We start from the raw sequence: 72,089 nt of genomic DNA on the forward strand, positions 1-72,089 counted from the left end.
ATTTTCAATATAAAATCTACAGTACATCAAAAACCTCAAGGTACATAGAACATCATAAACTGATTCAAATTAAGTGTGAGAACAGATGATGAGGCCCCTGTAGATATGTTTCCACACTTAATTCAATAACTAAATCATTCTGAATGGCCTATTGCTGTGTATTTCTCCAGCTGGAACTAAAAATGATTCTGAAGTAGCTACAATATAACCACTAAAGTGATACCATGAAGATCACGAAGAATACGTCTTGTCTGACAATGTGCATTGGCCCTGAAGTTGAATGTTAATGAAAATGCCTTTGATGTGCTATTTTTTTAATGTGGCAGTGCATATTTTCCTCTGTTGTGTCTGTCTTAATCCAGTACTTGTAAAAATCAAGCAGTTGAGGCCAATGAGTAAATTAATTTTTGTTATAGCTGAAAAAGAAGTGAGAATCCCAGGGTTGGGTCCTTGATTCCCATGGCTATTAAATGGAAAAGTGCATGAGCATCCTCTTTAGAAAACACAGGGAAAACACCTTAGAGATACTCCCTCTCAGTATGAGTAACCTCACTACAAGGCCACAGAATTAAGTCTCCTTTTGAAGCCATTGGGACTGATGAGGTTTGCACTGATGTCAATGCACGCTAAGCGAGAAGTGGTCTGAGCTGACTAATGGATTGAGATTGAATTAGCCATTTAGATGGAATTCAGTTGCTTTGCTGCCTGTTATTAAATCATAAGAGATCTTACAGAGGACCTACGTAATTGCTTCCCAGGTCAGAATGCCTCTAGGCTTACTCTAGCAGCCATCCCGAGGCACTGAAACTTTGTAAACGAAGGCAGAGGAATGAAAATGCTTGATTTCATTTGTCTCCACAGCTAGGCAATGCCAGAGAACAGTCAATCAATCTGTCTAAGACTTGACCTTCTAACAGTAAGATACACTTAAGATACAAAAGGTATTTGGCCAATCTGAATCTGCCCCCAAGCCTTGAATTCAAAGGGACTAGGAGATTCTTTTCTAAGTGTGTAAAGACCCATCATTCACTGGAGACATCACCAAGTAAAGATGTGCTATCTGCAAGTTCACATTCAAGAATGAGGACAGCACTGTCTGAGGTACTATGCCAAGAAATAATGACCACACCATCCAAGAATAATGAGCTGTAGTCTAGTCCTTTTATTTCCTAGTTGCAGAATACATTTTATTAATGGCAAAAAACATATTTGTGCCATAACGATGCAAAGAATCCAATGGTAAACTATGCGATCAGTACCTAAGTAATAGAGATGATTCACATATTGGTATAGCTAAATTGTAAAAGAGGAGTATTTCAGGTTTTGATATTTACCATAAGATGTTTTGCAAAATACTGTGTGAACTGTATTTTAATGATGGTTTTATTTATCCCAAAAGTGACACTTGTGTTGCTGTTTTTTTCAGAAGAGCATTGTTTATAAGCGCTTCTCAAATATAGGGAGTGAAACAAGTGTACTTATTTGGATCAACATTAAAACCACAGAACACTCATTCCTAACTTAGCTTTATTTTAATTGTTCACAATCTTGCTGTAGTTTCTAGATAAAATGGGAGCCATAGCAACTACATATCATGTATCAGATAGAAATCAGTATCAAATCCATTCACCATACATAAAACTTTTAGGATAGAGCTAAAAGAAAACAACTGAGGAATATTTGTGCATCAAATTTGTCATGTTGAGAAGCTAAATTCATGTACATTACCTCAGCAGATTATGTTTTATGTATAAGGAACTGTTGCAACATGTTACTCTGATGATCAAAATTCAGATCTGAGAACAACTCTGAACAATACAGGGTAACAGCTGAGGCACAGAGCCTCCCTTCAGGACAAAACAGCATCTGTCTCCACCAAGTGACCATTTTACTAAAAAGTGATTTTACTTATGTAAAAGCACTGTCAAATATACATAAAATAAGACACACTAATTCAACCTCAGTGTTGCTATATATTTAAAAAAAAAACAACAAACAAACATAAAACAAAAATGGGTTTACCTAATTCTGTTCTCAATAAACAAGTGCTACAATTTCAATTTCAGTGAGATATGACTACATTTAAGGCCAGCATAGTGGTAGATGCAGTTTTATTGTAAACATTCAGTTTTCTGAACAGAAATTCTCAGTCATGGGAAGCATGAAAAGAGCAGTTAGCTTAAACAGAATAGCTGCCAAGACTTTTCTCAAGGCACAAAAGGCCAATATTTTTACCTAGCTTTATGAAATGACTTTTTATCACTCTCTGGCATAAGCAAAAGACTAACTGGTTCTTAAACTCTTGCTAGTGTAACAGCCTGGCCTGGCTTTTTTTCATAACACTATTTCTATGGGAGATCAGAACTATTCATTGTTCCATTTTGCAGCCTTGTTTATGGCCTTTTAACACAACAGGGAAGTTACAGGAGTATTAACAATCATTTCCTTACTGAACTTTCATTTAAAGGTACCAATTAAGCAGCTTTTAGTCAAAGAGTGTGCTAGTTTACAAAGAAATAATGTATTTTACTCAGCTGGCCAGCCATGCAAAAACTCATCTCTGAATCAGGACTCAGTATCTCAAAAACCGAAAGACCAGTTCTGACCTGTTACAAGAACTGTAGATGCTCACAGCCTTATTTTACCACTCACTACATCCATTTATCTGATGGTCTAACTGGAATTACTGAAAAGCAGAGTGCAGCCACACTGAAAAAGCAGCAGGCTATTTGCAGACCAGCAACTTAGTTTTTCTCATCCTTCTTTTTTGCCTTCATTTCTAATCACAATGCACATATGTGATGGGTCAAATTCCTTAAGAAGCAAACTAAAGGATCAAGCCAATGCACATTTCAATCTAACCACATTAATGTTTGAAAAGTTCGTCACATCAGCTCACAGGTGGTAAGTTCAAATGAAAGCTTTTATAATTCAAAATGATAGTTTTTACCATGACATTGAAGACAGGCTTTTTTAAATTTTGTTCCTGATTATAGCCTGTATTTTCATGTCTTTGGACTCAAATCAGATTGGGACTGGTACTTTTCAAAAAGCTTTGGAAAAATATACTGGCATAAAGCTAAAGTTAGTTAAGGATACTACTGATTTCAGAGGTGACACTAATCTTTTTCAGGGAGTGAAGAAATTTTGAGCAGTTACTACATGTCACATCAGTAGCAATTAACAGCATGTCCATTTCCACTTGAGTTGATGACAGCCGTATAGAGCGAGGTTTCTACTCCTTGGATTCACTGCTTCATCACTAATATCTACCTGCTCTCAAGAGAAATTTTAGACAACCGGTTTCGCTAAAATTTCAATAGGTTAGTCTTCCTCTGTGTCAACTTGCACAATATTATTGCTGTACCAGTGCGATTTTATTAGTTTATTCATCTCATCTAATTCAAAAGATACTATTACAAGGGGGCTGGCATGCAGATCATTCTTTTTTTGAGAGGGAATGTTTACCCGAAAAAAGCAATATGGCATACAAGTCTGCATATTCTTTGGGTTTTGTTAGAGGTCTGCTCAGTTAGCATAATCCCTTCCCCTGCATCCAGTAACACACCAGCATTTTTCCTCATTCTGCCTCTTGGCACTTTTTATAGGGGAAATTCTCATCATAAAGAAAGATCTGCATAAGCAAAGGGTGAATTATCTTCTGCAAAAACATCTGAAAATAGTGCGTAGCACCTAAGTCACATCTCTTTGTCTCCTCACAGGTATATTCTTAGCCCTTGATTATCCACCGCAGGGTCTGCATTGGAGAAAAGTGGTACTATAAAGTTCTGCATGTGAAAGAGTTATCTACATACAGAACCTGGGGGGAAAAAAATCCTGTAGATGATTCTACTATGACAATCCCATGCTCACTGGGAAAAAAAACAGGAATAACCAGGGGCTCTTTATTGCCAAAAAGCAAAACTATAATAGATCAAAGCTTGTTCTGACTGGTCACTTCAGATCAGCTCTTTACTTCTCTATACAATCAAACGAGTTCTCATTTATCATAGAAATATGCCATTCTAAGACTAGAGAAGTCCTCCACATCAAAAAACTGCTGACTTTTCTTGGACTGTTGAAAGGCTTGTTAATGGGAAAAGAACTGAAATTTTAACTAGATTATCAGCAGTTGGAATTAAATGCATAATAACATAGCGATGATTCCTCGAGTAAGCTTGAGTATATGGAGAAGTTACAGATACCAGATTCCAAAAACCATCATTCCTGATTCCTTGAGGGACTGATAACAAGAAATAGGTGTCCACCTGGCCAGTTTTAATACACATGATGTCAGTGGTGATCAAGAATCACTTAACCTGTGAAAACTAGCTAGTTGCCTGAGCAAATCTTACAGCCTTAATCAAGGGGTCCTCATACTGCACTGGCAGTTTGGGTCTCAGCAGTCCCACTAAATAACTATCTATGGGTACTAAGTGGACCTTACATTGCCACATCTTTTGCCTCCAGACCAATGACAAAGTATATTGGGAAGGCATTTTTGGGAAGGCAGAATACATGCTCACTCTGCTACATCTGTTCTGTGAAATAACAGATGATTCTCTACAAATTTTCTGTGCTTTCATAGAGCATTAGAAGTTAAATGTCTATTTACTAATTGCACATTAATTACCAGAGTGCTTGCCACACAATCCTATACTGTAATCAGCGGCATATCAAAATTGCAAGCTATCTAGCAAATGAACTTGAAACACTCCAGATATATGTGTTAAAGCCCAGTTGCAAAAGATTAGAGTTAAAACATTGGTTCCAGGGAGCATATAATTAATTTTAAGTCACACTGAATTCTATAAAATGCCTTTTGTGTTTAAAATTAAGCATATTCATCAGTGTTGCTCCTTCACAGCTTTAAGTCCAATCATCCAGTTTGCTTGGCAAGACTCTTTGAAATCATATCTTCAGTTCCCAGCCAGCAAGGTGACTTCATTCCTTTAGCTTTAAAGAGTGATTAATTACATTTCAGATACTTTGTCATCATTGGCCATGTTGGTAACATCGAAACTGCTGTTTTATCTGCCCAGTATAGATATTAACAATCTCATAAAAATAAATTTGGATGGAAAAAGTTTATCTTGTTGTTGGAATGCCATGATTTGTCTTCTAAGATCTGCTTGTAAGAACTATTCCAAAAATGAATTATTCATGTAGTAAAAGAAGTGTAATCTTCAGTAAACTAGCTTGAAGCTTTCCTGAGGGACTTTCCAAATTTTCATTTAGTGTGTTTCATATGGATGCAACTTGAATTTCTCACTTGCTGTATTATTATTATGTGTGCACACACACTGCTCAGTAACCATAAATCTTCATATTTCTTAATAATGTTATTTTTAACCTTAATGATAATGTTCCATCTACCCATAATTCCTTTTTCTCCTTAAAACCAAAATACTGTATTTAGTCATGGTGCCAGAAACAAAAGACATTCCAATTCTTTGGCACTCTCAATTTCTTCCCATCCTACTTTTGCAAGTATTCTTTCAGTCAACTCTAAAATAATTTCAACTTTAGAAAATATTGTGTGCCACAGTGGAGGGTAGTATCAGAATGACGGCTCTTTTTGGGCTGGCATTCTTTCATCATTGATATTATCTCAACTTTTCAGAGGCTAATCAGCTCAAATTTCAATGCCTCATCACATCAGCACATCCTGGGAAATCACGGTAAGCTTTCCATTGATTTCAAACTATAATAATCGTTCCCTTGGTCCTTCTAAAGGGCTACATTCACTGTAAAATCTCCCCTGGTATCCCTCCTCTGAAGGACAACAGTTTTCAGAGAATGTCTGTGGTAATAGCAGAACATTTATTAAACAGGCAGATTATAGTGAATAAAATGGAGTTCAGAAAGCAGATAGCGATGGTCAACAGTTGGCTAATTCAGTACAGCCCTTCATCAGTTGCTATATATTGCCTTTCTATTGTTGTTTTGTTCTATGCGTGTTTTCAAACCACATTTATCACTGTAGTACCTGAATGCCTTCCAGTAGTACACGTAGCAATGTGACTAGCATCTGTCACACGTTGTTTGTTCCCTTGTCTTCTCCCTAGGGAGACCTGTATGTGCTGAGGAGCATTCTGCTTTGGTAAGGCTTGATGGTTTTAACCAAGCACTACTAGTTACCACAGGAAGGATGTGGAATCAGAACTGAAAGGTGATCCAGAAACAAAGCTTTTACTTAAATACTCCACAATATGAGAAGATTAGATCAAATCAAAACCGAAGAACTGAAAGCATTTGAGGTCCATTTCAGTTTCAGCATAAACAGTGGCTTAGAGAAGATATGCCAGTGCTTAAACTAAAGCCTAATTTGACCTCACGTTTTCTTTTTTTAAACAAAGCATGAGAAGCAAAACAAACTAAAATTTCTATACCTTTTCATGGTCTTCATTTTTTCCTAAAGGCTGAAGGCTGCCTTTTACTATAAGAATATTTATGATAGCCCCCCCTTATTGCTAAAGCACAGACATGAGAAGGATCAAGCCTGAGGCTATAGCCTAAATCGTCTTTCTTTTTGTGCTTTACAGTACTCCGCACAAGAGCTCTGATACAGTATGTATCCTGGAAAACAAAGCGTACCAGTAGGCTCAGTTTGCTCCATCCTGAAGGATTATTTTGCAGCACCTTTCTCGTGTGCAGACAGAAGATGTAAAGACGCTGCTGAAGCAGATGGAGGCCTCAAAGAGCACCATCTAGCAAGCTCTTTTTAGTGCATAAGTAGGAATTAACAGAGCCAGCCCTGTTTAAAAACAGTATACATCTGGCCAGTGTGTACCAAGAAGCATAGTGTCACATTTCTGACTCCAAGAGGAGTATCTGTTACACCCTTTTTACTTAAATAGTAATATCCCAGACCAATTCTGGATGCTTTGCGTTTTATGCAATCCTAGTGTTTCTTGCCGTAACTGTTCAAGCAGTTGTAGTGCTTGCTGTGTGACTGAGCCACTATAAATCTAAATCAGTAAGCCCATTTCTTACATGACAGCTCAGAGCTCAGTATAGGCTGGTGATGCAAAAATGTACTAATCTCCTGACCCTACGTTAAACCCTGGATTTTCATGGTTTTTCCCAGTACCCAAGCTCAGTAATTTGAAAGTGGCTTTGACAGATCTATGCTACATAACCGTGTTGATATACGTAAGAGAAAAAGTCTTCCATTTACATGGGAAACTTGAGACATAAGAATTTAAATCTGCAAATATTTCTCTATCAAAATATAATTTTCCCCAGTTCAAAATATCTTACATAATAAAATATTTTACATGAATATAACGAGGCTTATTTTGATTACAGTGCCACTACTTAAAAGCTAGTCAAAGCAGTGCTCACTTATAACAAATACAGCAGACTAGACTAATAATTTCTAGAAAATCAGTAATAGCTAAATGAATAAACTGAAGCACTAATAGAAATTAAATGTTAGAACATACAGTTCATATCATGATTACTTACAGGGTTTGCAGGGTCCAACTGGACAGCCTTATTAGCATCACCTATGGCTTCTTTCCAATTTTCTGTTACCAATGCAGAATAGGTGAGAGAAAGCAACAAATAAAACTGTGGACATTTTTCTTACTATTAGATGTTTTTCACAATGAAATCAGAGCATTTAGTACATACAGTATGAGTATGCAATATTGGCATTTTTTACAAGAATATTTCCTTGATAATATCTGAAAGTCCTCGTCTAAAAAACTTGTTTGCTTTACCCTAATGAAAACTACTTCTGCTCTTTTTCCTGTGCAGCCATTATATCTAAGCATCTGTCTACTCCAGGTGCCTCCTCTAAGACACTCCCAGCTAGTGTCTAACACAATCCTTTCAGATGGCATTTCCTCACTCAAACATGAAGTTGTACAATATATTCCAAATGACTTAACAACTTGCTGCTGCCAAGAAGCAAGGGTCCATTCCTGTCATGTTCTTCCACTACTGTGCCTGGTCTCCAGTTAACTCATCTCTTGTAACTGGCTGACTTTTTAAGTCAAGCATACTAAGTCCACTAAGTGAGTTTAATCCTTATAAGACAATACAGAGTCCCAGACTGAGAAGTGATGTTATAGATGCAGGAAATGCTGCAACCATAGCTTGTGCCATGTTAGACAGGAGAAAATCCACACAGAAATGAATTTTGGCTGAAAGACAGATTTTATGGTGTGCAAGACCCAAACTCTGGGTGCAAATTCTGTTGAAGTTGGGTACTCATGTCTTTCTCTCATGCCAATTCTTTCAGGCCTAATAAAGGTTACACTTACATTGCCACCTTAGGGTCCCTTCAATTCCACCAGCCTGTTTTTGTGAAATTGTGGGAACTGAGTATCTCTGAGTTTCTGAACTTTGACACTTGGCTGAAATAGTGAACAGTACTCACTGTAAAGTAAAATCCAGAAGTGAAAAATCGGGCATGTTTGAACCAAATTTATAACCTGCACTTTTTAAATGAGCTGTGGCCTCTAGCCACCAATGTGGCTAAATAAATACTTGGTCTACTGCATCAGAGATATGGGAAAACACACAGTGAAAACGCACATTGTTCTTACCACTAAAGGTTACAGTTCAAAATGAAAAGCAGACAGCTGGAAATAAAACAAGAGACCCCCAAAAATGCAGCTACACCTTCACGGTCACAAAATAAATTGAAAGAGAGCAGAGCGCAGAACTTACAAGCCCTGAGTTCCAAGTCTTTGGAAAGGAGAACAGCTGGTGTTGCAATGGAGTTTTTTTACTGATGTGTGGTTGTGCCTGACCATGTATCTGGCTACTGATACCTTTCTGAAAAGGTGAGTACTCCCTTCTCTCTCCCCATTGCACCCTCTGCATATCTGCAATGACTTATAAAGCCAAAATATACAACATACCTCATCTTTCATCTTCTCCTTTACCTGTTTTTACCAGGTATTATTATCTTTATTATTGTTTTTAGATTTTGAAAATACATTTCATAAAAAGACAAGTAGATTTTATTTTAATTCAAATAAAAACACCAGAAAGACATGATGAATAAGGTCAGCAAACATAAAATCATGAAAAAATCAAGAGAATAAAATCTAAGACCTGGTATATGAATACATGTTATCATACATAGCAAATACACATATAACATATATATTTGATTATGAAGCAATATGGAAGAAATACATAAAATGCAGACATTTTTAAGAAATTGTTTGTACAATTTAGTCAAAAAGTTACATAATGACTTTCTGAAATGGACTACTACCTGCAGGAAACACAGACGCATGAATACTGACAGACTCTTCACCACTGTAACACCAAAGGCTTGGCGAATGGTACAAAATACTTCACTTGCATCAACCCTCTGACCTAAATAATCTTGCAAATTCATATCTGGAGCCAGCCAAGTAAACATACTTAACAAGATTAGCCATGACTGCAAATGTTAGTTTTGATACCTGTAGTTTTGAGTCCTGAGAGCACAAGTAGAAATGACAATCACATGCAGACGCTACCATATTGCTTGAGTATATCAGCATTTAAAGCTGAGACTTTTAAAATCCATTTGAGCCTGGTCCAGCCCATTGGAAAAAAATGAAAACTGTGCGTCAAAATCAAATCTATAGCACTGTCCAATCTGTACTTCAACATTTGAAAATCAAGCTGCATTGCTGTACACATGTATTCAATTAGAAGGACAGAACTCACTCAAAACCCAAAGTAGACTCTAAGGAAAAAGTTTTGCCACCTGTAACAATTGTTGATAATGCAATGATTGTGTTTATGAATGAGCAAAAGCTGCACACAAGCAGTCAGTCAAGATTTCCACAAGATATTCCATAAAAGCCACTACACTCATATACAGTAACAAAAGTAGATACCTGTAAGGGAGAACGAGGACAGAAACTGACTAAGAGCTTGTGTGCCTTTTCTGGAGATGCCCTTTATTTCTTTAATTCCCCTATATAATCTATTAACATTGTAAAACATAACATATAAAAACATCTGTTCAACAAGCTTCTCATATAAACTATTTTAAAGTTTTCTTGCTGTTTAAAAACAAAAAGCAAAATTATGTGGAAGTGACTTTTACTTTCAAAATGAACCCATGCCAGTTTGACTTGTCCAAGCTGCACTGAAGTCCCTGATGTCAGAAGCATTTCTCCCAGAAACTTTTAGACCTTGTACTGACAGCACTCTTATCACTGAAAAGTAGTGTCATATCTACACTTGCAGCACATAAATCTCTGTTACAGACTGCACAAAGACTTATCTTGCTCCAAGATTGGTTCAGAAATTATTAAAAGAGTTAATAGAATAAAATCTAAAAAAAAGTGTTCTAAAGGTTTGGCTGCGTTTATGCAATGAACATTTTGCATTCATGTTTGCATGAACACAGCATGCTTTCAATTCCACAAGTTGCTTTACATGCATGTTCCCCAGCACCTGCAAAAAAAAATCTCATGGAAGATCAATTTCTACTTTAAAAGCGTATTTTATTTCAAAAAAATAAATTTTATTATACTTTTATTCATATGATATTGCTGAATTTATTCTGAGGGAATAAAATTTCTATGAAAATATCATATTTTTAAAGTATTCTCTACTATGTAATTTGTACATGTTAAAAACAGAAAGATTGACAAAAATCCCTAGAGTAGTTCCTTTTCACATTAACTCTTTTCATTTTGTATCTTAAACTCATACTTTAATTCCCCTGCAGGTCAAGGAAGGAACGAACAATAGCTTGGAGTATCAATGAGAATTAAGTACTGGTGAAGAAGCTACTGCACGAGAGGAAGCCCACTAGGCTCCCCAACTGCCAAATTCACACTGTGCCCAAGTGCAAAGTGGTCTAAGACCCCTTTCGTCCCAAACAACAACACTGCTGTACGTGGATGAATGTCAAATGAAAGTATATTTTTATTACCCGATCTCCCTACTTTTTCTAACACTGACTATGGTAAGAAACAGGAAACAAAGAACAAAATCATCCCCATAAGCATATTTTTGTACCTGGAATTTCAATATTTGTTGACTAAATTTAACCAAAGTTCTAGAGAATCTTACCACATTTCACATGTGCATATGCTCTTCGACAAAGTGCTGGTGTTTGGAGGATAGATGTGGAAACACAGCCAACCTGACATACTCTCTGAAGAAAAAGAGACGGGATCATGAAGTATAAAGTTATGATTTAAGCAGCAACATTACACTACATCCAATATCATTACACCGAGTAAACACTGTCATTACAAACTTAATGGTATTCTTGAGACATCCACATTAGCACCACTGGTCTTTTATTTATTTCGAATTACTGTTCTTATTTACCTCAGCAGGGCTCTATACGATTACTCCCCAGACTGCTCAGACTCCTATGGGGATGATTTATGTTGTCATTCCAATATAATGTTTCCCATAATTGTACTGTGTTTAAAAAACATTAGAACCCAAGGGGCCAGACAAGGAGTTATAATATTAACAGCATGCTCATATAAATCAATTTACTCCCTTGGAGGGAAAAGAAAATGAAAAAAGAAGCTAATAAGATTACAGAAGAACTGCAAAGCCAATGCAAACTTACCATTTTAAGTGTGTTTAATCAATAACATCACCGATGCATCACAGATAAATTCTGGAAATGAAAACATAAGCAGGAATCCATTTCCACATGTGTACTATTATGTTATTGACACTAGTAGACTGACCACAAAAAGTAGGAAAAACATCATTTCACTGAAAAGATTCAATCCCAGAGAGTGGCGAGCACCCCAAGCGCTGTAAATGCACAATATTTTTAAGAGCTCTCAGACTCTTGTGAGATCAACCTAACATTAGTGGCAGACATAATTTCATACTTGCATAATTTTAAAGATTCCAAGTGTATTGCAGGAATCAAGAAGTAACCCATGATTTCAGAAACACTGATCATTAAGGATAAAATCTAATGACAAGGGTTATGTGGGTAGAAAAACACAGAACTTCAGCCTCTCTTTCCATTATCTACTAAAATATCTCATTTTATTTTAAAAAATCTCACAAGTCAATTTTTAATATGCTTAATGCAATGTGCAAGCATAAGATAACCTAATATGTTCAGAAGATGGATTACTTGTAGCTCAGTCTGATCTGAGCCTCTAAATGCAGTATTGTTTATTATATTCACTGATCTAATTTTGCTGTACTGTAGCTATATTCTAAGATGCAGCTGGCAATCACTTTAGGATAAATTCAGTGTAATAAAAAACTACAAGACTGAAACAGGACAACAAATATTAAAAAACACTATTCTGATATACTCCCTGATCGAAAATGTAGCAGCTCTCTAAACCTAGTATATTCTTCTCCCCACAAAAGAGCAGGCTATTATGCAGCAGACATACCATAAATCCCACTGCAGATGTACCTTAGGGACAGATGAAACTTCTATTGCTTTAGTGAGTTCATCCAAAGCCTCTTTATGGTGGTTCCATTTTTGCGAGGCTACAGCTAAATGACCAGAATCACAAACTAGTTTTTGCAGTTTAAGTCTTGCTGAAGTTTGCTTTACCCTAATGAAAACTACTTTTACTCTTTTTCCTGTGCAGCCATTATATCCAAGCATCTGTCTACTTCAAACGCCTCCTCTAAGGCACTCTCAGGTAGTGTCTATCTCAGGACAGACTCTTAGCTTTTCTAAAGCAGTCTGCTCTACGGGATTAAATGGAAATATGCCGCTTCACAGCAGCTGAAGATCTAACCCTTCAGTCATTAACTAGAACAACGAAACTTGCTGCTGATGCGAGAACTATGTTATTATTTCATATTACCAAATCTTCAGTCCTTTTCATAAGAAAGGAGACGTTTCATAAATCTGACAAATTGATTTTAAATGCTGCAAACTTACCACGATACTAAGCCACAAAAATATATTTATTTCAGGCTTGTAAAAAAAAACCAAATCAGCATTTTGAAGTCCAACATCAAATCACGTGTGAGCTGCAAATTGAACTGCTTAGGTAAACAGGGATATTGTCATGGTTAAATTTTGGCACCTGGGAAATAAGTAGGAGTGCAGCTGATCAGAAATTGTATTACCAAAAAAAGTTTAATCAGAAAACATCAGGTTGTTCAGCACAAACTATTTCATTTAAGCTGCTACTCTGGAAGTAGGAAATCTGGAAAATCCAGATAACATATTGCAGGACAGGTTACCTGAAGATTTTGTCCTGGAGCCAAAAATCCCTGTAAGCACAGACATTGTAGCAATTGCAAAATGTGATGGTGGGAACTGCAGCAGAGGCAGGAGCTCTGAATGTTCCATGCTTTAAACTTACAGCAAAATAAAAAATAATAAAGACAACTAATTCCCTCATGAACAGGAAGACCAGTAGCTGGAGCCTGGCTATTGATTGCAATGCAATCAGACATAAACACCTTTTAAAAGATGTGGGAAGAAGAAAGGTGAAGAAGTGGAGGGAAATGTGAGAAGTAACATGAAAATTAGTCTTCATGCTTTTTAAATTTACAGCCAGGCCTTTCATAAGAATTTTCTCTTGCATACAGGAGGGGTGTCCTGCCCATTTATACCAACTTTGGGGACAATAACATTGCCAGCAGTGCTGGCTGTATCGCCCTGAATTGACATTCATCAGTCAGACTGAAGTTCTCCTCCTTTTCTCCTGCTGACCCCACCACACGTCCTCCCAAGCTTCCTAGCAGCTCTCCAGGACAGCGTATTTACAAAATACCACTTGCTCAGTATTTTTCCATTCAGACTCCAGAATCACAAGCCAGCTTCCCTCCTCGGACAACATATAATTTAAGACTGCCAGACTTCACAAAGCAGTCAAGATTTTTTTCCACTTTGTGGGTTTTGGAGTCCTTGGAGATCACTTTAAAGTTATTGGGGTTTTTTTTCATTAGTTTCTGAGGAGGGGAGCATTTGGGCAACATTATACAGAGGAGCTTCCAGATTTTATACGGCAAAAGCCATTGGTTCCATGCAAGCACGTGGTACCAGGGGCTGAAGCAAGGAGCTCTGGTCTCCCGCTTGTCCTCTACTAAACTACTTGCAGGTTACAACCGTGAGTAGCCACCATCCCGCTCACAGCTGTGGAGAAATGCCTCCCACAGCCTCCGCAGGAGCTGTGTAGTCCCCAGCAGCCTGAAAGTCAAGGATAAACAGACAAAAAAGAGGCAGGGATGGGGGGAGGATTAATTACGCACTTTGAATTGCTGCTGGCATGCGAAGATGTTCCTGTCTGGAGCCAGAGGCAGCAAGACACCACAGCAGATGGCGCAGGCCTGGGCTTCACCTGCAGAAAGACATGGCGGTGGGCGGCGGGGGGAGTTACCGCCCTCCAGCGTGACGGCCATGGCCCGCACTTGTGGTGGCGGTGGGGCAGCCATGGCGGCAGCGGGGCATCCATGGTGGGTGGGGTGGGACAACGCCGCTGCCCGCTCGCTGCCACCCCTGGGCGCCATGGCAGCCACCTCCCTCGCCGCGGCAGAGGGGTGGGGGCGGCCTGTGGGGCCTCCAGTGTGCGCCGGTACATGAGAAACAGGTAGAAATATTCTGTCTTAACTGCTTCGTATCTGCTTGGCTCTCGTTATGTGAAGCAGAAATAGAAAATTTTAAACAATCTTCTTTACCTGTTACTGTTGTTCCCTTTTTTTGCTTTAATACTTGTGTTTTAATCAATGAATATATTATTACTACTGTAATACTGAAATAAACTGTTAAAATAAAGTTAGTCCATTTCGGACATTAAATCAACAAATGTGTCAATGATTTACTCGTGTAACAGAAAATATCATAAATGTTCTAGCCTTTAAAAATTATCCATTGCCGTTTAATAATTCTAAAAATGGTATTTGATGTAAAAAGACATCACTGTGATGCTGCCTTTGCAAAATATCGTCATTTTTTCAACACCTCCAGTCTCACGGCTGATGCATGTAGGTTTTTGTGAGACCTTCAGAGAACGGCGATAGAAGTGACCACTGAGGGATTAATCCTAGACATAAGGTAGGAGATAAATGGGGACGGCACAAAAGCAGCATCAGGCAGAAGGTGGGAGCAAATTAATTTCCCTGTGGCCCGTCCACTGCGTGTTGGCTGGTGTCAGCTGGTATTGGAGGACATCAGAGTTCTTTTCTCCTGCACCACTGCCTTCTGAAGTCGGGTTAAAAATTTGGATTGAATAATGTTGTCCTTCTGAACAGCCATAAGCATCGCTGTGATCTATGCCTGTTTCAGACTGGCACTGCCCTGTCTCAGGAAAAACAAAAGAACAGCACAAGACTAATAATTGTCATTCAAAGAATGTCATGCACATGTTGATCGGTTGGCCATGTTACCTTCCTTAGGAAGAAACCAGGTAAATCATATGAATTAAACAGATACAACATTTATCTCAGTCTTTTCATAAGAGGATTTTAATTTCTTCCCAAACCAGTTTTAAAAGTTAAATCCGTTTATGAGCATGGACCCCTGCCTTGGAAAATACAGTTGTTCAGTGTTAGCCTTGTGGTTTTGTGATTCCTGGCATCTGGTTTTCATTAAGAAAAAATAAAGAGCACATCTTAGCATGAAGACATATAACAGATAATTTAAACGTCTGGATAATTTAAAGGACATAGACTATATTTAAAAGTTTATTTTAGGTTGTTACAGTGGATTACAATTGCTTAATCATAAATACCTCAAAATTATTCTCTTTATTTCATTTTAAAAAGGAGCAAAAAGCTCAAAATTTCTCTACCATGAGGATGCCAAGAGGTTAGAAGGATATAAAGAAGTACCATTTGTCCATTTTTTTTTCTAGTTTATTTTCTCCTGCTTCACATAAGTGTTGTATGCTTAAGCATCAGGCTGCCGTGGGTTTCCCCAAGTGCAGCTGCGCACTCCTATGACAAAGAGCTGCCACATTAAAAAAACAACAAAACAAGTCATATCAGAGAAATGATTGCTATTCATTCGCTGTTCACACATTCATTAGTTCTGGCAAGTCATGAATGCATTGGGTCTCTTGCCTTTGTACATATTTAATCTCTGTAAATGTGCTAGATCCTGGGCACATCAGAGCCACTGCAGAGACTACGACACGTCCAGGTGTGTCAGTGACAGCTAACTGTCCTGTGTAAGTTATCTGGATAACGCAAGAGGTTCTGTACTTTCTCATTAAACATGTGACTGGTGCAGTTGTCTCTAGCAACTGGATAGTTAAAATTAGAGTTTGGCACTGAAGAAACGTAATTCAAAACCCCATATGGAGAAAAGGGCAGTTCGGGAATACCTCCAAGGCATCCAGTGTCTATCTGCTGCCAAAAGGGGCAGACCCACTGCCTTTCCCAGACTGAGCAGTCAAGCCTCTCACTTGCCCCAAGCTGCCATTTACCTGACACTGTGATAAGGCAGTTCATGGAGCCAGCTTGCTAGTAAATTGGAACCATTTCCCTGCAAGACCAGATACGCACCAGTGCCAACACAAGAGAGACAACTGGAACACATGGATTAAAGAAGGGAGCAGAGGTGGGAAACCAGAACTGTCTGGTTTTTGCAGCATCTGGTTCGGTTTAGCTGTTCTGTAATACCACCCTGGAAGCAACAGAGTGTCTAACACTAACAGGAAAGACTAAATGCAGATTAGGAAATCCAAAATCCTAGTACCTCTGCAGAGTTTATGTTCCTGAACTAGCTTTCATCCATATAGCAAGCAGAGGCTAAGGCATTCTCCTAAGAGCTGGCACTTACAAATGCTATTACCAAGAACAGAGCAGGGCTTCTTTTTTTTTTTTTTTTTTAACTCACAGTGAGAGTTATTTATTAGTGAAACCAGGCCTGTAGTATGTGGGAGACCAATATGGAAATCCCTTTTGAGCATGAAGAGGTTCAGACCACATCTTCCATTTTCTAAAATAGTACCCTCTCCATCAGGCCCTATTCAGAGCAGAATAGGAGACCAGCATCTACAGCTTACAATTCGCAGTGCCTAACCTTGCAGGCCCTAATCATGAGCACATGAAAAATCACATTTTCTTCAACTGGCCAGACTAGCAACTATAATACACAAGAAGCCAGTTTGAAAATATTAGCCCATCTAGCTTCAGAGTAATACCACTGAAATGGCAAAATACGAATCCTTTCAAACTCATGCTGTAGAATACATGAAAGTCTAACTCATAACAAAATGCCATTGTATAAAAAATAACCTTCATCTTAGCTGTAATTTTCCTGTCCATAGGTGCTAGAATTACCCACAAAAGAGGTAGTTCAAATAGAGTTAATAAAAAGTGAGCAGGTGTGTACAGCAGCTACCTTTAAAGATTAAAATCCTTTTGTCCATACCAAAGACAGGATCTGTAGCAGAGTCACCTTCCCCCAGATTGTAATGTAGATCTTAAGAGCACAGAAACAGGTTGCTGTAAAACATGGAAGCAATTTGCCTTGGAGCAAAAATGGTAGCCAGTAACGACAGTCCATTTATGCCCCTGTGACTGAAGAGGTGATTAAGTTAAAAAAAAAATAGTTATACCATGGTTAACAGAGACTCTGAGACCTGAACTATACTTTGGGATACTGAAAAAACTATTGCTAGGTTCTTTGAATTATCCTTTCTGTACTCCATTGATATTGCTCCCACAGAGAACAGAGGGAAACAGGCAAGTCCAAATGTTTTATGCTTTTTGCAGTATTCTGTGATCATTGCTCCCAGTACCTAAGCAAAGACATGGCTTAAATGGAATAAGTATTCAAAACTCTCATTTCCAAGTAAGGGGAAGGAACATTAGATATATATTTTTTTCCAAGAACAGAAGTTCAGAGGAAAAAATTAGTTACCTTATATAAAAGAGGAAAAAATTTTGATTGTTCCAATTCTAAATTGCTGACAGCTGATGAATCTGTAAGTATATTTTTAATTAAAATTCTCTGGTGAGATTTCAGGTAAATCCAGAAAGAGGATAGAGGCACTAAAGCCTATGTATCCAGCAAGCCACAAGGGAAGTGGTAGAGGTGCTCTTTTCACCATCCATCATTCCTCTTCAATCAGTGTAAATATGCAGCAAATTCATGAAACCAGAACTGGAGGAGAGGGATGAGCATGACTCTCTAACTGATGGGTAGCAAAGCCATTTTGGAAGGAGAGCTCATGTCTGTGCTCACTGCAGCTAAAGCTTTTATGTATTTTATATTACATAATAATTAGATATAAGCAACGAACCCTAGGTGCAGAGACAAAGAATTTGGAATATCATCAGCCTGGAGAAGGTTCCTTAACTTGAGAGCCTTTCCTACAGTTACACTTGCTTGATCACTCGGGGAATTTTGAATTCTTCTCTAGATGACAGCAGAGTTTCAATGAACAAAACAGAAGAGAGCGATGTGCAACTGCCTGCAGATGATTGCACTTTTTTTGGAGATGGGAGATAGAGTTTTAACGTCTCTCATGCCTCAGCTTGGAGGGACACATGGAATGGGTCTCAGCTGCTAAACACACATCACCTGTGCGTCAAAATACAGTAATTCTCACCTTTGTGAGCATTAAGTGCTTTATTACAAAGCCCTCTGGAATCAGGCCCTCTTGGGAATGGAGGCAGAGGAGAGCTTGATTTCTGGGTTCTGGTTGGGCTGAGGCTGGAGTCATGCAGAGAGCTACACCTGGGCAGTTCTGAGTGCCTCTTCAGGCATGCAGCAGTCCCAGGTGCAAGCATCCTCTTCCAGAAACACAATCTTGTGCTTAGGTGCCTAAATTCTTCCTGAGCCTCACTTCCAGCCCCTAAGTCTCTCTGATCTAGCAGTTTGTCCTACAAGGACAAATGGTCATAAAAAATTTTACCACAAAAAACAAACATAAGTTTATGAAACCAAGAGTTACTATGTAAGTTATTTTTTTAAATAAAAAAAAATCTAAAAATTATAGAATGTTTTTACTTACAAAATCAAATATTCTAAGTCCTGCAGTTGATCCTACAGTTCAGCTAAAATTTGAGCATCTCTGATTGGCTGTGTGCAGCATCCTCCCTCTTCCTCCCCAGAAGAATGAAGATAATCAGGCCTCAGACACAAAATCCAGAGAACATAGAATCTACCAGAAAAAAAAAAAAAAGCTAATTCATATTCTGCCTGAAAAACAGCATAATAAGGCCTTGTGTTCCTTTCTATGGATCAGCATGTTCTCCTATTAAATCTTAATCAAGTGAATACTGGTTCTGTCATAGAAAATGGACTAAAAAAATTACAATTCATAGTAGGGAGATTAGACAGTTAATTTAAAACATTGGAAAATAGTACCTACATCATTTTGAGAGATGTGGTACTGTACAATCCAATATTAAGCATTTTATGCTTTTGCTTTAAAAAATATAAACACCTTCCACTCCTACATGATGTGATTTGGTGTGATTCCTTGTCAGCTTTCAAAATATATTTGCATAGCATGTACCACTGATTTATAGAAGTCTGGTCTGGGGCGTGGTGAACATGATGTCTAGCCTATTTTCTGTATGAATTATAACTGCGAGAGCAGGGAAAATGCTCTCACAGCTCTCATCCAACAATACATAATAAACTTTTAATGCTTTCACTTTCCGTGCAAAAAAAATTGCAGAAGTTTTTAGACTGCCATTATCCACATGGACCTTGGAAATGCTGCCAGATGCAAAAGCTATCTGTCCAGAGACCTTGTGTTTCCACACAGCTGCTCTGAACATACTTTCTTTACTCAGATTTAGAGCACGTAAGAGGTACTGTTGTACGTTCTAGGCTCCCTTGCCTTGTAATAAAGGAATCACACAAAAGGATGGGAAAAATATTTATCCCTCATCCCATTATGAAGTAGCAAAAGCCTAGTGCTGAACATAGACCTTGCTCTCCACTGTTGTCACTGGATGTTGGTATTTTGCTTCCCTAAAGGTACCCCTATTAATGAGGGAAAGAATCAAGTTGCAAATTTGACAGCCCTTTGCAGAAAACTCTCAGCTGGCAGCTCTTTGTGTTTTCAAACAACCACAGTTACACTTGTAGCGTTCTCACTGTCCCAGCCATTCCAGTAGTTGCATAAGGACACAGAGAAAAGTCCCAAGCTGACTCAGGAATTTTTTAGATCAAAGCCAATGTCTCAAACTGCACATGGAAATAAATGGACATTACGCATCATGAAGTACTTTTGTTGTATGCTCTTGGAAGAAAGTAGGCTGCTCATTTCTCCACAGCGCCACTTTCTTTTTCAAGACAACACAGTAAACAATGCATCACATACCAGTATCTAATGTTAGAGTTAGGCACCAACGTCCTCCTCCAAAACAAATATGCATATCTTACTGGGCAGCAGAAACAGAAAAATCCTGCCATGCTTAAGTAAGAGCAGCAAGCAATATGCAATTCTCCATAAATGTGAAGTTTAATCACAGCTGGCAGTCACACATCTTTAAAATGCAGAGGCATTATTTTCCATGCCTTCCAGCAGGTTTTCTCAACGTCATACCATTGCCCCAGTCTAGAGTATTGAACTGCATCCATCTGTTTCCCAGCTCTGTCCTGGTCAAAAACAGGTAATAAGTAAAATGATGAACAGCAACATTAGTATAATATTATATAATGCCTTATGAAGAAACATGAACCACCACTTTCAGTACTGGCCATCTTCTTTAATGAAAAATGGAAGAATAACTGTTTCAGCCACACATACTGCAGTGGTTACTAGAGTCCAAAAATATTTCAGCACAATTAGCTGATGAAACTAGGAGAAAATGTACAAAACTATTGATTAGACAGCTAGGAAAGCAAACATACATGTCGGCATTGCATTCCAGTCAAAAAGTCATTAAGAAACATCAGGTCAGCAATTATCTTCCATTACGCCTCTTTCCTTCCAGGTCAAGTTCTAGTACTGGAGATTTTTTTTCTTCTTGAAGAGTGTAAGATGGGCAAACCATATGCCAAATTTCAAATTGATAGAATTTCATAACATTAAACTGTAAAAAGCTTTCACCTTTCCAAAGCATTGGTATCTAATTAGATGTAGATCACATTAGATCACTTCTAGATTAGATTCCAAAGCATTAAATACTCACAGGTCAGATCAAGTGTAATGATCCACTTGTCTACTTTTTATGAGCTTGGTTATCTATCATTTCAGACTGCAATCCTCTCAATGCACTGCAGAAAAATTTCAAACTTGATTGGCCATGAGCTCATGAGGGCACTCATAGTCCTAAATGCTGATTCTTCCTTGCTTCCAGGTGCCATCTGTGGGTAAATATTTAGTCACATACAACATTCTTCCTTCATGACACTTCTCTACTATGATTTTCCCAAGGACATCGTGTCACAAGATTGTCTTTCTTCAAATCAATCTTCACCTTGAAATTTTGAGAACCCCTGTTTGGTCATTTTTGGTCATCTGTATTGCCACCTAGATTAACAGGGCTCAAACTGAAAGTTGCCCCTCAAAAATGTAAGTAGTCAGAAAACTTCTTGACGATTTGATGTCTACCTAAGGAAAATTATCTTTAATGTTTTAAAGACTTTCTCAGAAAGCATTTAGTCTCTGAGAGGAAATTCTGCAATGATGCACAGCAATTTTCTTTTAGAACTCTGATTGCTCCTTTTCCTCTCCTCTCCTCTCCTCTCCTCTCCTCTCCTCTCCTCTCCTCTCCTCTCCTCTCCTCTCCTCTCCTCTCCTCTCCTCTCCTCTCCTCTCCTCTCCTCTCCTCTCCTCTCCTCTCCTCTCTTGCTTTCTGTTCCATTGAAATTTTGAAGCAGGGAGACTTCCATTCCTGACGACCAACATCTCCTTCAGAAGATAAGTGAATACAAATAAAACACCACAAACAAATATGTGTGTTAGCCAAGTCATAATTCTCAATTCAGTGTTGACAAGCATAAAGATGCAAAATCATTTCAATTCCAACATACTGCATGGAATGTCTTTCCTTGTTTATAGCATACACAAATTTTGAAAAAGATGTATGTAAGTAAAAAGATCAATGCACAAGTCTTATCTTATGGAAGTAGTACTGTGAAAAGGGTATAAAGTCATTCACATGCTTCTACAGAAGATCAGTCTGTCCACCTGGGACCATGATCTCCATGCAGTTTTATTCCCTGGAGGTATAAATAACAGCAGAAGACGCATTCTTTGAAGACAGATGGGATTTTTTGCACACAAAAAGAAAAATAAGCATTCAACCATCAGCAGCAGTAGCAATAAATATTCAGCATTCTAATACCTAATTCCTAAGCATTTATAATCTAAAACACTGTTTTTACCAAGTCTGTTCTAGCATGGTCCCAATTTTTATCATCAACCTCCAATTTAAGACAAACCACAAGAAAACCAAATAATATATTACTTCTGGTATTATATCTTTGTCATTAACAAAAATAATTGTTGTCCTTTGCTGTGCATAAACCCATTTTCTAAATGTTTAAATGTTGAACAAGAGTGATCCCAAATTCTCTATGCTAATTCCTTTTTTTTCCCTCAGAAAACCTCAGTTTAATCTCTATCTTTGCAATCTTCTGATTTAGAGCAGCTCCCAGACAGCCTCCAAAGTAGTTAAAGCAAATGACCTGAGGGCTTGGGGGGACCACTGCAGAAATACTCACCGTGCAATGGTTGCATGATTCTTCCAAAGGACCGTTCTCATGAATGCTTTGCCAGTATGTTTAGATGAACCATAGTGGAATTATTCGGTCTATAATTACACATAAATTCCTACCTTGCTAAGAGGCACATGGTAATCACGATTCTTGAATCATTCTCACACCAGTCCATATCTTTCTAGTGTAATGCCATTAGTTCCACTGAAGTCACGCACATACCCATGGAGTGAAGAGTGTCCTTGGGGGCTGGAGGGCAGCCCAAATTGTGGACTTCTACCTTTCACAGCATACCTCCTATAAAGGAACCAAAGTGTCATGGTTAGGGCTAAGTAATTCTATTTATACACACACGTAACATGCAATGCTAGTACATGCATGTTCTCTCTCTCTCACACACACACATTGCTGCTCTAGAAGAATTTCAGGATTGGAAAGCTGTAAGAAATCAGCCAGAATTTTGTAACAGATGTTAAATCAGAAAGAACTGTATCTACAAAAACATTAATTCTACGAAACCACAAAGTACAAAAGAGGTTTTCCCCCTCTAACCTATAGCAGCCTAAGCAACAAGGAAAGGAGGGGTCACCAGTGTCCCAGGAGGCATTGGACAGAAAAGCCACTGGCAATGGGGGATTACAATTTATAAACTACTATAAAAACGTCTTAGTACCAAATGTCTGTACTTTTCAGGTGGAGCTATCTTTGCAGTGGAAAAAAGGAATGAGAGAATGAACAAATGAATGTATAAATGAACGAAACAAATGGAGACTTCATCAAAATAAGAAGACACAACCAAACTGGAAAAAATGACATCAACTTAGCTTCTTACATTCAGAACTGTATCTTGACATGAAAGTGGGTAGAGAGGAATTAGAGAACTGAACACAGGAAAAGAAAGATGCAACAGAGAATTCATACACAGCAATGTAGAATCCTTCTGTACTCAGTTTGACTTACTTTTGAAGTCAACCCAGAAACTAAACTTGCAGTGCTATTTTCCTCCGCACAGCAGTTACAGTATGATAAAACTCATTTAAATTAAATTAAATTAGGCTCTCATGTTTTATCTTGGAACAGACTTTGGCTGTATAAGTTCCTGGTGAGATGTGATAGTCACTTCATTGCGCCTGAGTGAGCTAAATACTCTTCATATGGAAGTCAGGCTGTTCTTCTATCATAAGGATTTTTCTATTTTTATGTCACAAAATAAAAGAAAACAAAATAAGACAACTTTTTCAGAAAATTTCCCCACTGTAATTTCATTAGAGGAGGGACTGGTGTTTTGATTAATCTAGTTCTTTCTTACAAGTTAACATAGACTCAAACATAAATGTTTGAAACAGAAGTTGTTCAGAGATGCTCATGCATGGCTTTTTATCTTAGCTAAAACTTTGATGAACAGTTTCAAAGCAAGAGGTAAGCTCCAAAGGAGTCAATGCTGGAATGCTTTGGGATGCTGAAGGTCGCTCATTTCTTTAGCATGGAAAGCTGCGTCAGGGAGTCAGAGGTCTGTGAATACAGGGTATTGGAAACCTAACAGTTGTAACAGTACAAGGAAGATATCAAGCTTCTAGATTTTTCTTTCAGTGGGTGAGAAACAACATACATCCAACACACAACAAGCACACTCATTTACGGTGGTGTGCACCTGGGGCCGCGTGTGGGGTAGCATAGCAGGAAGCAACCACAGGACAAGGCAACTTCTGGGAAATGTCTTTTCCTATGATTTATGTCACTGTGTGTTCCAGTGGACGACACCACATTAGTTTCAGTACACCACCACAGCCTCTCACAGTCATGACCCCACAGGCTTGATCGCTGACTGCATCTGGTGCATGGAGTTGCTTAATAGAAGACGATCTGTCTGGCTGCCCTTCAGACATCTGGGCTAGGTGATCACACTGCACAAGAATCTTGTACTCAGTCTATAACCTCAACTGTTCTGTCATTTAATCACCATCTAGTTTCAGATACATCTGGTCCCATATTTAATTTTTTATTATTTCCATCTCAGCTTTCCTATTGTTTCAGTCTTTCAGTTTATTCTTAGATCTCAAACCCTAGTTAGGTAAGTCACAAAACACAATTCTCCATGGCTATATGTTTCTCTGTTCATTACATGTTATGGGTAAAATCTTAATCCAAATGGAGTCAGTGCCAAAATTTATATTGATATCAGTGAGTCTGAGATTTCACTCTCTAGATATTTTGCATATAAGGAGTCATGTCAAGAGAACAATAGTGTTTCACTATCAAGCACTCAGGAAGTCAAATAATTAATAGTTTGACAAGCAGAATTCAAGTTGTTTTAATTTCAGTCCCTTTGTGTATCTGCACTATCACGTGCCCTTTAGCTACAGCAAAGAAGTTCAGTTGGCACAGCTCCTGGTACGCTTCTTGCTCTTCTTCTGCCTCCCACTGCATCTTCTTCACCTGCTTGGGCTCTTGCTCACAGGACAACTCTCCCCTGCCCTCTGTCTCCTACTGTCTGTCCACAGACCTGCTGCTTCCCATGAGAGAAGGAACTGGCTCCTAGAAGTATCCTCCAACTGGCTCCTCACTCTCAGACATGAAAAGCATCCACTGCCCTGAATTCAGGCATGACTAAATCATTTGCCAAAAGTTCTGTGGTGCTATTCTGCCTCTTAAAGTGAAAGGAAATAGGGCACAGTTGAGACACTGCTGGAGCCTCCTGCTCCTCCACCAGCCTTTCTCAGCCTCCCTGCTCACTCCAGCCCTCCTGAAGTTTGACCTCACATAAAAGCTGTCCAAAATCTGTGGGACCAGAAGGACCATGATCAAGAGGAAACGTGACACTATAGCTCTGGGGCTCCCAGCCCTTTTTTGACAAGCAGCACCACTGCTTCTGCCTTCTCCTTTTCTGTGCTCCTGCCTGGTCCATCACATTCACACTTCACTGGACTAAAAATACTGCCTCTCTTTACCCGCTTGATTGCTCTCTTCTCGCAGAGCTGATGCCTTCCTCTGCACTCCCAGCACCACGGCCACAGGGACTGAGCAGCAGGACGGGAAGGCAAGGTATAGAGCTAAGTCATCTCCTCTTCCTCCCCCACGCTGCTTGCCATTACTGGTGGGACATGGAGCAGTAATGCAACATTACACTGAATTTTTAGAGTGCTTTCCTGGTGGGTAGCCAGTTCTGGAGCACAGCAAGGAGGACCAGGTTTCTGGGGATGTTTCTGCCACAAGTTGTCTGTAAAAATGTGCAAACAGGTTTGAGGGCAGAGACTGGACCATGCAACTCCACACCTCCCATAGGAATTAGGCCTGATGATGCTTAGTCTGTGTACCTTGTGTGGTCTTAGGCAGGAGGTGGGTCCCGGTTCTCTCAGGCAGAAAATGTGCAGTAGCAGATATTCAGGAACAAGAAAAACTTACAGGTAAATTTAGATGCTTACGGGCTCTGATCAGGCAGGATTTGTGTAGACTGTTCTACTGACATCTTTTGGCTCTGCAGGTTTCTGCCAAACATGTACAAACTGAGACCTTTCAGAAATACGATCAATCTGGAGTGGCATTGCACTGCATAAGGCCATTCTGGCCACAAATATTGCTTCCTGTCCAATTCCAAACCCTACTCAAAACTTGGGGATGCAAGACCTGGTCAGAAGAAAAGGTTGCCAAAATTCTTTTTAACTTGGCAGAACATCTTTTTATTTTGTCTCATTCTCAGAAATGGCTGAAACTTTAAAGAAAAGGGGGTGGAACAGGGAAAGGGAAGATCCTGTGTGAATCAGGCAGCCAGCGGGAAAATTTTCAGCACAGCATTTAAAATTTGGCAAAAATACAGCAAACAAAGTTTGGATCTTAACCTTGAAAGTATCATATAGTTATATTCACTGGCACTGCTACCAATCCTGCTTAATTTGGCACATCAATATCTTGCCATCAGTGTTAATTATAGTATTCCAAAATCATTATTTGTTCAAACAGGCGCCACTTACTACAAAAAAAAAAGCCACATAAAGGTTTCTTTCTTTCTCCCACGTAATCTCTCCCTCACATTATTACAACAATATGTGATATGAGATGGGTAACACTCAGGCCTAGCTAAGATCTAAACAAGGCAATTCTACACCCGCTATCCCCTGTTGGAATAGTCACTGTTGTTTTAAGAAACCTATTCTCCCAAGAGAAAAAAGCACTTTATCTTTTCAGTATACTCACAATTTCTGCTGCAATTCACTGATCAGTATCACTATTGTTTTCAGCAGTTTATAGGTCTGCTTTCATTGAATCATTTTCTTCTCATAAATCATTTAATCTCTTGCCAAGCTGCAATATCATACTTGGGCTGCACAACATAAAAATAGATGGATGCTTTGCAGCCAGCAAACCAGACGTTTAGAGCTTTATATGCTCTTTCATGAGTAGTCTACAAATAACATAATTTCATCATTTAAAAAATGTTGTTTTTCTCCTTTTAGACCCTCTGCTTTTAAATGCACAAAAAGTTTAATATTGTTAGTTCCTCAAAATTAATTAAAATATAGGCAGATCCACAGATAACATTGTGTGTAAACAAAAGTAACCCAGAAAATCATTTTAAGCAGCACACAGAAATAGAGTCTCTTTAAATATAGGTATTTATCGGGCCCAGTAAGAAATGATCAAAATGCTCGGTAGACTATGTGTCTCCTTGCAGATAGGGTCTGGTATATGTATTTATGAAGACTGTCTGGCCGTTTCTCATGCCTCTATCCAGGAAGAATTTAAAGCTATCTCTCACTGAACAAGTTTAATTATTCCTGAACAAGAAACATCAACATTTTAATGAATTGCATGGTAACCTGTAAAAAGGCACTGTAAAAACACACAGTGCTAAAGACTAATTAGAAATTGTGCTCTCACACTTGGGTTAGCTTTATCAAAACCTATGGCCTTGTAGTGAACACAGAAAAAATATTTAAATAACAAGCATGGCAGAAGGAATGCAATTAGTAAAGTTAGATATACTGAACAAGGCTCAAAGCACATCTGCGGATCCTAAAAACGGTAACTTTATTGTTTGCATTATTTTCAGTGGTATGCACAAAATAATGCTGAAAATCTTAAAATATTGCACTCTATAATCTACATGTTGCCATTTCTTCCTCAGAAAACAGTAAGCTATAAGGACCACTATCCTTGTTGAGAGACAGATACATCATACAGAAAATATCTTGTACTTTAGTAAAGGCAAATTTAGATTTTGCATTGGAAGATTATCAGCATTAGAAGGTCTTTATTAAAATAAGCACAACAATACTTAGCTTTAAATAAAATGAAATCCCAGGAAGTGTCTTAAAATTATCACATACAGTGGAACCTCACTATTCTGACCATTTGGGACCTTTTCACCATTCGGACGATGGAAAGTTTCTGTTGCCGAAATGTGATTGCCACTAGCATAAGTCTATGTTCTTCAAACTCTAACAATTTTTTTAACAGAATGTAAGAATTTTGACTTAAGATAAAATATAAAAAGCAATAACTTTAAAATCCAGGTACTAAACGCATAAAAGCATGGGACCAGAACAGCAGCGGAGGCAGCACTAAGCTAATGCTCAGATGCCATTCAGAATGCAGTTTCCACGGCGCATTCTAAAAAACAAAAGGAATTTCTCTCTTGCAGTTATGTAGTGTGGACAGGCATTAGAACAAGAAAGAAGTAGCATATTTAAGAGGCAAACAGAGCCCACATCAGTGTATTTTAGCTTTCTCTGCACTGATCTCCCCAGAGTCCACAGCATTATTCATGAAAACAGGACCTGACTTCTTTTGGTTTTGACCTGATGCTCAAGTCATTACCCTACGCTTCCTGTAGCCATCTCTCCATTTTGAACTGCCTTTGCAGAAGTTTTAATTAGCTGTTAGACTGCGTGTTTTAGCCTTTCTGCATCCACCAATTATACTGGTCACGACAGTGTTTGTGCTATGTATGCACTGGTCACCGTACTTAACGGATTTCTTTTTCGTAAAACAGAATTTCAATAATTTCCTTTTTTAAAACAAATATGCAAGATTGACTCACCAAACCTGTAGCCCTTATTTTTTTACCACAGTTTCAATGCTTTCAGGATTTAGAAATAAATCCATCAGTTGCTTCCTGACTGAAATATAATTAAATCTGGATCTATTAAGACTGCTTTTGTGCTGCATTAAAAACAGTATAACAAAGACACAGAGTTTACACAGTTAGAATTCACAAATCTTGTGACAAGACCTTAGTTGAAAAATTAAATGATGATAAGTTATATTATTAAAGATTTTTTAAATGTTTGTGTATTCCAAAAGCAGGACAAATTTTTCAGCTCTATTGGTACTCAACCATATGCATGTGTTTTCTCTTGTCCTTTCAAGCGTGTGTTTAGAAATGTGTATATGTGTATTTGTAGGCTTGTGTCCACAAATAAAAATGAAGATGTAAGCAAAATACTTTCACAGCTATATCTAAAAGTCTAGGACAAGTAAATGCACAAGATAATCCTCAATGGACTAAACAGATGAGAACCCAGGATCCCAGGTAGAGATGGCAGATCAGACTCTCTGTTTGCTAATGCTTTTGTTCCACTGAATCACAAGCCACTGTGTTAACATTTTTTTTAAAGAGGGAAGAAAGCAACGTGGTGCCTCATTACCGATTCTGATACAGAATCAGGAACCTGATTCTGTTCTCATTTGGAGATAAAAGCCATTTTTGGGTAAATCATGCATAACTCTCCTGAAGTCAATAGATTTAAAACAGTGTAAAACTGGGGTGAGGGAGAAGACTTATATCTCTCAGCTGCATAAGAAAACCATTTCCATGATATATTCCATAAACTTGTAGGAAGCCTACATAAAATTTTCCATTTAGGCGATTTCCTGTAGCATAGCTAATTACTGTCATCTAACTAAGGGGAAACATGTAATTGCAATATGACTCACTAAAACATTAAAGTACTCAACAGAAGATATAGTTTGCATAAACAATCTCAGCAGCAAATTAATCTTTGAACAATACTGTTCTCTAAATATTTATTTCAATATTTTGCAAAGAGATATTTAAAAACAGCAAAACTGCTTTATGGTTAAGGTTCAAGATCAGGAGAATGCGTGATGACTTCTTTTCTTAATGTTGCTGCAAAGTTGACGCAGTAGGCACAGGATTATAAGCACAAGGTTTTCTACAATAATGTCTCCTGGATACTTTAATGTCTGTTTCTGGGCAGGCTGAGATGTGTCTTAATTTTGATAAGGCTGAGACCAGGCACTTCTTCTATGCTGTTCATGGGATGACTTGGTGAACATTCTTGACCACAACTGCCAAGTCAGCACAAGGTTACAGACACATACTTCAGTGGGTTGAACACACTCTTGGGATGTGGACCACCTACCTAGACTTTTTCTCCGTATCATGAAGAGAACTTAAGTGCACAGCTCCAGGATGAAGTTCTTCTCTGTGTAGGGTAAAAGTGTAGGAGGACATCACTCTAAAGCCTGTCGATAAGTGTTCAGTTTTTCTTAAAGGTTAAGTCACCTCTCTCAGTTGAAATTCCCTCAGAGCAGCACACGGACTTTTCTAGATTTACTTGTGGCACTCTCAGCTATTCCAGCTGTATCCAGTCTTTTCCCTGCAAGCCTTGCCTACCTTACATGCCTAGGCTTCCTGGCTGTAAAAGTACTACTGTTGTTGTGGGGTGTGTGGGGAGCATAGGAGCACAAGTCTGCAGAGCCTATTACGTGGCAAAGCACTTAAAAAGTTTGATGATAGTTAGATAGATACAGTCAGAATATTACTTAAGTCCACAGACCAAAATTCCTTTCAATACTGGAAGGGAATATATTTGCCCTTTAGAGCTGTTGGATTCATTTTGATGCAGTGCACAGACTTTGGGAATTAAAAGTGTTACCACAGCTCTGTCACAATATGAAATTCAATAGTTGCATATAATCTGTCAGTTCTGGTACTGAAGCCTGCTTATTGTCGACTACCATTAAAAATCCTTTGTTCTCTATCAAAGACACAGACAGCGAAGGGGGGAAATGAAAGCACTAGCAACTGAAAGTATTAACCATTAATTATGTGCTTTCTTTTTAGTTGCCTTTTAGAGGGCAGTGGTTGTTCTATTTGAGGGGCAAAAAAGAAAAGTTACAGCTATTGAAATCTAATTTTTTGTTGTGACAATAAACCAAAACAAGCATGTACCAAACAGGACAGAAAAGCTAAGATAACCTGCAGCTTTTCATTCAGGTATTGATTGGTTTTCAATGCTGAAGCACCTGGTCTTATGAACCTTCCTTCAATATTAGATTGCTCTTCTGATAGAAGTTCCTGTCTGCAGCCTCTTCCTGATATTTGAAGAAAAATGCTGCTTTCTGACTACTTTCTGAGCTGCCCATGCCTCATCCATCTTCTGGATGAGGACCAGAGGCACCCAGCTTTGCGTCATGCTTTATACTAAAGCTCTAACCATAAGCCATCACTGTTGTCCTCCCCTGCCTTCTCGTATCAGTGTCCAGAAGGACACAAGCAACTCAGACAAAGCCAGGTAAAGATAAAACTCAAAAAGAGTTTCAGTTAGTAGAAGACTGTCCTACATGTTCTTGGGTTAAAGGGCAGTCTACTAGTGCAAGTGGCCAAACACACATATAACTTTTGTCTTAAGCAGGGGGCTAAAAAGATGTTTGTGAACTCCTTGAATCAGTATCAAAAAAGGCCCGGCAAAGGAAGGAACTTCTGAAACTGCGCTGCATTTGGCCAAAGAGGGGATGCATCTTTCCTTCATTACACCACCCTGTGAAGTCGAGCTGGGACAACTGAACTGCACCCTTTCCAACACGGTAGATGATAGATACTTCTTTTCTAGCATAACTGGTGAAGCAGAAGAGGAAAGATTCTTGAGGCGCTGCTTTAATATCATGTTGCTGGAGGCTTCTGTTTTTCTGTGTTCAATGACATGCCAGATACATGTCATTGGACACTTAAACTTACAGTTGTGGCTAAGAAGACTAGACTGCTCTGCTGTCCACCTTTGCTCTGCTGCATCTACTCAGGTTTGCATCAGGCCGAGGCTGGGCTGCTCTAGCACGGCCCTCACAAGCCTTGCAGATGAGGGGATCTAACTTACCCGCTATTCTTGCAACATGCCCTGGACATCACTTGATGCTGATTCTCTCTAACTAGTACTTGCTTATTCATGTAGTTCTTGTATTCTTGTTTAATATTTAGATCTGTATTGTTTCCAAAGCATAACTTGACCTCTGTAGGCTGACATTCAGAAAGAAAAAAAAAAAATTGAACACAAATTTAATACTCTAATCAGTGTTTAAAATATTTGTAAAGTATAATTCCAGTAGCCCAATATACTGATACATGCCTCTTTTTTTTTTTTTCCATTAAAAGAGCTTTTTTTGGTACTGAAAACTGTTTCCTTCTAACCCCATGCAGATTTGTTCATTATAGATAAACTAGTGATTATGCTTTGTTCTCTAGAATTACAAACACAGGAATGTTTAGCCTGATTTATAGATATACTTTGAAGCCACAACTATTTTTCATGTATGAAAATAAGTAACAGAAAAAATTTTAAAAAGCACCAATTTCTCAAGCATTCCTACAATTTTATTATTAAAATTAACATATCATATTAAATATAACCATAAAAATGAATATTTACATACAAGTAGGAAAAAGAGTTTCAAATTCCACAGCCTTGGGAAGATTTTGGTAGAAACAGAACATAACTCCAAATAGAAAAAAGCATCAGCACAATAACCATTTCTTGCTACTAAATTGACTTATATTTTTCTCACACTGATCCAAGAAGTGTGGGGGACAGCAGCTGTCATCTTTGCATCTGCTAAGATGGCCATGAATTTTAATGGCTTTCCTAATGTGATTAAACACTGCAGACCTCTAGCACAAAAGTATCAGTTTTCTATTTTTTTTCCTGAATATCCTTGTCCTTTGAATAGAGGAATATAAAGGGCACTGGGAAATGACCAGGGATCAGCTCCTAAGATTACTGGTTAACTGTCCAATAAAATTTAGAAAACAATATGAAGCGTTGTATTCTATTCTCCTTGCTTATGAAAATGGGATCAAATTGATGCTTTCCTGGGAAAGAATGGCAAAACTGAACCTCAAACACATATATTGTAATAAGAAAATGTTTCCTTTATTATAGGACCTTCCCGTCTCTCTAGCTTATACATATTTTACTTTACTTACATTACCCTTTCCACCTCAGCATTTCCCAAGTGGACCTGCATGCTGTGAGCACAAAATAGTAACAACTCTAAATGGCAACAATCAACATCCATTTTGTACTGGCCAAATGACTACAGCTTACACAGGGCAGTGAAGAATAGGCCTCATTTTATATTACACATAATTAAACCCTTCCCAAAGTTTCTGGAGTGAAAACAAACACAACATTGCTTACTAATAGACAGCGATCTCTTTTGGCTGTAGCCTCTCTGTTCAAACCTAGTCTTTCCACAGACACTAAAAGCACAATGCCCAGTTCATGCCTGTTATTTTTGTTTCAGTGCAACTCCAGTAATTCAGCCCATAAGAGTGGAATTACACTGGATGTTGCTGATGTAAAGTGAATAGAGCCTGTTATTTTACGTCTGATAAAATACAGCGGGTTGTTCCAGTTGCTTTGTGTCACTGTGATGACACACATCATTAGGGAACCCTACTTAACTGGTAGCTGATGTCTGTTTTGTCTTCCCAAAGTGGGAGTTTCCATGGATGTAACATCTTTCATCCAGCAATATCCTTGGGAACTCAACAGGCATCTCCCCGGCTGCTCTGTGCAAACTATACTCAATGGAAGTATTTGAGGAAGAACAACTTTGGCCTGGACAGTTACCATCTAATTGCCACTGAAGTCAGAGAATACATCAAAAAGGAAGCAGCTCTGGTATTAAAGGACAGCTTTTCCTTGCAACTTTTGTTAAGAAGCAGGAAGTGATACCAAAAATGGAATTTCCATTAAACTGTGTCATTTGCATCCAGACTGAGGTTGCTCAGGATGTTGGATATGCATGACATTTGCAGACCCTTCAAACTGCCGGTTTAGAAATCGTTGGCATGGAGAAATAACAAAAATATAAAACTGAATCAGCTATTTTCATTTGTTTGTTGTTTAAAATTTGAAAGGCATTGCTAGGCTTACAGTGATTGAGCTCCTTAGTTATTTCTAAATAAAAAGGCATAGATGGAAAAACACTGTAAAGCAATAACCTGCAGCTAAGTTGTCCTTAATGTACTCATTTTCTCTCTTTTGTAACAGTTCACATACTGTGACTGACTCAACATCCTATTCTAATATAAATACACTTTATCACTTGTAGCCAATAATGCAGTTTTGGATAAAAATCCCATAACACCAAAATAGCAATTTTTTAAAAAGTAGATTTGAAAAAGTAGAATCAGTCTCAGCCTGCCTTAATTTTTTTTTTTTTAAATTTGACTAACAGTACTTCATATAATTTCCAGGACTTTCAATATACAACTCATTCACATTCATATATAAAGCTGGATATTCCAAACCTTTAAAAATCTTTATAAATAATTTCTGGCAAAACATCAATAAAATGAAAGCCTGAAACTACACTCCCAAGTGAGATTTTAGGATGCTAAAATATTCTCCACAGCACTGAACATTTTAATACATTTTAACAGTCTCTGGATTTCAAAACAGCAGAAAAAGGGCAAAGGTTCAAACTTCAGATCAGAAGAATGATTTTATTTATACGATAAAAATAATTTTTATTATTAAAACTTTCCCAAAAATCACATCAAAAGTGACTTGGAGGTCTTCCAGGACTTCAAGCCTTTGCAAAATATTTTTAATAGATGAGCGGGTGCACTGAGAAAGTACTGCAAAGTTTGTTTTAAATCTGTTCACATGATGAAACCTCCTGCTTATCCCAGTTTTCTTCTGAAGAGTGAAGGATGCTGATATCCCAGATGAGAGATGACAGTGCATAAAACAATATGGACTGCACTGCCATTGCTCTGTTCCTCTGTTTCACATGCTTGTCCCAGTAATACAGTCATATTCTTCATTTCACCTTCTCTGTTGGACCTGTTCTCTTTCTCATAGAATCATAGAATTGTTAGGGTTAGAAAAGACCCTTAAGATCATCGAGTCCAACCATTAACCTAACACTGCCAAGTCCATCACTAAACCATGTCCCTAAGCACCACATCTACCTGTCTTTTAAATACCTCCAGGGATGGGGACTCAACCACTTCCCTGGGCAGCCTGTTCCAATGCTTGACCACCCTCTCGGTGAAGACGTTTCTCCTGATATCCAGCATAAACCTCCTCTTGTCCTACCGCTTGTTACTTGGGAGAAGAGACGGACCCCCACCTCGCTACAACCTCCTTTCAGGTAGTTGTCGAGAGCAATAAGGTCTCCCCTCAGCCTCCTCTTCTCCAGGCTAAACAACCCCAGCTCCCTCAGCCGCTCCTCATAACACTTGTGCTCTAGACCCTTCACCAGCTTCATTGCCCTTCTTTGGACACGCTCCAGCACCTCGATGTCCTTCTTGTAGTGAGGGGCCCAAAACTGAACACAGTACTCGAGGTGCGGCCTCACCAGTGCCGAGTACAGGGGCACTATCACCTCCCTGGTCCTGCTGGCCACACTATTCCTGATACAGGCCAGGATGCCATTGGCCCTCTTGGCCACCTGAGCACACTGCTGGCTCATGTTCAGCTGGCTGTCAACCAACACCCCTCCCTTTCTGTCTAACACTGTTCTTTTTTTATAGTCCTCATGCCATAGGGCATCTTAAGAAACTGTAAATGTTGGCCAAGGACAGTGATCCAGAATACTATTCGTACCTTCCCTCAGCAGCTCTGAGGCTTATGGGCTAAGCCTAGAAACTTTACTCCCTGCTGCTGCTGCAGGTATCAGGGGAGTGGAGACACTGGACAGACCACTCACCCTGCCGCCCATCCCCAAGGCAGCAGGACTCTCCCTGCAGCTACCCAGGGAATGAGGAGTGGGGCAGACAAACCCAAATTAAGCTCTTTGGCCTCATGGGGTTTGAAGCCCACACACTACTGAGTGCTGTCTCCACAGGGCTACATGTAATCTGTACAAAGGAACATTCTCCATCTTCTTGTTGAAGCTGGATACTGCATACCAAGAGTGAAGATTGCATGACTCAAATACAAATTCAAGATGTAAGACTGAGAAAAACATATAAAACAAGCAACCTAGAGCATTGCTAACAGGATATAGAAGATCCAGCTCTAAATCCATGCTCCTAATCAAGGTTTTTTATGTACACTGCCTCAACTGACATTTTCGTGTGCCATTTAGGGAATACAGTATTTCAGGCAGAACAAACATTCCCAGGAGCCACAGGCAGAATAGATCTAACTTCAGTCACTGGGCAAGTTTCCCAGATCCTCCATGGATATATCTGGACCTAGTTCTAGACATAAGTGGGTGAAAATTTCTGAAGTGAGTAGGAAAATTCACATTGTATCCACTAGGGAAAAACATTACCTGAAGGAAGTAATGCGCTTAGATGAGTACAGGTTTCTACTAACTCAGATGTAAGGAAGCAAAAAAAAAAATTAGTTCTTACCCCCATGTAAATCTACAGAAGGCTTGATGCAATCTTGCACTCAGTATTTACGCAACTGATATCAGTAGCCACATCTGTTCTGGCATTGCATGATGGTTGGTGGCTGTGATCTTACACATGATAGCAATCTATACAAAAAAGTTTTGAATTATTGTTGGTATTGGTTGAGAATTGATAGAACAAGCCAGAAAATCCAATGACTTACCTGTAAATAGGTTAAAGTCATCCTCACTGTCTGCAAGTACAGGTGTTTCTCTTCATTTGCATGGTGAGATTAAGACCAGGAGGGCTATTAAATTGAAAAAAAAAAAAAAAAAATCCAAATTGGCTTCATGGTAGCAAGAAAATGGATAGAAATTGGAAGAGGAGCTCTTTTCAGTACCAGAGCAGGTGAAACCATTTCTTGTAACCACTAATTTAGGAAGCCTGATAAGACATATATGGGATGCTGAACCTTGACATATAAGAAAATTGTTCCTATAACACGTTCAGTCTGCAGTTTCCCATCGTGTATTAAATTCAGTGTCAGACATAACAGTTAACACTTGGAATTTGTCTCATGCTTACCAAGCAATCTTTCAGACCAGTGTAAAATTGCCCCCATTGGATAGAAGCATTTTTTAATAAAAATGAAATGTGATCACTTTTCCTAAAAAAGTATATGTTAAGATTGTTATTGTACTAACCTACTCTTCTGGATTTTTTTAATCCGTTTTTGCAACTGTATCTGTAAGATCAAAGGCATTTTGGAAGAGTAATAACTTTTTAAAAATTTTATTATTTTATGTGTTTAGATGTGTGTGAATTTAATATACTTTGCATGTGTGCATTTACGTATGCCCATATGCATGCATATGTCTGTGTGTAATATAAAAAAGCCTATGGCAAAAGAATATTCAGGTTGCAATTTCAGGTATTCAGAAATTAGAAAATGCTAGAATGAAAGCTGCTAGTGCACCATCATTGGCTCCTTTACCCAGAAGTAAGAGTACAATAGATACTTTTTCACTTTTTAAATGTCATTTCTGCAGCTCCCAAAGCATCACAATGCTCTACACAGGCACATACACATATCTAGTAATTCCACTCATGCATATGCCAACACTTCATTGTCAGCCTCTCAGAAAACACACACACACAAATGATACAATTGTATCATCATTATTATTATTATTATTATTATTATTATTATTATTATTATTATTATTATTATTATTATTATTGAACCATTTCATACATTCATCTTCCATTCCACATTCATACTCTTATTTGAATAGGTGTTACCATTTTCTGTTTCAAACATGGATAGCCATTTCGAATATAGGAATTAGGAGGAATTAGGAATTATTCCTGCATCAAGTTTCCTTCTCACTTTCTACCTATCCTTTGATAGTCTCCCCAGTTCATAGCTTAGAGGTGAAACCCCTCTTTTGCCATAGTGGTATATATTACAAAAATCACAGGTCCGAAGCAGCCAGTCTGGGTGATTGGCTTTATAGCACTCTAACATATGAAGTGCTCTGTCCTCCAGGCATCTTGCTTACCTTGAACTCTTTCTCCTTCTTGCACTAAGGGAATTGCAACAGCATCCAGTTACCGCTAATACACAGGTGTGTTGTACATCCTCCTGACTTTAACATCATTTGTTGGGTTTATTATGATACCTAAGACCAAGTGAATTTGAATCTGCTTTGTTCTAGACAAAATACAAACAAAATAACTAATAGACCCTACTGCAAAGAGCTTACACTAAAAATAGACACAGGAAAAGGGAACGTATGTACCACCTGGGAGGCAATTGCTTGAGCAACTACTTTATGCTGGGAGCTACCTAATCACATCAGACAAGCAAGAATGGATAAAACACAATTTCTTCAGGTTACTGTTGCTGTGCTTCTCTCTCTTCAGAGACATAGCTCCAATGTTACAGTGCTGTGTGCTACAGGAATCCCTAAAAAGACTTTCCAAGAAACCATCTAATGCCATGATGCATTCAGTGATGAGACTGTGATCCACAGTCTCCTGGGAATCTTCCATCCTGGCAAACCAACCCTGGGCCACCAGGGTTATTGGGCGGTGGCGCTGCATCTCAGTGGTGGATCGAACTAAAGACCACTTCACTGAAAACCTGTCTTGTGATACACATAGGAATTAATAATTTCAACAAATGTGGACAAACAAGGTCATAGGATAACTCGGATTAGAAGATGCCTCAGGAGGTCTATAGTCCAGCCTTCTGCTCAAAGCAGGGTAACTTGTAAGCTCAGACCAGGTTGCTCAAGGATTTATCCAGCTGGTTCTTGACAAGCTCCAAAGGCCAAGGTAGTACAACCTTTCTAAGCAGCCTGTTCCAGTGCCCAACTGTCTTCATGGGAAAAAAATGTACCTTATACCCAGTCAGAACCTCTCTTGTTTCAGTTTATGTTCCTTGTCTCTTGTCCTCCTGCCATGCACTGCTTTGAAGAGTCTGGCTGCATCTTCTTGATACCTTCCCCACAGGTACTGGCAGGATGCTGTTAGGTGCCCCCAAAGCCATCTCTCCTCCAGACCAAAGGAGCCCCCTTCCCTCACCTTCTCCTCACAGGGCAGGTGCTCCAGCCACTGACTGTCCTGGTGGCCTTCTGCTGAACTCGTGCTACTTTATCAGGGTCCTTGTATTGGGGAGCCCAACACTGGATGCAGTATCTAGATGTGGTCTAACAAGTACCGAGTAAGCCTACGTTAGGCTTTACAGAGACATTATATAACAAAGGTTGAAAATGTTTTCACATATGCTCCCTGATTTACAAAAGAAACCGTAAGCTAAGTAGATATGATGCCGTTACTTGGAACTGAGTTTGCCTTGAACCCAGAGATTATAATCACATCGTGGCAATTAGTATTGACTCTGAATTGACTCTTCACAAGACTCAGAAGCTTGTGTCCTCTGCAGCCAAATTCCCGATTACTAAAGCTGTGTGAACCCTAACTTAAACCTAACTAGTGTGGGTCCTCAGAGAAATGTAGCTGTTACAGAACAACATTCAGCACAGGTTTGCCCCTGTGCTACTTACTGTCTTGGGCGAGCACTACAATCTGAGACAGATGTTGCTGCAAGTGTACCCAAGCCAGCTGAGTCAAGACAATTTAGTGTTGATATATTCCACTTTCATGATGGGAAGCATTTGCAAATGAAGCAGTACTTTACCAGGACTGTTAAAAGGCAAATAAAGTTGAAGAGAAAGACTGTAACTTCTGCATTTTAATAATATTGTCCTGGCTGGAAGTCTGTGCACAGAGAAGAAATGGTTTGGATTGCTAATGTGATTCTGTGTAATAGAAGCCTCTAAAATAACCTTTATGTAAGTGATACTACATTTTTGAGGGTAAAGGATAACATTGCAAAATGAGAAACCTAAAATTAGGTGTAACATTTAATGAATAATGGATTTCTGGAAATTATTAGAGTGTATCTGTGGAACGTAGAGCTTCTACTTCTTATATTTAGGCAGGACAAAAAAAGAGGCTGTCTTCGGTTCTTCAAACAACTTTTTGAATGACACTCCAGAAATCAAATAAAAAGGGAATAACTACCTCCTTTATTAGCATTTCCACCACAATATTATCTGCTGTGGTTATCAGTAGTCCATAAAAACACCCAGGAAAAAGAACAAAACTTTTAATTAATAGGAGAAAAGTAATCTAGTTATTGCTATATCTGTCTAAGTATTGCTAGCTAACTTGAGATTTTCTGTCACTCATCGCTATAGCACTGCATTTCAGTTCTGATCTGGACTTCCCATTGTAATGTGTATGTAGCCAGCGTACTTGTTTGGTTAGATTTCAGTTGAGCAGCAACAAAATATTCGTCTTAAAAAAACCCAGAAAAAGTATATCAACTTCAGTAGTCATCCAAGTACATGAATGGCTAATTCATGGAAGAGTATTTTATACTACTTTCAGAATAAGCACTGTATGCTCCATTATTTTTTGGCAATCAGGCTGGAGATAAGTGTAACCAGGTTTCCTGGCACAATCACAGATGATGAGAAGGGCTCTTAAAGTAAACAGAACTGAACAAGCCCTCTTCTGGTTACCACTACCAGTGTGGGAGTTCATGGCCGTTCTCTAGAAAGGTGCTAACATGTTTTCTGTTTCGTTTTCCCCTTGTCTGTGAATTTCTTTTTCAAAATTCTCCTGATAGTACCCGGCCACATTAAGTACATAGTACAGTTTAATTTCATAATCCACTAAGCATCATAAAGGCAACAAAATGGCCTTCATATAGAAAACCTTGTTTATACATATATGTGTATATATATAAAGAAACCCTCCTATTTCTAGCATTTGCTATGTACATTTTTAATTATTTAGCCAACTAGGAACTTGACAGTCTTTCTCTCCTGCACAGCATGAGCATGAGGTTTATGGGATGAAGAAGGACACAACTTGCTGGCGGCTGTTTCCTGTGCACGCATCTCTAACGGCAGAGGTACAGCAGGGGTAAAATGACCCGTTAGTATCATAGGGCACACAGAGCATTCCCATTCTACTGTACTGACTACAGGGATGCAGAGGCAAGCTTGTCATTAGACTATTTTCAGTCACCATTCATCCTATCAACAGCAACGTTGAAGGTAAATTTTAACTGAATGTGATTCATGTATAGAAGACTGTGAGAGCAGGAAGAGAAATGCTTTGACGTTCTGGAAATGACAAATGTAACAGATACTCTAATTTAGGGAAAAGGTCTAATTACTATATACTAGTCAAGATATTTACCTAAGATTTATCCAAATCCAGTCCCTGACTAGACAAAGTAGGAGAAAAGAAGCAGCAGAAATAAGATCGATACTGCCACAACTAAGTCCAAGAATCCAGCCAATAATAGTGCCCAAATAAAAATACCTGCCTGGACAGCAGGGCTGACACTCTCTGGCTACAAGGTTACCGGGGATGAAGCTAGCCCAGTGCCGCACAGCCTCCCTGCTTGCCACATCACTGCATAACCGCAGTCAGAAATCGCTGTCTGACTCGGGGAGGAAAGGAGAGAGGTAGATAAGAAAGGGAACAGTGCAGAGACAGGTATTTCTGAAGATGGCAGGGGAAACTTTGCTGATCATACTTAGGAATGCAAGATCTCTTTGGCAGAACGAGCAAGTACCACAGCTATTGCGCAGATCGGCAGGGTAGCCATGCAACATGTAGGCTGCTCAGAGATCAGAGGGGCAGGCCAAGGAGAGAGATCAGATGGCAAGGCTGTATTCCCTGGCAATGACATGAAGGAGTAGAGATGGTGTAACCCTCATTGACAGGACCAGAAGAGCACTGATTAGCTGCAGCTCATTAACTGAAGGCTCATCCCAGTTCTCTGAAGAGTGCAGCCTTTTAACCACACTACGAGACACTTTTATGATAGATGCCGAGAAGAAATCAAGGAATTCAACAGCAAGACTGAGGTCTGTCTATGCATAAATGAAGAAAGATTTCTGTGTGATGAGCAGAACTCAAGATTCATAATGATAGCACTGGGTGAACGCACATTAGGGCTGCATTCGGGTCCGATAGTTTTCCAGGACACAAGATGTAAACACTGGTTATAATTTATGATACTGGATGCTTGCAATATAGGCTCTGATAAAACGGATCAGAAAGTGAACCCAGCATGCTCAGAACGACATTAACAAAAACATGATTTATTGTATCCTGTTCAATGAATGAGGGGCAAGCTCACTCCCTAAATGACAGCTTCTTTAAACCAGATATCTCACCATCTCTTTTTTTTTTTTTCCATCGAAATGGTGTGTTGATGACTTCATTCTATGGGATATGTGAATTGGCACTAGATCACAGCCATGAATTTTAGTGAAAAGAGTAGGTCCTCAATATCTTTGAAAACTGTGTCCGTGATAGTTGCTTTCATCTTAACACATCAATCATATGTCGGGTATGGCTTGGGAGTAGCTTTGAAGGAAGAAAGGTGGAATAAAGTCGGCAGCGGTTGTCTGTGGTTCTGTATTAGAAGTAAGTGACTTTGCAAATCCTTGTTGCTTCTGTGATGTTAGCACCAGGGCATGTGCTTTGTCTCTGCTGTTCCAGGCACGAATTATGCCAAGAACGACAGAAAGTTGTGTCATTTTCAAAGCTGTTGTTGTTAAATAATTGATCGTTTTGCTGCCACCATGAGGACACCTTTAGAAACAATGCTTACATGGCAGCGAGTCTTGGGCTGTGGGAGATCTATGAAGCATGTTAATTAAAATTATTAATTTAAAAAATATATTTTGGCAGTCGAAGATAAATAAATGCATGAGAGGTTTGTTTCCTGAGTTCCTATGGTCTGAAATTACAGATGACAGTCCTTCTGTAGAGGGTGAGAGAATTCATTTAGATTAAATTATCCTTTCATTTCCTTTTCTAAAACATCAGAAAACCTCCCTAACTGACATTTTTGCCTTTGTGTCAGGGATAGCATTAAGAATAATTTTCTATGATTGTCTCTTCGACAGGCAGAGAACTCGTTTTAATCGATACATCGTAAGCTGTTATTACAGCTATTTTCTATCTTAATTCAGCCTGCCCTTCATAATTATGTGGGTTTTTTCCCGTTTTGTAAAAGCTCTGGATGGTGGCAGATTTCCACCACCTAGTGGAAAAAGTCTGTATTGTCTCCTGAAAACCTCTGCTCAGATTTCTCTCTAGTGCCTGTTTTAAACCTCCCCATTGCAAGCTCCCTTTTACCAGCACTTATTACCACAGTAGTTTTCTTTTTTCCATGCACTGGTGAATGTGCCCAGGTGTATACAGCTCTCCTTGAAGGTGTCAGACATTACATATTCCACAAACCGTATGTCTCAATGCATAGGAATTGTATGTCTGTGTGTTTTTTCAATTCAGCAATCTGTAATGTGAACGGGAAAATGGAGAGCTTAAAAAATGACGCAAGATCTGTCAATGAATGTCACTGCTTCCCTGCAGCCCATCTGCTTTGCGGGGAGCCCTGATCCCCACTCACGTGTGCACTCCAGTGCAAACTATGCCAAAACCCACCATACTTGTTCAGGTAATGTTCTGTGTTGGGATGGTCTCTGCTTTGAGTGCCAAGACTGAAATTCCAATTCAAGTCAGGGGAAAACTTCCAGAAAGGAGAAGGTTAAAGAAAGGCAAACGCAAGTGGTGCCATTGTTACCTCTTCTTGTTACTGCCAGGGAAGTCTCTACCCCTTGCACAACTACAGAGTATCCTCTCCCTTCCCACCTCTTCTGAAATGAGCAAGTGATGCCTCCTTTGGCCTCAGAAGAGAAGAAACTACTTTTTGGACCCGGCTCTGAGTGTGAATTGCCAGAGGTAGGAGCAACAGGGTAAGAAGCTCTCTTCCTTTCACATCGTCCTGGTGGAATAACGACTCTGAGGAAAATCCTGTGCCTGTTGAACCCAATGGGATTTTTCCTGTTGTTTTCCCTGGAAAAATATGCCATTATCTGGTTCTTATCACTAGAAGCCTCACAGTATTTAGTTTATCCCCATAATGCCTCTTTGAATCAGGAATATGCTACTACCTCCACTTCACACCTGGAGATGTACAGCTCAGGGAGATTAAGGTGTAGATTTACAAAAGGCTGTCATCATGACAGTTAGTCCTCTTTAGGAGTTATAGGATTTATAACACCTTTAGGAGTCATTGGGATTTGAGTGCCACAGAGATCCTCAGAGATCTTCCTCCTGTTTGGTTATCTTCCTAATCCTTTGAACTGAGTTCCAGGATACAGCTTTTTTCCAGCTAACTGCCACTTCATTCATCTGTGCTCAAAATTGAGATCTTCAAAACTCCAGCTAATTTGCCATGTAACGTTGGAACCATGCAAGCGCATCTTTGCAGCAGAAAATTTCCCTGAGTATCTAAATACCCTCTCCTGGCAAAGCTGATCAGTTAGCATCTAGTTCACAGCTAACATCTGCCAGGATTCAGAAATGAGCTGTTTGCACGTCTCTCTCTTCCACAGTGTCCAATCTGCTCGTTTTTTTAGAGCACATCTGATGACTCATGGTCTACACAGGATAAAAAAGGCAATGGTAGTGTTACTGTCCCCTCTCCCACTTTGTCCAGCAGCTCAATGAGAGGCTGCTCAGCTATCAAGTGGCAGGCTTAAGCAGATTTCAGCTATCGCTTCCTGTTTCCCAGGTAAGGGCCATAGCTTTCAAATTACACAGCATTTGAATGTAGCTGTCGGTGAGACTTGTTAAAGTTGTACCATTTACATGGAAAAAATACATTTGAGAAAGGAAAGGTTTCAGGTAAAGGTATCAGTAGTTAGGACTTTCATATGAAGTTTATGTTTTTGCAGGAGGAAAAAGAAAATACAGTGCATGAGTAGCTGGCAAGAAATTAACAGCAGGTGAGAAGTATAGTCTGTGTTATTCATAAAAGAATCCCCCAAAGAGGCAACTTAATTAGAAATGAGAAACCCCATTGCTTTTTTAGATACCTAACAAAGAACTAGAACTAAGCTATACAACACAAATTGTTGGAAACTACCATAAAGACTTTTTACTTGTCAAGGACACCTGGCGCTGGCAAGGAGAATCTGGATGGAAAGTTTTCCAAATAGTTCAGTGCATGCCAAGTAATGGTATTAGTACTTGTTATTCCTAAGTAAAGGACAGGAGACTATATCAACTATTTGGGAGGGGTGTGTTTCCCTTCCAGTTAGCCTCTGTAATACTTTTGTGGTTGCAAAAATGTGGAACCTGCCATCCTTTAAATGCAAACAGGACTCTGCCCTAAGATGCACAGAATCATGACGATATCTGTTACAAATAGGACACTTCACTTTCTGCCAAGATGGATAGCTAAACTGACTATAAATACCAGTCAAAATTATACACCAGAATGACAGCTTAAAGGAGACAAGCAAGAGTTTGCCTTGAAACGTCTTAAACTGCAACAGGTTACAATCACTCAGAACAGAGAAATTAGTCAGGTGGCAGCTATCCTGCAAGGACCGAGCCCAGACCAGAGGTCCCCCAGAAGGACATCTGAATACAGAGGAGACTGCGGTCTCTCGGTGATGAGAGGTCCAACCCGTTCTGAGTAGACCCAGCTCACTCTGGAGTATTTAACCACTCCTAGCAAGAGCAGAAAGAGGCAGTTTGCCGGCTACTTTGGGATGGCAGGTATAATAACATCATATTGGGACAGCTAGTGTAGCTGCTTCAGTAGGATGATAGAAATTCAAACTACAAATCCCAGATTCTTATAGAAAGGGAAATGTTGGTCTATAAAGCATAATGGAGGACGTTTATTGAAAGAAATGGCTTCATCTCTACTAGCCCTGCAGAGTATTGGAAAGGGTTCTTTAAGTGGCGTAAGAAATTCTCCATCTCAAAATGAGTGGATAGATCACGGATATAAAATTGCCCCTTGCATTATAATAATTTTCAAGAGGGCCTACATCTCCCCCAAATCAATGCATATTCCTAACCCTTGTCAAAGTAATGACTTAAGTGTGTGCCTCCATGTCAATGATAGTCTAACAGGCTTAGCAGTACATTCACCATGAGTGTGTGAACGGCCATCCTAGTCACTGGCAAAACGTCATTTTATCATGGAGCTGAAGAAAGAAAAAATGATGATGAACAGACTAGTGAGATCCAAGCTTACCACCTCTCAGAAAACACTACCCTAGCTCCCAGGGCTGGCAAATGCCACGTGCTAAGCACAGGGCTCCCTGGCTCCTGCCTCACCTGCCCCCAGGCAGGGCTGCATTTCACACCTCAGGGGCCACCACAGACCCTTTCCCAGGAACGCACACAACAGGTTCCGCTGGCCTGAAAACGCCTATTTCCAACCTCCAAGATGGGCTGAGCTTCCTCCTATCACAGTCCCTAGGCCAGATTTTTGAGAGGTCCACATTTCCCGCGGCTGACTCGTCAGACACCACCACCTCACCCATCTCCATCCTCCGGTGCAGGCTGGATGCCTGCCTCGCCTGCCCGCTGCTTCTTCCTTCCTTCCTTCCTTCCCCAGGGCGGGAGAGGAGCAGAGACTTCACCTTGGCCGTTGGTCTTCCCTGTTCTCCTGAAAGGCTGCCATGTTTACAGTGAAGGGGAATGCTGAAAAGCTCAGGGACATTTCAAAAGACTCTTACATTGTTTAATTCCTTTTTACACTTTATTTGATCACAAGCCCCTGGGTGTACTGTTGTGCTACACGGCAGAGTAGCTTCACAGACCTAGGATAATGGAGTCAGCAGTGACTGGATTGCAAATACTAAAAGGAAAATTTACACTAGTACATTCATCTTTCTCTCTTTTTAAGTTAATGTTCTTGATCAGCTACACTTTTGCCAAACCTCCTTGCTCTTTCTCCATACGTAAGCCTGGCAAGTATATGACTTGACAATTTCCATCAAAACAGCAATAGGCATTCTAAAAACTCATTAAAAAGGCATTACTGCTGCCCTTGGCGGGGGGAGAAGGGAGAAGGAAGAAAAAAGAGAGACATTGAAGAAAATCAGGCATTTCTGACAGCAGACTCTGAGCAGCAGTGCCCGTTTGTCTTAAGTGCATGGAGGCGTCTCATTTATCTTCGCACCTGACATTTCTGCGCTACCGCCTGCACCTGCGGGCGCACCCCGCAGCCAGCCATGGCTCCCGCCGGGCCCTGCAGCAGCCATGGATCCCGCCGGGCCCTGCAGCAGCCATGGATCCCACCGGGCCTGGCCTCCTGACCACCACCACAGTCTAAATGTGCATTACTCGGCTGCAAAAGCACCCGTTCCCCACGCTCCCCTCCCCGGTCTTCCCAGTCGCACCACACTTGCCGAGGGGGTGCCCAGGGCTGCCCGGGCCGCAACTGCGCTGCCGGGAGTACTCCCCCTCAAAGCCTTTGGCCCCAGCGTCCTTTCCCCTCCCTGCGCCCCTCAAGCCTGCGGCCGGCCCGCCTCCCGCCAGCCCCCGCCGCGCCCCGGCTGCGGGCGGCGCCGGCGGCCGCCAGGGGTCTCCCTCGGCCGCCGCGGAGCCGTTGGGCGAGCTGGCCCCCAGGGGCCCGGGCGGGCGGCGGTAGCCGCGGCCGTCCCGGGCGGGGAGCTTTGGGCAGCACAGCGCGGCAGCTGAGGAGAGCTGCCAAGCTCCTAGCGCCCAGCGTCTGGGCATAAAGCTACAGTTTATAATGACAGCCACGTTCTGGGTTTCTTCGGCCTGTTTTTCACTGCCAGCAGGCTTCCCGTGACCACAGCAGGCCACAAAGTTTTAATAAATGGAAGATCTTTCTAGTATGAACGACAAAAAATACCTACAGTTCTGGGGGCCCACTCGGGTACTGCAAACACAGAAATAGGAAGGTGACCTGTTTTCAACAGGCCTGTCAGGAAATGTCTGAACGGACCTGAGGTTGCCGCTTCCCCCAGCCGAGGTGCTTGAGTACCTGCTCAGGCTGGAGATCATTTCTTGGGGAAGACACAAAGACGTGAAGAGCATTAAGGAAGAGCTTTCAAACTCAGGGGGCTGTTTCTTCTTTTATCAGTTTATCTTGCTGTCTTCTTGTGACCACCGCTCCTCAAGGCAGAGGCCTAAATGAGTCAGTATTTATTTATAGGTGCTGAATCAGTTCACCAGATTTCATTCACCCCCCCGTGCACTTCAGCGAGCTGACTCACTTGCTGTCGATAGCTGGGGATCCTCCTGCTGCGGATTTTTTGTATGAAGCTGAATGTAGTTCAAAACAGCCCCAAAACGCTGGGACCTCAGGGAGCTCTCTTTCAGTCATTTGACTGCATTCGCTTACAGTCTCTGTGCCAAACAAGAAGTGCGACCCAAGAGCTGCTTCGGATCAAAGTAGCAGCTCGGGCAAACCAATCTGAACAAAATCTTACAGGTGAACATCTACAAGAAGCATTTCTAAGAAAACTTTCCTTTCACTCCACGTTGGACTGACAACTCCACTGTTGGCTGACATTGTTTTTTTTTAAAAAAACACTACACCTAAAATTCTATTAAAAATAATATTATTAAACTCTATGTTTGTCATTATTGGTTTACAGGTAGCAAACTTTTCCTGCGTTACCTAGTTATTTAAGCTTGTTCCAGGATGCAAAGTCAGTCACTGATGATGCCCAAAAAGAACTAGAATCCATGTTACACCTTCTGTTGAAAAATCAATAAAAATATTGTTGTTATCACCTACGTACCTACCCATATGACCTTGAGTACTCGGGGAGAGGTCTTCTGAAGAAAATGCTTCAGTGTTCCTTTCAGAGAAGAACCTAAAGCAGTACTGGAAATTAATGAATTAGCCATGAGCTTTTGCTGAGGAGCGAAGGGTCTCTGTGAGTTTCAAAATTGCGTCTCACCTTGTAGGCAAGCACTGTTTTGCAAAGTCAGTTATGGGGTGAAGAAGATATTAAGATTAAATGAGCAGTGCAGAACTTGAAAAGCAAACCCATAATTATTAATAGATTTTTAAATTGGCAGGCAATCGATTTTTAAATTGTCCTTTCACCCTTGTGTGTAATGCGGTTTGCCTCACGGTGATAAATTAGCAGCAGCACTGTGCTGTGACTGTTTCTACTGGAAGATTCTCATTACCATTCAGAGGTTTTGCTGGCTCGTCAGTGAATCGTGGACAGCATTTCGATTGCTGAAGTGTGGCCCACAAACCAGAGAAAGGATAGCAAACAGAGTCTGTATAAACCTTTTCTTGAATTCTAAGATTGATCGGGTTCTCGAATAAGACTAACCTCTTTGGCCATAGTGTTACTATTTCTTATGTGTCCCAGAAGAAGTGACAGTACATTCATCCCCCCGTCCCTCTCTTTAAATCTCAGTGTTCTTGTTAATCTGTCAGGAAAATAAGAACAGTAACATGTAATGGACTGAATGTGCTTTTTTCTCAACTGAAGAGAACAGTTCCCTTAATCCCAGTAGCACTGGGCTGCGATCTAATAATTTGATCCAACTTTTATTATTCACCAGAATCTTCCAAGGTAAATTACACTAGCAACCTATAAGAAGATGACGTTAAGCATCTTCTCAGACAGATGATTTTCAGTTACTAATCAACACACAAATCCAATTTTTAGTTGTTATTTGGCATTCATTTTATCTAGGTGTTGCTTAATCAGAGTTCTAATTAGAACTGGTTGCAATTTTGTTTGTCAAAATAAACATTTTCAAAACACTAAAGCTTTTGTGGAGCACATTGCTTTGCTGCCATTTCCAGTGGGATAGGTTCTGAATCTCAGAACAGAAATTCCAGTCAGGCAGGGTGAAATGAATATGAAAACTTGGAATTTTGGACCTGAAAATGCATATTTGCAGGCAGTTTCACGTGTAATTTTACAAGATTATGCTTTGTTAGAATGAAAATAAATACTGGATCTTCAAAGACTTCAAAACCCCATGAAACGGGATTTTGTTCTTCAGATAATTCTAGTTTTGACAATAGTCCTTCTGCTTTGGTCAACATTGTTCCACTCTGCTCATTTTGCAAATACCTTGACACCTCATTTAGTGTTCCTGAACAGTTTGGATTGTGCGCAACACACAGCACATCACCTTCGAGAGCATGTGGTCTAACAGAACTTGTGACAATCCTTTTGCCACTCCTGGAATTTTCTCTTCTCTTTTTCCAGATTCAGAGTACACACACCATTATTGTTTTTTACCCATGTTCAGCTTTGTATTGTTACCAGTGAATGAAGCATGTGAACTGAACTCATACTGGATTTAAGAATAAACGTTGTATTAAAATTCCAAGTATCTCAGAGGGTAAAAAAGCTTTCTTAAGAGTAAAATTGCCTTGCAGAGTTAGTATAACATAAAATAACTGAAAAATTGGAAAGTAACAAACTATTTTTCATATTCACAAGCAATAGGTCACATAATAATGGGGTTAAATTTCAGCAGGGAAAATTTTAGTTAGACTTCAGGAAAAAAAATTAACCATGTGGTTAGTTAAGCACTAGAAGAGGAGATTTGTGGAAGCTCCATCATTTAAATATTTTACAATGTGAATGGAGAAGCATCTGTCAGGAATAGTTTAAGTAAATCTGATGCTGCTGTCAAGCAAAGGGATGGATTTGATTGCCTCTCGAAATCCCCCTTTACTGTCTGGGCATCATTTTCTACTGAAGGTGCCCACTGTCTGGATTTACCTAACCTCTGACCAGTTCATAGACAAGTCTCTATAAAGAATGTTTTGTCCCCAGTTCTTAAATGCTCCTCATAGATATCGAACTCTGTTTCCTTCTAGAGGAGCACAAGACCAAGTACAAGCTGATGTTCTCATGGTGGCATGACCCCAAGGAAGGCAAGCTAATGCCTGCACTAGCTGACCCTCTACTATTTATTACTGTATGGTTTCTCCACATGTAGTTTCACATAGACAGATACAGTCTGATGTGTTTGGGTTAACAAGAACATGGGCTGCTGTGGATATCTGGAACAAAGAAGTTAATTTCTCAGCAAGCTAATCAAGGGAAAAAAGCATTTTGTCTACTGATATTACCTGACCACCTAAAGGTTCAGCCAACACTTCAAGGAGTGGCACCACGATGCCTTTGATGGGACTGAAGGTAATTTCTTGGTTAAATCTTCCAAGTGTTTCTCCTTGCTTACCGGTATCTTTCTAGTATTGTCCAGATTTATTCAGCAGAAAATTTCATGAAGCCAAGTTGTCATTTCAGTAATGATAGTAGTTGCAGCTGTTGAGAGAGATGAGTGTCAGTGGCATGTTGTTAAATCTATCTGAACCCTTTGTATGTCATCTTTATTTACAGTGGACTCAGAGAAATACTGAAAAGCAAATTACTTTGGATAAATACCTCCGTAGCCTGCAAACAAGAGAAAAAAGAAAGAAGCAGTACTACTGATGAGAACGGCTGTGACTACTGTACGATGAAGCTATTACTGTCAGATCACCTTCCTGTACACATGGTTCTTTGTCGTAATACCAGACACTGCAAAGGCTCCTGAGATGTGCAGCCATACAAGAACAGAGATCTTACCCATGTCTACAGGAGATGATACTGTAACATCCATATACAGCACAGTGTTTATGCCACATGCAGTTGGAGCTTGGAGTTTACTAGTTACTTAGCTGTTTATTCAAGCTAGGGATTATGGAGCTCTGGAATGAGCTGAAGTTCACTTCAGGGTCAACTTTGTAGAAGATTTTAAGAGTCAAGTATTGGTTTGTTTGGGACTATTTCACTGTCAGTAGATTAGGCGGATATGTTCCCCTGAAGGAGCCGCTACTCGCTGCTGTTAAGGGGGGTGCTCCATAAAGTGCTGGTGGAGTGGTTGTGGCACTGTGCTGTCAAGGCAGCCCTCTCAACCCTTGCTCTGGTCTCACAGGGAAGCGGTCCTACCTGTAAATGGTTATTAGTAACTTGAGCTGAGAAGCCATAAGCAGCCGTATGCAGTGCTGCCCCATGTCTCCCTTGTACATAAGTGGCTCCAACAACAGATGTGTTTCAGCAGTGCTGACACTGGAGTGAAAAAAAAAAAAAACAACCCAACTCTTCTAATCAATAATAGAGACAGAAAAACTGGATGTATTATGACTACTGATTGAATAACTAGATTAAGAGTAATTGAGGACAAGATCAGAGAGATGAGGAAGCTTTCATTTCTTCCAGGACTGTTGCTATAGCACAGATTTTATTTACAGTCTCCTGCCAGACAAATCTATTGACGATTTGTGTCAGTTTCTAGTGGACCACAGACTGCTCTGATAGCTGCAGTTGCAACAAGGGATGTGACAAATCCACGTATTTGAGACGCACGGAGTGCCAAATACTAGAGTTGTTTCTCCCTAGCTAACAAGTACGGATGTGTGTCAGTGCGAGACAGGAGCTTGAAAGCAGTGACAGTAGCTACAAGATGAGTGGGAGAGATGAGAACTTAATACTGTCATTAAAAAGCAGCTGACAGCTCGGAGAAGAACAGAGAAACAACGCGGCAAGTGTCATGTTTTTAGTCTTACAGTACTTATTCTTTCATCATTTAACAGCATTTACAGAAAGATATTTGGGTTGGGCTTTCAGGGTTTCTTTCCTTACAACTTGTTCTATGCTTACTTTTATCATTCTCTGTTAGCTATATTAAAGTCATCATTGTAACAGCTCCTTGTGATGTCCAGAGATAATTACAACTGCAGCTGGGAAGTAACAGCAGGAGGAATAAACTCTTCAGGCCAAACCTCACAGTTTTCGTGTGAATGACTTGACAGTAATACATCAGGAAAACAAAAATCAAGAAATAGAAAGAAGGTGATGTAAAGCATAGGTATAAAGCAAAGCACTCCTAATAGCAGGAATGGAATTGGTGGGCAAATCCAAGTAGAGTGATACCAAGAAAGATTCCTGGACCTAGTTTTTCACTGTGTAGTAGTCATCACAGAAAGGACTATCATTTGTTCTGGAAAAGGAGACCGCAATGCAAGTTGTTGATTTTGGTGACTTTTTTTGTAAAATTGTCCAGAAGAGATAAGAAGGCATTGGATGAGAAAGAGAAATCAAAGTAAAAGAGATGTTGGACTCTACAGTGTCAGCTGCCATTGCACTGTTGTGATGGGAGTAATCAATGTTTTTATTGATAACGGAGATGGCTTCTTAATGTACGTACCGGTAGAAAGATCTGAATACTAAAATTACAAAGCTACCCATCAGTCCTTTATGTGATCACACTTTTGGGTGTCAGTCTCTACAACTGTGTAAAGTCAGAGTGAGAAAGCATCAGCTCCTGCTTTCACCCTCTGAGGTACTACTCCATTTTAAAAACATGAAGGCTCGGACCAGACTTCTACCTGGCCCTGTGGCCCTTCTCCGATAGTGGCCAGCAGCAGCTATAGGGAAAAGTACAAGAACATGTAGTATTTTCCCCACATCACTTTATAAAAACACTTGGCCTTCCCGCAGAAACTGCCAGCAAATACTGAGTACAGCATACTAGCATTGCTATGAGATGGGTATTACCAGACTGAGTTCTCTAAACCCATTTCCCATGTAAGACAATAAGACACCCACTTTCAGTCAATACAAATTCGGGCTGAATATGGCATGTTATGAAAGGATTTGTTTTTATTCAAGTTTGTTTTTTCGCAAAAGGAGTAGTAAGCCAATCTATTTAGACACGCAGGAAGGGAAACCACCAAACTCCATGGCAGAACTGGATTTATTTATAAGTTATGGAATCTGAAGTTATCCTTCAATACAAATAATATAGAAGCAAACACAAAACTTGTTCCAAAGAAACAGGAGAATGACTAAGTGAACAAGGTCATGCTGGAATCATGCGAACAGAAACCCCTGTTTTCTGTGATCATTCACTTACATTTAAAGTAAAACCAAGCCCTCAGCCCTGCAATTTACAATGCACAGAGAGTCTGGAACTCTTGCCCAAAATTGTTGACAGTCCATTGTTTATTGTAAATCACATGGGCTTAGTTTTCAAAATCTATATTCACATAAAACAGGATAAAATATTATTTTCTAATATTTTTCATTCAAATGGCTTTTCCAGTGCTCCTGTGAACACATCAGAATGTTTAAGTAATCTGTGTGCCATATGTGAAAATATCCGAGTACATGAGTACGCTGAATTTCATTCCAAAGAAGATCTATTCTCCAGGGACTTTCGGCTCAGCATGGGTAAAGAGGTAATCATGAAGATCAGGAGACTGTGTGAAGAGGTATCTCCCCTTTTCCTTAATTTCTGATTGATTTAGATGCTTTAATATCATATTGTTCATTTTCTTAAGCTCTTCTATGTTCTTCTTTTCAGACATTAGTCTGCTTGTTATTTGGTCCATCTCGTTTCTAGTTTGAACTTGAAAAGGAAAATGTACCGCATTAAATTGGCAACATCTAAGTCAAGAGCATCACTACACTCTTGTGCATTCCTGTGGGAGTTTGTAGGGAATTATGATGAGTAAAAATATCAAACATGAAAACAACTGAAGAACCTAATGTTAAGAAGTTATGCATCTGGTGGAGTTACCCGCTCACTACACTCTTTAATGGCTTATTTTCTGTTTTATTCAGTTTAGTGCAGTATAATAAAATCAAATACAGCTCATACAAATTTTGCAGTCTTAAGGAACGCATCCGTTCCATTAGCGTCCACAGGAAAATGTCTTATTTAGGGGCTCCAAGATGCTACTTCTAGGCAGTATGCGCCTGTATTTTTCTAAAAGTACAATTACTAAAACACACAGCAGACTACAGCCACATCACTTGATTTCCTAAAGCATTTAGATTAAAGGAAAATTCTTGCAAATATTGGCATTTAGAGGGCAGGTTCCTCTGGAACACCAATATGCAGTATCCATCATGTACACTTCTGGAGCTATTTTTATTTTGGCCTTCTGAAGTTAACAAAAGTTACCCATGGGTTTTGTAGCTTAAGTCTAATAGTGCCAATGCTAAACAAATCTATGTCTACAGATTGCAAACATAATCTGAGATTATGTTTGTAACGTAATCTGAAACACTGCTGGAAATCAGTTTCAAAAACCACAGGCCTCCACCAACCTGAGCCCAAGCAAACTCCTTTAATCCCTGTAAGTAGCCTTTTCACTATTACTTTACCATTTTTCCACTAGAGGGGTACATTACTCATTTTTCTATACCAGGCCTCTACTTTTAGCAGCTCCCTGTTAAATAAATCTGGAATTCAGGTATGAGATATCTTAATTAGGGTTTTACAATCATGCCACTTAAAAATTCCTTTGTGCTCTTTACTTGTCTGATATTCTGTCCTTTGAACACTTGTGAGCAAATTCATTCAAGGGTTAGGATTTCCTGTTCAGAAAGGAAAATGAAGATTTTTGCTATGCTCTAGCGAATTCCCTACTATAGGATAAAAGAAATCTTGATTTCACATGCATTCCAATTCATTCAAAATGGAGCTGGAAGTTAAAATAATGCTTCTCGTACTCTCTTCAATACCATTAGCCAGAAAACCCCAACATGGGAAGGGCTCCATAAACCAAGGTCACCTGTAGCCATGTCCTCAGCTAAGCCAGCCCAACCAGTCCAGACAAAGCGGAACAGTAATTACATCTACAGACTCAATCTTACATGCCAATTTTGATAAATCTTATCTGATTTTTTTTCTTATGTTTGAGATTTTCTTAGTTCCAAACCAATTTCCAGTCAGTACTTAGCTGGCAACCTTCAGGTCTTTCTTCAGGTAGCCTGATTTAAGTGTTAGCCTGGGTATAATTCCATTTTCAGTGGAATGACACCAATACTGAGTTTTATCTGGAAAGGAATGGAAGGCATGTTGTCGAAGTATCTCACTGCCATACAGTCATCTTTAAAATTTAATTTAATTTCCAGTCAGCATTTTTAGCAACACAATATAACCCTGCTGAGCTAAATTCTTGACAGCTGTTAAAGCTCACGCAACGTTTGCACTAAGAACAAAATTGTGCCTTTTAGCTCAGAGAGTAGAGGCTTGTGCTTTTACACCCATGACCAAGACCCACTGCCCATAACCAGGCAAAGCCTTTGACCATGCAAATACAGCAGTAGCATGTTATAAGGTAGCATGATGCATTTCAGCAAAGTTCTTCTTCCAATTGTTCGTACATTTTTAAGAACCACTCTTTGGTTTACTTACTTATTAAGAATATTACGAATGAAACAAGTGCCAAACTGACGATCAAAGTAAGAATAAAGGTGACGAAGAACAAACACTGGTTTCTTATGTTGCTCCCTCCCGTGTTTTCTCCAGTACCACCAGTGTTCTCTTCCTCATCTGTTACAAGATGACAAGTCATTTGGTGATAAATTTTGTTAAGGTTGGTTAGGGTAAACATGACAAAAATGCTTCTGGCTCCATGAAATGATGCAGAATACATCATCATTTTGGCCAACAGATTTTATTCCCTGTGATATTGCATGAGAAGGGAAGAAACCAAATTTATGAGCTCAGCTTGAATTTGGAAATATAAAAACTAATACATCTGTTATAGCTGTTGGAACATATCCAACAAAAATGTGTCTGTTGTTGACATATGCTGTTTTGTTGAAGTTGACCTGTTTTACAGTTCAGAGTTTTACATGTACAAAGGTTGCAATGAAGTTGTCATCAGAAGGCTTTCTGAGGGCCTGAATGGACTCAACCTTTTCAAAAGAGAAGAGAGAAAAATTCATATTGAAAACCTACGTACAGATTCATCCTACACATTCATCCTCTAGATTTGCTTCTTTTTCTGTTTGACAATAGAAGTATCCCTGGGATGATTAATTTCCCAAATTAAGCACCTCAGTTAAGCTCTTGATGTCAGATAGGATGAGTGTAGGTCTTGACTTTTTATCTTAAAACAAACATTTTAAATATTATTCTTCTTCTTCAGGTTTTGTTGGTTTCATTCCAAAAAATGAGGTACATATCCTCCCAAATTGTCAAAAATGGAATAGACTCTCACATGGACTACATATGTTGTCCTTCAAGCACATGAAGAATGAGGGGAAAAAAGGACAAGCAGTTGCTATGCTTCCTTTGAATCAGAGCAGCAAGCCAGTTTATTGCTTTTTTAAGACTGTGTTGCATAAAGGGAAAAGTCAGTAGTTTTTCTCAGAGAAACAGTTGCAATCAAATAAGAGGTGGGAATGAGCCCTAAAGATAACAGGTAAAGTCAAGTGAACACCGCGAGGAAATTCATGTGAATATAAAAAAAAAAAATTATACTTGAGCCAGATTTGTTTAATACCAAGTTCGCATACTACTAGAACTACTTACTAAGGTTTGGCTTTATTTTATGTTTTGGGGGGAGCAGGGAGCTAATGTAATTCCATTTTGGTGTCAGTCTCATACATGCTAAAATTACATGCAAATGATGGCAATTTCTCCTCCTATAATTGCTGTCTTGCCATTCTGAAAGGGAGAGTAGCGTGTGCATCTGTGAAAAATATATTTCTAGATCATGTTCTTGTTTTAGCTAGTGGAAGTCTCTGAGGTCTTTGCAACTGAGCTTGTAGTGATAAAGCTGAGGGAAGGCTGCATATGCCATTACAGCACTTTAATAATGAACCAACCTGGGGCTGAGCAATTCACTGAGCTAGTAGGAGATCTCTGGGAATATCTCTGCTTTTCTTTATTGCATTTAACATGCTCCTGCCCGCGGGTAAGCTGAAACCTTTTAATATTTGGGTTTGGGGATTTTATTTTTATCCCCTTAGCATTCATAACAAATGCATCATACACTAAGTGCCTGCACCAATATTGCTTTCTAATCAGAATAATAAGGATGGGAAGGACCTGCTACTGCTGTCTCTCAAGCACACTATCAGCTATCAGTAGAGGTCTCAAAAGTGGTCTGTGCTTGCTCTGCCTAATGAGTGCTTCTTACTATTACAGCTGGCTGAACATGCCAGACTGCAGCATTGTGAGGAATCAGTGAACACAGATTCTTGCCAAGCTGCAAACAGTGGGACCATTTTATCATCTAAACCATAAAGAAATCGCTGCATGGCTGCTACCAAAGCAATCAAAAGGTATATACATTTTAAATAGCTTTTAACATGGTTGCTAGTGTGTTTGATTATGCCAGGTCATATTAAGCTATTGAACAAAAGGTTTACTGTGTGCTGCAACACTCTTGAAACATTGTCTTTAAACCAAATTGGCCATCTGCTATACTACTAATAGATCATTCACAAGATTTTAGTGTTTATCAGAAATTGAAAAACACTCCACAGATCTCACTGATTATCTGGCAAGAGAACAAGAATTTTATGCTGCTGAATAAGGCAGCTAAGGACTGTGAAAAATTCATTTTATGTATTTAACTGATGGAATAAGATATCTACAGAATCTCCAAGTTTAAAAAAAAAAAAGAAGTATGTTAAAAAGAATAATCCTAGAATGAGCCAAAGCACTTTACAAATTGATGCATAAAATACATATTAGACTACCTTTATTTACTGCTGAAATGTAGGGAGGAGCATGCATGTGATTATCCCACAGAACCATATATGATTCCACAGAACCCTGTATGTGTACCTGGAAAGTAAAAAATACTATCCAATAAAAATGACAAAAGAAAGCAAGACAGCCACACTGCAAACAGTTTCTTTGACATTAGAACTGCTTTATCCCATTGTCTCATTTTGTACTTGTAGAATCACAGAATCATAGAATCGTTAAGGTTGGAAAAGACCCTTAAGATCATCGAGTCCAACCGTTAACCTATCACTGCCAAGTCCATCACTATACCATGTCCTCGAGCACCACATCTATCCGTTCTTTAAATACCTCTAGGGATGGAGACTCAACCACTTCCCTGGGCAGCCTGTTCCAATGCTTGACCACCCTTTTGGGGAAGAAGTTTTTCCTAATATCTAACCTAAACCTCCCCTGGTGCAGCTTGAGGCCGTAACAAGAAGTGACAATATCAAGATAATCTACATATGAAAATAAAGTAGCTCGTGTCTAAGATCTTTGTGTTAAATCTAGAAACCAGCACTACTCTAGTTAGTTGCATTAGAACAAGTTAGAGGACTCAGAAACAGAAGTAATGGAAAGGCATTTAAGTTCTATAACTAGAAGCATGATTAAGTTATGGCCATTTGAAACTCATTCAAACATGGCCGTTGTTTTATAGCTTTTCTTTAGTCAAATTTGCCATTATAGTAAGGGAAATAAAAGCAGATTCAAATATTGTCATGTGGAATGCTGCTGAAGAACTCCAGATTTTAAGATGTTTTCAGGTCACAAAGAACTCAACTACATTGCAGCTATCACTGGGTGAAAATATTCTTGTTGCCATGAGCAAATCAAAGATAAAAGCTGTATAAAACCAGGAGAAGTGTGAGAGCCCGTATCTGAAACTGTAAGTAAAGAGAGTCTACACATTAAAATGCTTGAAAGTCTCATGGGATATTTCAGATAACTGGTTAGAGTCCTTAGGAAGTATGTCTTAAAAGAATGAACAGAAATTCTCTCGTGTTTCTATTGCCATGTGTGTATTTTAGTGCTTGTGAAGAGTTACGATGCTGTTTATGTAGGTGTATATCGAGCATTACTAGAGAAATTATCCGCAAGGGATCATGTCATGGATCCCAATGGAAATGGAAGATAAGTTCAGGCTTGACAGTGAATCCCTAGCCAAATCAAGGATTTTCAAGAACCTAATAACTGAAATATTCAGTAGGAGCAGCTAAACCATTAATCTGATCTGTCTAAATTATGCCATTTTCAATCTTTTTCTTAGATTTTTCAGTACAGAGCTTGACATATGCATATTGGCCTATTGGGCTGTTGACATCAGTGCAACACGATGTGGTCAGTCTTTTCAAATCTCATACATAACTCTTTTTTGATGACCTATTGTATGTACAGAAAACCACAAAGCATCATCTATTGTACGTACCTAGCACATGTTGGGATGCCTCTGGACAAACATTTAGTTTGTTTAGGTTGTTTAAGGAATCAACTACGTAAAGTTTTCCTTCTTCATGAGCATCAGGCAGGTTAATTTCCAAGGAAGGCCTCTCCATTGTATCTAAAAGGAATAATAATTTAAAAGGTAAATTAAAACATGGATACGTGAAGTAACCGGTAACAGTTGGTGTCCTGTTCTAAAGGAATGCTGAGCAGTCTTAACAACACTTAAAATAAAGGGATTTGAAGGACCAGCATACTTACTATGTCTTGAAGGCAAGGGTAACTCAGTACATAGCACTTGTTTATTCTTGGAGATCTTTGATAAGATTGCATTTCTACATTGTGTTTGTGCACATGTGTATACTTATACATACATATACATATATATGTGTGTGTGTGTGTAGAAAGAGAGAAAGAGAAAAATCTATTTAGAATCATAGAATCATAGAATCGTTAAGGTTGGAAAAGACCCTTAAGATCATCATTAAGCTATCACTGCCAAGTCCACCACTAAACCATGTCCCTAAGTGCCACGTCTACCCGTCTTAAATACCTCCAGGGATGAGGACTCAACCACTTCCCTGGGCAGCCTGTTCCAGTGCCTGACTACCCTTTCAGTGAAGAAGTTTTTCCTAATATCCAACCTGAACTTCCCCTGGTGCAGCTTGAGGCCGTTTCCTCTTGTCCTATCCCTTGTTACTTGGGAGAAGAGACCGACCCCCATCTGACTGGCTCCAGCATTGATTTGAACATTAGTTATTTAGTTGGATAACCCTTTTGGTTTGGTGGGTACTTGGTAAGATGACGGGTGATATCCTAACCACAGTGAAAATCAAACCTTCACTGACACCACCAGGAAGGGTGTCACTCAGATCCTCTGCTTTCAGCATCAAATAATTCAGAGATAAGGCCGACAAAGCAGGTACGGATATAGGAGATAAGCAGCAAGAACATGGATCTGCTTATACACATTAGAATATCACTGTGAAGTTATTATTTGTAATAAAAGGAGCAAAAAATACTCTTCTAATGTGGTTCTACTCCACATGGATGCTAGTTTTGGACAAATTAAAGCCTAACGGCAAAGCCTTTTCTTCAGACTAGTACTCCTTGCTTTAAAAAAAGCACTGGATGGGGCCCAATCAGCAAAACGAGCTTCTCTGCAGAGTCTGGGTGCACAAACTCATTGAATGATTGTTCTTATAAATACAGTCATGAAGGAAGATTATATATAGAAAAGAAACAATACCTAAGCAGGCTCCTCTATGAATTGCACATTATTCCTTAACAGTCTTTTGGTTTTCTTTATGCTACCCTGACTCCAAAAATGTCTTCTAGAAGCAAACTACAGTTCTAGCCATAAGGAGATGCAGATTCTCTAACTAGGCATCTTAGACTACACTGGTCACTGAAAACTCCCTCTGTAATTACTGAAGAAAAATATGTGCCTCCAGGTAACATTCCTCTTATGCTAAGATATGCCTTTTTGCCCTCACAATCGCAGCGTAAATGTACCTTTCCCTTGCTAGTGAATGTAAGGGGGGAGCTCACAGAGATTAGTTTAGACTTGGAGTCAAATACATGTTACACATTTAGTATTTTCTCAAAGCTTTCAAGTTCAGTTTTACCTGCCAAACATAACTCAGCACTTCATGGGATGCAAACCTGTTGATGGAGAGTGTTAAGCACTAAGAGCGATTTCTGAATCCTGGATGGGTTGAATTGCTCTCTCGAGGTGCCTCTGAGCTCTCTCTCTCATAGTGTGAATCTCTCATAGTTAGGAATCTGGATTCCTAACCTAGCTCTTATATTAAAAACCTAAAGTTTGAGGAATACAGCCCTGAGTGTTTACAGAAGAGACTCACTCTTTCCCTTATCAAATCAAATGCAGAAGATATTGTCATATTTCCCCCAAATTTGAGCACACAGCCAAGTAAACATTCACTGAGCCTCAATAAGTCGGAAGACTAAGTGCTTCAATCACTCCTGGCAATGGGGCTCGTTCTCCTGATAGTGGGGATTGATGGGCCTACATGTGTACTTTTGTATTTCTGTTTAATAGACTGTAAGAAAAGATTACAGCTTATTTTTTTTCTCTGTCAAGAATTGTCACTGCAAAATACAAGGGTAAGGTAGGAAAGCTGGCATAGTAGTGGCTACCCTTACCTAGCGTATGATTTGTAGGTGTGCAGCAGTAATTTCAGGGCAGACGGCTGCATCCACTTTCCTTCCCCTAGAATGTCGCGCGGTGCCAGGTCTGCGAGCCACGTCCCCGCCGGCGCTGGCTCTGCTCTCTCCCCACAAGCACGTCCGTGGCCAACCGCGAGCATTACGGAGCCCTGCGTTCCAGCAGCGGCGGGCTAGAAATTACCACCTTGTGCACAGAGGCTTTGGGTTATTTTTAGCTTCCAAAGAGCAGTTGTTTCTCGTCGGTATTTTGATTAGTACCTCCCTGCAACTTCAGGGAAGACTCTTCCTAACAACTTGAGCTGTAATAAATGTGAGTACCTTTGATTCATTAATATTATATTTCTGCATTCATTATTAAAATATATGTTTCTGCATTCATTATTAGTCATTTAAAACCGGCTTCCTCACTGTGCATGTAACCGCAGTGGAGATAACCATTATTATTAGTTCAACGAAGTCTATACTACGTTTATTTGTTTGTTTCCATTGATATGCCAAACAACAGAGAGAGGATACAGACATCGGTGTTGCTGACCAGAAGTATTCATTATTTTCCCAACAAGCTAATCTAAACTTTGCGGGTTTTGGTATCACTCTGTCCTGTACTTTAACCTTGCTTAAAGACTTTTTTCCCCTTTCGACTTTTAAATTTCTCCTTAAGTTGTTGTGGTAAAATTAGAACTTAGTGTGAGAACACACTGAAAATTCTTCACAGAAAAAAGGAAAACAATCCAGTCTAACAGGAAATAAAAACCAAGAGAATGAAATGTTACTTACAATATCACCGTGTTCAGGTAATGTGCCAGTATGGAAGAAATCAGCCAGTGAAAATCACCCGAAGAAAACTCCTCTCTCTACTTTTAGACCCATAGGAACCTGTCAACTCTTGCAGGACCCATGAAGGCAGCTCTGAAACAGACTGTCCCTTTCAGTCTATATTTAGAGTTCATCTTGGCTAAGTACACTGACTTCACCATATTGATCTGTTTAAAAAGAAATCAGCACATATACAGCTTTTTTATTATATTGGAATCATGATGATAATACCCCGTCATGGAGAATGAGGTTTGCTACTGATGATTAGTATTTCACCAACCTTTTGTTTTATGATGCCTTCTTAAAACTCATTTGCTATGCAGAAGAGTCATATCTACGACACTGTAGCTATGAGTAACCAGTTTGCTATGCCCAAGAGCTGTATCTACAGTATTGCAGTCATGAGTACTTTAAAGGCATAGACTAGAAAAAACAGGGTATTTCCTTCCTTCTCCCACACACCTTACAAATTCAAGTGGGACAATATTACGGGATGGACTAATTTGTCCGGCATCCTTAGTTGTTTAGAAAATAAATTCTGATGAACTGTTTGTGAGTAGTGGTAATTGCTCCTCTGCAGACAGTTCTCTTGATCACTCGTTTTTGGTTGCCGACGTTGCAGGATGTAATGTTACAGCATGCTGTAACGACAGGCAGCTGGCGCTTACACAAAGGAACGACGGCTCAAAACAACATATCCTTTCTGAAGCCATCCTACACGTCTAAAATTTTGAACCCCTTTAAACTGACAATAAATGCATTTTTCTTTCAGGAAACAACAGAGAGGATACATCTCCTGGCTCGTAGTTTCCCACCCCAAGCTGACAAGCTCTGCCGCTGCCCCGTCTGAGTAGCTGGGCCAGTAACGCAGGCGTAACGAGCTTGCTCCCTTGCTGCAGGGGTCTCATAAGAGCCCTCCCGCCAAACAAGGATGCGCAAGCCAGAAAAAAAAATCGCACCTCCATCCCTGCAAGATTCCTGACACCATCCTAATTGGAAGACAAGGACCCAGGCCTCTCCAGTTCTAAGTGTGAAAAGGTCTGCAAACCCATCGGATCCCTGCAGGGCAGCAAAACAGCCCGTCTCCCCTCAAGCAGCCTTGGAAGCTGTCCTGGTCTCTGTGGCCGGCAGCTACAGCGTACTGGGGGAAACGGCAACCACATGCCTGGCCACCTGCCAGGAGGTGCTGTAAAAAGCCATTTTGCAAAATCCTGGTGGGGCAGGAAGCCATCAAAAGCGCTACTTTACATTAGCAAAGCGTGCCAAAGGTGGCTACCTAGAAGCCATGGGAGAGACCAGCAGGCTTGCAGGAGCAAGGGGGGGAACATCTTTGGCTGGGCAAACGCGGGCAGACAGCTTCATCTAGCTCAAGGATCAGAAGTTTCTTCTGCACTTGTGTGACAAACACTGACAAGGCCTGTCAGTAATAGCACAGATTTCAGTTGAAGGCCTTGTTGCAGTCTAAATAATCAGTTTCATAAGCCAAGCAACTTCTCACATAATACATTAGAGGAAAAAAATAAAAAAAAGAAGGTACAACTAGTTAACATGCATGGATTTTCTGGAATTGGTTTTACTATAACCTGAAACTGAAAAAAAAAAACAAACAACCAAAAACCAACCAAACTTCCCCTTATCAGAGCAAGCAGTAGTTTTCAGGGTGTGGGGTTTTTTTTTTGGTGTAAGGCATAACTCCTCTGCTGATAACTTGACCTACAGTTTTAAGAATGTTTATTCTAACAAGCACTTTTATTTCTAGATCTTCTGTTTGGGAAGCTCCAGCTAGCTAGGTCTTAGTATCTTTATTACATAAACCCCCCATCATCCCAAAGACAGACAGTTCTCAGTTACTGGCACATTTCAGTCCTCTGGAGCAAGAAACTTGAGGGTAGAGGAGTAGTTTTCAACATGACGAAAACAGGGCAGCTGGAATGGCTCCCGTAAGATAAGGGAGGTGTTTTGCAGTACCAGAACACATAAATAAGATACACCTTCAGAACACAGCAAGGCAGAGTTTGATGTAGCATCTACTAAAGCATTGAGACTAACCCAAGCACGTGTCTGAATGGGCAAATAAACTCATCTGTTTCAACCTTTAGGTTTTGCTAGCCTTCCAGCTTTTCATGCAGGTAGTAATCACTTGGACACAGAAAGCAAGCAGTGAGAAACATCTTTATTCCAAAAATTAAACATCCAATTTCAGAACATGAGAATCTTGTTTTTATTTTACATTGAGGCAAGTATTTGTCATTCACTGCTTCACTGTAAGTGAAGGTAATTGAACTTCATAAGACTCCTTCAGGATAAAGTCATACTACGTAGAAATTTCTTTGTCCACCTGCCACTGTAGAGTTTAAAAAGTTACTAAAATAACTTCACATGAACAAGTCCATCTTCTCATATTATCACATTCTTACCAAAATACTTGGTCAATGAATTCATTTAATTTACCTTTATATAAAGTAAGGAATTCAATCTGACACACGGCATTTGACTGCAGTTACCCACCCCGTTTAACAGTTCAGTTCCATATATTCAACCTTTGGAGCAAGTTGCAGCTAATGCAAGTGTTATAATGTATCCCTGCACCCAATCTTACATCAATCTATATACAGTGTATATGCAACTAAGCAACAACATGCATTATATTTACAGACTTTATACAACATCCCTGTGCACAAGTGCAAACTGTGACTACAGAAATTAAAAAAATTCATTTAAACGTTACAAATCTATTTTAATTATGAAAATTGAACCCCATGGAAAAGGAGATCTAGAAAAATTCCCCCACGTCTGCTCTTTTATCACGACATTTACTTCTAGCCTTTGTCCGAGCCTTGAACGCTGCAGAGTTGTACAAGTGCTACAAAATAAAAAGAAAAATTAATCACAGATATTCAAAAGGCTTATGTCCTTTACAGATTTTTTTATGTTAAGAAACAGCTGAAAGTATCTTTTTATTAATCTTTGAAGTAAATTGGTAGGCCTTCTGAAATTTATAGTGTAATATCTTTGCACCAAAGGCTGATTCATTTTAATATATATACATTTAAAAGAAACTTGGGCTGTATAAGAAAGGCTGAGCCAGGAGCAATTCTGGAAGCCGGTCAGTCTTGAATGTCATACAGACACAATGTAGATTAAGTTTGCCCCCTGGATTAAACCTGGTAGCACCATTCCACAAATCATTTGTACACGTGATGAGTACATTCACAACCAACAGAACAAAGTCATCCTCCTAGTGTCCGTTTCACACTGGAGCGTTCGAGATACTGTTTTTATAAAAAGACTCGGTTTCTATGGTTTCCTGTAGGTCCCTACCCAAAAACCTACAGCTCTCCTAAGAGCCCAAGTTTCACATGTATGGAGCATGAATCTGATACCAATCAGCAACCAAGTCAACCTTCAGACCCCCTTGGGAGAAAAGCAGTAGCAGACACTTGGCCAGTGGAAAAACTAAAATAAGAGCTCAAAGACACATACAAGCAAGGTTTGGTTTCATTCAGGACAATATGGCGCACTGTTAGAACTAAAGTGCCAAGTTTAAACATGACAGCTTCTAAGGCGCATGTTTGGAATACCATTTAATTCAGGAGAAATACATTAGTGTATGAAGTAAAGAAAATACATTAAGGTGCAACAACCTACCCTTTCAAAACGGGATATCTTCATTGTTTTAAGAGTTGCAGCATCTAGCATTACTGGGGGACCAAGCTCAAACACATTCCGAAGAAAGTCATTTGACTAAACAAGAAACACATCAAATGATCAGTTTCTATCAGCTTCTTCTCTGATTATCAAGTCTCCAAAGATGACTACTGTTAAATATCAAGTATTCCAGTATGAAATAGCAGCAATGTGACACAAATCTTGTTATCTTTTGCAATTAAACCGGGGAACATTTCTTCCTTTAATCAGAATAAGGCTAAGAACTAAAACTGCCCTCTTGAGAAGACAGAGACAGCTTCCCCCCCCCACCCCCTTGATTTTTTTGTCCCAGTAAATTAGACACTGTTCTGTTACATCCTCTACACAAGATTAGGCAGCTGGACATAGATCTGTACGGTTTCACAACACACCGATTATAAAATACCTGGCTGTAAAAGTAATACTTGATAAATTTGAAAAAGCTGCTACATGCCTGGGCTCCCGCAGTCACCTAGAAATACAATTGACAATGGACTGAAGATTTTTAACCCCATGATTATCACAGCAATTCGGGAGCGTATACTGCTAAGCTACGGTTCCTGCTTCTGCTACGTATCTAAACAGGTGACTTGTCGAGATAGGGACTTATCCCTTCCCTTCTGGAGTGCTGTCATCATTGAGCTGCAAGCTGTGTTCATTATTTTTGACTAAAACTCTGCATTCCTTTTTACAGGCTTGAACGGGAAGGGTGGACGCATGCAGCTGTATAGCAGCCAGATGACCACACCACTCTGCTGAAAGAAAGCATAAGGATTCAGGAAAAACCCTGAAGCTAAAAAGACATTCAGCTTGCATCTCTTACTTCTTGGAGAAGCCTTCTAATTGCTAACCCAGCACGCCCAGGCTACGACTCAGAAGCAGCTCACCCAGACAGCTCTAGCTCACTGTAGTTCACTTTGTAAGTGCTGTCTTTGAACACTTCTAATGCAAAGCCCATCATTTCACTAACTTCTACTCACGATTTTGTAACTCAGACTGAATTACTACAAAGAAGCCAGACAGGGAACAACAGTCTGAGCATGTATCAAACAGCAGCTCACCTGCAAGTGATATTGCATCCCCGACCCCAGAATCTCCTTGAAGGTATCGTAAGTTTGTTTTTTAACCCAGCAGTCAATATACATGCGCTCAGGTCCAAACTTAACCATCTCTGTAGGAAAGTCACGCTCCTATCCAAAATTAAAGGGAACAACATATATTATTTAAATTTAAACAGTCTTTTGTATTAGGAATTGTATAAATCTCAATGAAATTTATTTTCCTTAATAAATCTGGCACACCAAAACCTTCCAAATAATATAATATGCATATACTAAGATTGTATTTGTTCATAAACTGATGCACACCTAAAGTTAAATTTCATGTGAGACTTGAAGCTGACGTTCTTCAAGTCAGAAAGCATTTTAAAAAAAGAACACTTAACTTTCATCTTTAAAATGACTTTAAGAATTGGACTTATCTCCAGAAAAAACACTTCTGAGTGCAAGAGTCACCTTTAAGTGAGTCTGTAAGCCTCATTTAGCCCCCACCTTTCAAGTGGCTTTCCAGCTACATTTTTGACAATGGAATGTAACAAGTGCTAATAAGTGACTCAGATTCTTCTACAGGCAGAATCTCAAAGGTGACTTCAAAAATCACTTCAAAGCCTTCTCCTTCACTTCCAAGATGTTTAACTGTTCTGAATGTCAACTAATATTTAGTTAGTCTTACCCATACAGCAATGTAAAAAGTAATTATCTGTCAAGTAAAAAAATCTAGTTTGAGAGGTGTAAGATAACAAATAATCCATTAAAGTGATAGAAGTTTGACATTTGTCTTAGAGGCTTTACTAAGAAGTTATGTCACTAACCAAGTATTTTGAGAGTCCTGCATTTTGTATTGTTCTCTCAATCTGGATATGGAAAACCAGAAGATTACAGCACCACAATTAGGACAACAACTCCCGCCCATACACAAACACCTCTTTGGCCCCCGACAGAGGTGCCATTTGGAAATCTTACTATTAAGTTGCTTTTTGTTTATTATGCACAGCAGTTCAGTGAGAGATTTTACAATAAATCTTTTCACAGAATTCAGGACACTAATTTGGATGGCCTGTGAAGTTTTCTATGAAAAAAAATCTGCTCATGGTATAAAATAAAAATAATTTAGTATTTACAGTGCAATGTTTAGCTGCCTTTAAAGAAAAAAACAATACTCTTCAATATAGAAGTCCACTTTAGAGCAAAATAAACAAAGTTTGACTTCCTTTGTTCTACATTCCTAAGTAAGCAGTGCTATTTTGCTAAGTGATCAGAATTTGAAATCTCATTTAAAATAATTTTTTCCTGTCGCTTTCACTGAAAGAGTAATTCTATTTGATAATAAAACCATTTTCATTAAATTGTACACCTCATAGTTACAATCCAGACATTCAAAGTAAGACAAAAGAATCACCTCAACAGCTCGTAGAACATCTCTGAAGACAGATCGCTGCTTTCTTTTATCTACTTTGGCTCGGTGCTTGTTTCCATCAGTAGCCAGAGCTCTTAGTTTCTCTGTCAGAAGTTCCATATCTTCGTAAAAGAAATCCTAGTAAAAAAAAAATTTTTTTTAGTTTCTGGCCTTAATATTCTTCCCTGCAAATAGGAAAATGGCTCTCTCCAAATTCTGGGCATGTAGACCTCTACAACCTGCTACTTTGTTATTTAAAGAGACAGAGATGGCACTAACTCCCTGTAGTTTCATTTGCAGCATTTAAGCCAGTAAGAACATAGTCACAGCATCCAGTTTATTCAAGTAGGACACTACCAAACTCTATTCTGGTAGTCAGAGGCACATGAGACAGTATGGCTCCTTGAGTGTGTGTGTGTGTATACCTGTCCATCTGTTCTGCTCCATAATTCCAAGGGTCTCAAACTGCCTAACTGACCTGCTGAACCTGGCTGCCACTCCTGTCGATAAGCCGAGGGCACTTCCAGGTTATTAGCACAGAATTCACGCTGCTGGAGATGGACCGTGAGACACCATCAGACTGACAGTATGGAATATTTAGTCATAAGTTTTGTATGGGGTGGAAAATTAGAAAGCAGTTTTTAAAAAAATGCTGAACAAAACACTCCAAGTAAAACTTTAATGCGTAATTGTTTAGCAGGAAATATTTTCTCCCGTCCATTTACCAATTCAGCGGCAGTTTACCTGGATTAGTAAGAATGTATGTAAACTTATGTAAAAACAAGTTTTGTGGGTTTTTTTTTTTTTTAATCTGAATGTTTTGTCATGTCAACCAACTAGGCTGAGTTTACTGCATGCTTTTTGAAAGAAACTGGTCAAAGCCAAAACACAGTAAGCATTTTTAATCTGTGCTGATTGTTAAGGATCCAAAGAGAATAATTTGTAATGATTAAAGGGGCATTTCCTCAGTGGAACAGAAGAAGTTTTTAATGAATATAGTCTCATTCATTAATGCATTTTAAGATTTTAGTTACTTGCAGTCAGTTTGACTGAATAAAGGATCAAGTTCCGGTTTCTTTTTTTTATTTTTTTTCCTTTCCTTTCAAAGTTGGCTTCCATAGCCAAGAGACTCAAATCCCTGCTGTTTGCAACTATACAGAAGTCTCAGCTTATTGTTTCAGATTATGCCGTGTTAGTGTGTCGTGCATCCTGACTCAGCTGGAGTTATCTTTTCACTTTGGACAGTGTTGTGGCAAAGCACAGCAGCCTTGATCGAGCTAGGAGCCATTCAGGCAGCTCTCCCAAACTGTGCCATGGGTAAGCAGAGACTGTTTCCTTCAGTGCTGTCAAGAAAACAGCTCACACAGTAATAGGGCATATTGAAGAATGTAAAGGCAAGTTTAGCTGTGGATGAGGTAATACCAAGAAGCTTACACTTAATCCAAGTCAAAAGTAAACCCCAAGAAATCTCACCAAATGGAGCAATTACTGGTATCTGTGCAAAATCTGTGCAAATCCTTTCAAAATTTCCCCCCTTAAATTGACTAACTAGACCTCAACTGACTAAAAGTCACAAATGCTGTGAAACCATCATGCAATACTAGCTATTCTTCTCAAGGTACCTAAAATAAGGATACCAAAAAACCAATACGAAAAGTCAACATGGTTTCTACTGAAGGACAGATTTTTAGCTGTGAGAGCAGGATTGTGCAGGTTATGAAGCACTGGAACTTGTCTGCATAAGTATCTAATGAGTGTTCCCACTACAGTAAACAATACTGTTTTATCCTGGAATCTCTCCAGGGATTTTTTTTTTTTTTTTTTAAAAAGCTGGTGTTGGATTTAGATTTTAAAGCTTGAACACTACACTTCTAGTTGCTCTTCAGTACTGTTTGACGTGTTTTGCTATACTGGTCCTGTTTTGCAATATGGAAATTAGCGTAAAAAAGATAGCTAAATTGCTGTGAATCATTGCTATACCCACATAGATTGGGGCAGACTCACTACGAAGAACATAACCCAGGGAATTATCTGCCACTTGTTGAGATCCAGGGTGCTATGCAACACAGGTTTAATAATTTGTCTTGTCATCATGCCAATGCAAGAAAATTTAGGAGCTGACATCTACTTACAGCATCTGTTTCACGTGCCAGTTCAAACAGAAGGGCTAGTGTTTCTCCAGCAGCTATTCTCATGTTGAGATCATCACAAGACAGCAGACTTGGAAGTTTATGCAAGTGCCTAAGGAGTAAGTCACAATTCATTAAGATGTAAATTTTGTTGACACTGCTTCATTGCATATGAAAACAGTCATTACAAATTTTGTTTTCCAAGAAAGATACTCACATTTCAATTTTCTTCTTCACTTCATTCATTGGACAAATGGTCAACAGCAGTGTCCATGCTAAGAGAGCACTGATGTGAAGCACAGTGTTATGGGTACTTGATACACCATTAGTGTCTCTATCTCGCTGATAGGCCTTTGTGAAAATGTTTTCCAGGCATTCCATAGTAGAGTACAGTTCCTGAACAAGGGAAAGAAGATCATGGAAGTAGCTTAAGATTCACACATTTTCATATTGTCAATTTATTTAAAAAAAAAAAAAAAGAAAAAGAAAAACTATTAATCCTCACCGTAATGTCATCAGTGACAATGAAACAGCAAATCCCTAAGCAGGTTGCGCACTAGATACAAAAGAAAACAAGTGTCAGTATTTGACATTAATGTTAACTGCTGACAAAACCTTCAAACTTTGGCCCCTGAAATTCAACACTTTAGTGCAGTAGAAGTCTTCAACACTGTTTAATTCAGCTACTTTGTAACAGTTAGCTCTCAGTTCCCATCTACTCTTAGGATGACTTTACAACATACGCTACTCACAAGCCTTCACTTTTCATGCTGTATTATTTAATATATCTTACAAAGCCCCTCCAAAGAGCTACATGTAGCACTCCTTTCACCCAGTTATCTTAAATCCCAGTAGGATTCATGAGCGGAAATTATGCTGATAAACAGTAAAGGACATAAGATATTTATTCACAGCTGTCGAAATTATTTCCCCTCTCTGCCCACTATTACAATCAAATGGCATGAAAACAGTGGACTTCAAGAGCCTTTCTTGGCACTGTCCAACTTTTACTGCGAGGTCCTACACATCTCTTCCCTATCCCCCATATTTCACTCGGTCTCCTCTTACAAAGAGTAAGAAAAAAAATGTTTGAAAGTGATGTTTGCACTAACCACACAGGGCTCAAAACTACACTTAAACAGGACAAGCCTTACAGCTGTTTGTTTCTAGAAACAACTGCTGTTGAACTAATACTACCTCCTCTGCCAGCTGACAGTATCTATTGTAACACAGCTTGAGTACAATAAGAGAAGTAGCCAGCTAT

The 72,089-nt window shown here is 39.4% G+C and overlaps 2 protein-coding genes and 2 long non-coding RNA genes across 10 annotated transcripts in view; all 4 read right to left on the reverse strand.

Annotated features, from left to right (window-relative positions):
- Window positions 1–10,824: 10,824 nt before the first annotated feature.
- LOC148054540 (uncharacterized) lies at window positions 10,825–14,625 on the reverse strand. The gene is made up of 3 exons (XR_015706151.1): window positions 14,185–14,625; window positions 11,561–11,611; window positions 10,825–11,128 (listed from the first exon to the last, which is right to left on the reverse strand). It is a non-coding gene; the product is annotated as an uncharacterized LOC148054540 (long non-coding RNA).
- A 17,077-nt stretch (window positions 14,626–31,702) lies between these two features.
- LOC148054541 (uncharacterized) lies at window positions 31,703–36,439 on the reverse strand. Of its 2 annotated transcripts, none has more exons than XR_015706334.1 (3): window positions 36,379–36,439; window positions 36,174–36,301; window positions 31,703–31,820 (listed from the first exon to the last, which is right to left on the reverse strand). It is a non-coding gene; the product is annotated as an uncharacterized LOC148054541 (long non-coding RNA). The 2 variants fall into 2 exon arrangements; XR_015706333.1 differs by lacking the exon at window positions 31,703–31,820 and adding an exon at window positions 34,409–34,660.
- Window positions 36,440–53,224: 16,785 nt separating this feature from the next.
- LSMEM1 (leucine rich single-pass membrane protein 1) lies at window positions 53,225–64,570 on the reverse strand. 5 transcript variants are annotated; one of them, XM_087764641.1, is made up of 5 exons: window positions 63,515–64,570; window positions 62,517–62,722; window positions 59,536–59,667; window positions 55,779–55,916; window positions 53,225–53,981 (listed from the first exon to the last, which is right to left on the reverse strand). In XM_087764641.1, the coding sequence occupies exons 3-5, from the start codon at window positions 59,660–59,662 to the stop codon at window positions 53,773–53,775; spliced, it is 474 nt and encodes a 157-aa protein (XP_087620767.1). In that variant the 5' UTR covers window positions 59,663–59,667; window positions 62,517–62,722; window positions 63,515–64,570; the 3' UTR covers window positions 53,225–53,772. The 5 variants fall into 5 exon arrangements, 2 of the variants coding, with proteins under 2 accessions (XP_087620767.1, XP_009464394.1); XM_009466119.2 differs by lacking the exons at window positions 62,517–62,722; window positions 63,515–64,570 and adding an exon at window positions 61,716–61,854; XR_015706332.1 differs by lacking the exons at window positions 62,517–62,722; window positions 63,515–64,570 and adding an exon at window positions 58,079–58,166 and having other exon boundaries at window positions 53,839–55,417; window positions 55,779–56,284; window positions 59,536–59,657.
- A 143-nt stretch (window positions 64,571–64,713) lies between these two features.
- IFRD1 (interferon related developmental regulator 1) overlaps window positions 64,714–72,089 on the reverse strand; it is a 12,647-nt gene continuing 5,271 nt past the window's right edge. The window contains exons 6-12 of one of the 2 annotated variants that reach the window (XM_087764639.1): window positions 71,331–71,381; window positions 71,043–71,221; window positions 70,829–70,937; window positions 68,700–68,834; window positions 67,304–67,432; window positions 66,204–66,299; window positions 64,714–65,418 (exon numbers count right to left, since the gene is read on the reverse strand). In XM_087764639.1, the coding sequence (XP_087620765.1) occupies window positions 65,329–65,418; window positions 66,204–66,299; window positions 67,304–67,432; window positions 68,700–68,834; window positions 70,829–70,937; window positions 71,043–71,221; window positions 71,331–71,381 (789 nt within the window). In that variant the 3' untranslated portion in view covers window positions 64,714–65,328. The remainder of the gene's footprint in view (window positions 65,419–66,203; window positions 66,300–67,303; window positions 67,433–68,699; window positions 68,835–70,828; window positions 70,938–71,042; window positions 71,222–71,330; window positions 71,382–72,089) is intronic. The other variant, XM_087764640.1, reaches the window with a different exon arrangement.

Source organism: Nipponia nippon, unplaced genomic scaffold (assembly GCF_047370975.1).
Source record: "Nipponia nippon isolate SJK-2023a ecotype South Korea unplaced genomic scaffold, ASM4737097v1 scaffold_3, whole genome shotgun sequence".
NCBI lineage: Eukaryota > Metazoa > Chordata > Aves > Pelecaniformes > Threskiornithidae > Nipponia > Nipponia nippon.

Excerpts from the sequence above, each read along its gene's own strand:
- LSMEM1 (XM_087764641.1), bottom strand. The coding sequence starts at position 59,662 with ATGGAGAGGCCTTCCTTGGAAATTAACCTGCCTGATGCTCATGAAGAA. Across the intron at positions 55,917-59,535 it reads GGCATCCCAACATGTGCTAG|ATGAGGAAGAGAACACTGGT; the intron begins GTACGTACAATA and ends ATCTTGTAACAG. Across the intron at positions 53,982-55,778 it reads ATTCGTAATATTCTTAATAA|TTCAAACTAGAAACGAGATG; the intron begins GTAAGTAAACCA and ends TTCCTTTTCAAG.